Source organism: Xenopus laevis, chromosome 4S, assembly GCF_017654675.1.
Source record: "Xenopus laevis strain J_2021 chromosome 4S, Xenopus_laevis_v10.1, whole genome shotgun sequence".
In the NCBI taxonomy this organism is placed as follows: Eukaryota; Metazoa; Chordata; class Amphibia; order Anura; family Pipidae; genus Xenopus; species Xenopus laevis.
Window position 1 is genome coordinate 2,956,112 of NC_054378.1, and position 61,277 is coordinate 3,017,388.

Sequence of the window (61,277 nt, forward strand, 5' to 3'; positions counted from 1 at the left end):
AGATTACTCAAATGCTCGGGTAAACAGGAAAGTCCTCCGTTATTAAAGTTTTCCAAAACCCTGGCAACTCTGCCACATAGAATCCCAAAAGACTCTCATTGTATAGAGCTGGCATATTTTGGTTTTTCTTTAGGAAGCACCCGCTTGTTGCCTAGAAGAAGAACATACAGTGGTATCAAGGGGGTTTTTTTCACACTGTTTCCTGTATGGAAACTGACTGCAATGTCCTATTTGCTATACGTTCTAAACATCTGTTGTCACTCATTTGTTTTGGCACGGCCCTGCACATCCTCAGTTGCTGAGGGATATAAGATTGTAGAAATGCACAGAAGTACCATTTGAGCATGAAACGCATAAGCAGGGTCTGATTGGGCCAGCGGGACACTGGGGAAAAAACCTGGTGGGCCCAGATCCGCGTTTCGGAGGCTCCTTCCCGCCGCGACCTTCCTTTGTCGGGTGGTCGTGGCAAAAAAATTGTTTACCTGATAACCCTGCAGTGCTCCTGTTTGCAGAAAACGGCACCAGGACGGAGTTCTTCTCAGCAAGAACCATGTAGTGATCCTCTTCTTCCATTTTATCTTTCTTTACTACCCCAGGGCCGACACATACACAGTAGTTTGGCGGACTTCTTTGTTAAAGTTTGACTGCTCTACTGCACTTGTTCACCCATGCGAAGAAAGAAGAAGCAGGTAGAGGATTGCTCTGTGGGAGCAGAGATAGGAGCATCAGGTAAGTGAATACAATCCCTGAAGCATTGTCTAACCATTGGCACCCCTGAGTGATTGTTGACTTTCCCTCTCTTTTATGCGCTTATTTTACATTCTAGTTTTCCGGTAAATTTTAATCAGAGACTTCTTTATATATTGCATTTAGCCTATACAGTTTCCAAACATGTGGGGGGATGATATCACCATGAAAGCATGAGATAAAACCAACTGTTTTTGGTCTCTGACCAGTAAATGTAACAGGAGGTCAATCAACAGATTGTTTTTACAGATGTAACTGATACTGATAATCTTGCATTAAAACAATGAACTAATCATAAAGGAATTTCAGTATTTAGGAGTTCCCGCTTGCAATTTTCCACTTCAGAAAAGCAGAAGGAACCTTGGGAGGGAGAGTCAGTTTCGTTCATAAATTGTCCATTTTCATGAAATATACTGTAGGCTAAAGCTCACCCATTGGGTTTTGAAGCACAGCCAATACTGCTCATGGAATGTCTTCTAAACTCAAGCTCACCCACTGGGGGTTTAAAGCACAGCCAGGTCAGCAACGTCCCTGGGTAAGTTTCCTATTTTCAAAGGAAATGGAAATTTTACGATCTAAACTGAATTTCCTTCCCGGGATTCCTTATGTGTTACATTTAAAGGAGGGTCTCCTCAATCCAAATATGTTTCATGTGGATTCACTTACAGAACATATAGGAAAGCCTAAAATAATCCTGATTTAACTGGTTAGTCAGGGGGTGTTCTTGTTCTTCCAGATAGGGAATTGTAGGGGTGGGGGTTTAAAATTAATCTAAAACTACACTTATTTTCTCCCCTTAGCAGAAATGGAGTTACAGAGCTGAAGGTTTATGAACGCATTGGTAATATTTGTGCAGACATAAGAATGCAGGGATTGAGACTCTTATCAACTGCCCTGAGCCATGAATACATTTGTTTATTCTGTGTTCTAAATTACTGCCCAAACCAATACAACCAAACCAATACAACTCCCATGGATATATATTCATCTACTAACAGGATCTTCAGAAAATAAACTGGACATACATATGCGATTTGAAAAAGCTAGTGGCTGTTCGGAATTTAATTTTAGCTGAGTTTAGGGCCAGAAGAAATGGCATGTGACTAGGGTGCAATGATGGCGGGTGCCGGCTAGGGTTGCCACCTTTTATAAAAAATTTTACCGGCTGCTGGGGGGGCGGGGCCTCAAATGGCGAGGTGTGACGTCAAAAGAGGCGGGCGTGATGACAAAAGGGGCGGGGCCACACGACGGAGACCCGCGGACGCTAGAAGAGGCAAAAAAAAAGGTAAGTTGCAGGGGATTGGGGGCAGGCCGAGGGCTCCTTTTGATCGTATTACAAATTTACCGGCAGCTACATTGCCGGTAAATTTGTAATACCGGCCCCGGCCTTGGCAGGTATTTTACCGGCTAGGCCGGTAAAATACCGGCCGGGTGGCAACCCTAGTGCCGGCACATACCTTCTCTGACACTTACCCCTAGTCCTGTCCCACTGTCTCCACCCTCCTCACTCATGCCGGGACTATTTCCTCAATGTGCACTTCTGTTCACTCGTCCTTGTTAGACTGAACCAAAGCTTGAACATGTTTGGGATAGGGATGCCACCTGGCCAGTATTTTACAGGCCTGGCCGGTAAAAATGATGGTTGATCCCAATGTTATTAATAGGGAAAAACATAAATATATAGGAAGGCTGATATTTTTTCTTCCAGAAAAGGTGGCAACCCTATGGATGATCCAGAGGATTTTAAGAAACCAAAAACAAGCAGCAGTATCAAGATAAACAATGTGTAGACAATCTGGGGCTGTTGGTCTTTATTTTTTTTAATCTGAGATAATCTGTGCTGGGAGTCACTGTTTTGTGTATTGATTGTCTGTGTTTTGCTTACTTCACCTTCTCAGATTCCACATTTCTCAGCCGTCCTGCCCCCTTTGTCTCGTTACTGTTTGTGCATCTGTATACACACTAAAAGGAGCAAAGAGTATAAAAGCCAAGGTGTGGGCTTGAGCAAGATCAGGAGTAGCAAAGGAGACGTGGCTATTGTATATTGATATTGCACTAGCAGGTAACAGAGTCATATAGTGCATCATAAGGGAATGCTAGGCAAGAGGATGGTATGGTTCTCTAAAGAAATATTTTTTAACAGATAGTTTTTTTTCTCGGAAAGAGCCAGCACTTTAAGATGGAACTGCTTTCTGGCAGGCTGTTGTTTCTTCTACTTAATGTAACTGAATGTGTTTCAGTGGGACCTGAATCACTCCAACTTGCAGTACAGCAAGACTGACTGAAGTTTATCAGAGCACAAGTCACATGTCTGGGGGCAGCTGGGAAATCCCATTGCATATTCTAGTTAAAGCCTAAGCAGTGCTTTGCAAGGGAAATCCCTTAGGGCCCAGGAATGAGCCCCACCCTGGTCTGCCTAAGCTCCATCTGGCCCATCAGAGGTCCCCTTTCATCGATTTGACCTATGAGCTTGGATAGGCCCTATGATAATCCATCACTGGGAATAATGTATCCTTCCCTGAATATAGAACAAATATGTAATCATTATTCAGAATGCTTGGGACCTGGGGTTTTCCCATAATTGGATCACCATACTGTATGGCTACAAAAAATATATAAATATGAAATAAAACAAATAGGATTGTTTTACCATTAATATGTGTTAATGCAGCTTTGTTACTATCAAGTACAAGGCACCGTTTTATCATTACTAAAAAAAAAAGGAAGCCATGTTTAATTTATAATTATTTGCTTTAAATGAACACTATGGATGATGGACTTCTCCTAATTGGGGGATTTCTGAGAAAGTGCATGACTCGGAGCTTTTGTGTGAACAGGACCATTAGTTGTTTCAGTTCTGTTACTGTCCACACTGAATGTAGAGCCAAGGTCACCGGTCTGACGGTTCCCTTTTATTTGGATAAACGCAAATATATTTCCAAGAAACTCGTTTTCTTTGTATTAAGGTGTAACTTTAGAGGAAAAAAACGTGTTATTTTTGGAGGGGGTACTGACTGATTCTAGAATCATTAAAAAATGTGTTATTCACAGACATTCGAATGCTAGGGGGCCCATTCACTAAGCTCGAGTGAAGGAATAGAGGAAAATAGAGGGAAAAAAATTCGATTTTCGAATGGTTTTTCTTGGATACTTCGACCATCGAATTGGCTAATTCGATGTTCGACTACGACCTTCGACTTCGAATCGAACGATTCAAACTAAAAATAGTTTGAATATTCGACCATTCGATAATCGAAGTACTGTCTCTTTAGGATTTAATCGTTTAGGATTTAATCGTTTATTCGACTTCGATATTCGAAGTCAAAGGATTTTAATTCGGCAGTCGAATATCGAGGGTTAATTAACCCTCGATATTCGACCCTTGATACATCTGCCCCTAGGATGAATATTTATCAAAATCCAAATTTGTCTGATTATATCCAACCAAATCCGCACGGGTTATTTTCCCTTATTTATCGATACATTTTCCCGAAAATCTCCACTACTGGAAAAAAATTGTGAAAATCGTACGAATTTTTTGGATTTTCCACCCGAAAACTCCAATTTTTATTCAGATTTTCACCTGAAAACCGCAAAATTTGCACAAAACCCAGCACAGATCAGGATATCTTTGGGACTTCTCCCACTGACTTATATGCAAACTCGGCAGGTCTAAGATGCTGGATTTTCTGACTTTTTCCATCCTCAGGGTATAATAAATCATGAAAATTTTTATTTTTTTTTTCACTAAAAATTCGGATTTTATAGTCAAAAAACTGTAATTTTTCGAGTTTTTGATATTTGGACTTTAGGGTGGTGGCAGACGTGACCACTAGGGAAGATTAGTCGCCCAGTGAAAAATCGACTCTTCTTCGGGTGACTAATCTCCCATAAATGCCTTCTATGACTGTCATTACTTTCTTGTGAAAAACCAGTGGTTGCCAATTTATGGAAACTCCTGTTCCCATTTTTGGATTTCATGATACTCTGTGGTTATTTAGTTTGCCACTTCCCCGTCTAATTCTTCATTTCAGTTCTCCCAATTTGTATAAATTCTGTCTTCATACAGCAGTTGGGTGTCGGATAATCATTGACAGTTAGATCCAATATATCTTATAGGGGGGCTCCTTTTGCCTAGAAGATGTATTAGAGCTCACTCTATTAAACTCACCAGACATCATGTCTCTCTACATGCAGGATTTGTGCAAAAGGCAGTTATTTTGTTAGATTTTGTTTGTACTGGAATTAGTTATTTGAGTGAGCTCTAATTCATCTGCTAGGAAAGGAATCCCCCCTATAAGATATATTGGATCTAAAGGCCCCCATACATGGGCCAATAAAAGCTGCTGACAGACCGAGTCGACATGTTATTGGCCCATGTGGGACCCTCCGACGGGCTTCCCCGATCAATATCTGGCTGAAAGTCGGCCCAATTTCGATTGGGCAGGGTAAAAAATCCCGTCAGTGGGTGATATCAGGCTGATCTAGGGCCCAACGATTGGATTATAATGCAAGAGAACAGGCGCACAGTTGGATCGCGGGACTGCATCAACCAACAGATGCGGCCGCAATCCGACCGTGCGCCCGTTCTCCTGCATTATGATCCAATCGTTGGGCCCTAAGGCCCACGATCGGATCAGCCCGTTATCGCCCACCTCAATGTGGGTATATTGGGTAGAGATCCACTCGTAGAGATCCAAGTGGATCTCCCCTTGTATGGCCACCATAACTGTCAATGATTATCTGACACCCAACTACTGAATGAAGAGAGAATGAAGAGAAACAAATGCTGAGAGAGGAATAGTGAAGATAAACTTGATTATTCAGAAACAATGCAGAATTGATTGTATTTACAAGTTTTTTCGTATGATGAACCTTGTATTAAAATTTCATTTTTGTGATAGTTCCCCTTTAAGTGCAGGGCAGGGTACAACGAGCAAAAAAATGGGGGCAAGCTTTCATGTTTTCTACACTTTGCTCCTTGTCCTATCAAAGACGAGTCCAATGAATACAGCACTGCCTGCAGACGGGGCATTTTGCTATATGGGCAGAAAACAAATCACAGACACAGAGAGAGAATGGCAGCAATTTTATTTTGTGCAGGGCGCTAAGTGCAAAATACATGGCAGATTGCACCCAATTTTTTTTAACTGTTCTGCATATAAATAAATGAGCCCTGTTGTCTAATGCCTGTCTGGATGCAATCTGTTTGATTGGGTTAATAGGATCCTACATTATATAGGTTTCTGGATCTGGAACCTTCTCACTCCTAGGGAAATCTCCTACAGGGCCACCCTAAGAGTTTGTTGCCACCTGCTGGGCAATAAAAGTAATGCACCACAATCAAATAGAATTCACCTCCATACAGGGTCGGACTGGGGGGCCCGGGGCAGGTCTGGACTGGGAATCAAATTAGGTCCTGGCAACCAGCCCAATAAATAGGTTCTGTCTATGGCAACTGACAGCAGCCCATCTGGCATTTGCCAGAACCCACAGATTGCCAGTCTGGCCCTGACCCAGGGCCACTGGGGTTACTGCTCCAGAGCCACCCATAGCTGCGTTGGTGCATGGTGCTGCATTTGCATGCATACAGGCGACGTATCGTTCGTGCGAATGCAGGAAAGATTGTAATTGTAATATCTATATCCACCTTAAGTGCATGTGAGAATTGGTATGGAGACCATGAGTCCTTTGCAACATACTCTAAGAATCCTGATACACTGGGGCAGACTCTGTGCGTGACTTGATATTATGCTATTGAATATTTGGGGTGTAAAGGATGTATCTTTCTGCTTTAGAGCCACTCATTCCCATTTACTTTAGTGCAGAACACTCTGCTTCTTCAGAACCACCAGCTGCCCAATGGGCTGTGGCTAAAGTAGGATGAGGTTATTGGCTCTGGGTTCAAGTCTTGGGTGTTTCATGGACTTAAGTATCTGACGGCATTGTCTGCTTTATCTAGACATGGTGAGTCATATTACAGAACTGATGAGTAACGGCTGTTTATATTCCTCCTGTTTCTAATTACCAAGTCTCTGCTAAAATCTCCTTGTCAATGTCAGACTGGGGTACCTGAGGCCCATCAAGAATCCTGACATAAAGCCCAACACATCCATACTGTACACGGGGGGGAAAATCATATTCATATATATACTATTCATATATCAAAAGTCCACATTTTTATTTGTATGAAATGGGCAATCGAAAGATTTTCCAATACTGTACCTTCCCCCTATTGTTCCACAGCACAAACATCCAGATTCTAATATCATGCTCTCTCTGCTCTTGCATACCTCCACACAACTCATGGATAGTACTCACCGGGATGTATTTACAAGTGACCGCATCCAACTGCACCAGCTCCTTATAGACCTCAAAGCAATCCTCCCCTCTTGGTGCCAGTCAGGGGTCCCCAAGATATGTCAAAGTGTGTAAAAGGAATCTACAGCAAGGTGATGGCATGTAGAAATGTGGCAGTTGCAGCTGAGCTTATCAACATAATTGTGGCAAAATTATTTTTTGTTTACAATTACTGCATATTGAAGATTAAAGGAGAATTCAACTGTAAAGTAAAAAAACCCTACCCTACATAGACCCCCCCCCTCCTCCCCCCCCAGCCTAGCTGCTACCCCGGGCAAATGCCCCTAAGTCTTTACTTACCCCTCGGTGCAGATTCTGTTCTGCGAAGTTCATGGGCGACATATTCTTCTCTTTGGCATGGGCCAAAAGTCACGGAAATTGCCAAACACTGGTCTCATTCCAAAGATTAACGAAGAGAAGAAGATGGCTGCTGTGAACTCCGCTGGACAGAATCTGCACCGAGGGGTAAGTAAAAACTTAGGGGCATTTGCCCAGGGTAGCAGCTAGGCTTGGGAGGTGGGGGGTCTAAGTAGGGTATGTTTTTTTTAACTTTATGGTTGAATTCTCCTTTAAAGGCCAGATTAATTAATGGTCGAATTGACTGTCAAATTCGACTAGGGAATTATCCAAACTCAATTCGTGTTTTTTTTAAAAAAAATTCAAATTGGATTTTTGAGATTTATCATACTCTGGCCCTTTAAGAATTCAAATTTGAATATTCGCCACCTAAAACCTGCCGAAATTGCTGTCTAAGTCAATGGGAGAGGTCCAGGGATCAATTTGGTGTTGTTTGTAGCCTTCCTGACATGGAATTTTGTATAATTCAAATCTAATTGAATCCGAGTTTTCGGGTCGTTAAATTTTTTTTCAAAATTCTATTTTTTTTAACAAATTTCCCCCAATTGAGTTTCAAAAAACTCACATGAATTTGAAATTCGACCCTTGATAAATGTGAAAGAGAAAAGAGAAAGTCCCTTATCCTGTAGAGCTTACATTCTAAAAAGGTAGGAGGGCAGTTAGTAGTGGGTCACATTAGTTTAGGAGGAAATAAAATAAGTGTTTTTAACTGCAGATTTAAAGAAAAATCGACTGACAGGTATTTACCATAGGTGTGAATTTGATTATAGAAGGAGAGAAAAGAATCAAGGGTTAACCCTGAAAGCATGCTGAGTCAACAGGGTTAATGAGGGTTAATGATCATACCATTAGAACTAATAATACAGGGGGCATAGATCAGTTCTAACAGGCAGTTAGAGATTTGAGTCAGAATTTCACATGCTAGTAAAGGAAGAGATAATTGTATTTGACGAACATACACATAAGTGTCATTTATTTACTGCAAGTGTAGTTGCGGTTGTGCCTTTTTGGCGAAATAACCATTCATAGAAAGTACTTGCATCTAATTGCACTTTGTATAGTTGTGCACTGCACCACTGCCTTTGTCCTGCATTGCTTCACAGCAGCTTGTTTATATAAACTATAGTAGTACTTATCTGTTATCTACTGTGTATCCTGTGCTTGAATGGCTGCCCCCATGGCTACACAGCAGCTTGTTTCTATAAACTATAGTAGTACTTATCTGTTATCTACTGTGTATCCTGTGCTTGAATGGCTGCCCCCATGGCTACACAGCAGCTTGTTTATATAAACTATAGTAGTACTTATCTGTTATCTACTGTGTATCCTGTGCTTGAATGGCTGCCCCCATGGCTACACAGCAGCTTGTTTATATAAACTATAGTAGTACTTATCTGTTATCTACTGTGTATCCTGTGCTTGAATGGCTGCCCCCATGGCTACACAGCAGCTTGTTTATATAAACTATAGTAGTACTTATCTGTTATCTACTGTGTATCCTGTGCTTGAATGGCTGCCCCCATGACTACACAGCAGCTTGTTTATATAAACTATAGTAGCACTTATCTGTTATCTACTGTGTATCCTGTGCTTGAATGGCTGCCCCCATGACTACACAGCAGCTTGTTTATATAAACTATAGTAGTGTTTCTGAAGCAAACAGAACTTTTGAATTAGTGCAGGGCATTAGTTACTTTAAAACACTTTATACATAGACATCACGAAACTGCATTTTATTTGAATTAAGAAGATACAAAAACACAAAATACTAAAAGCACGTTATAGTAAGACAGATATCAGTCAGTATCATTTAATTACAATATTATCCAGTGTTACGTTGCTCTTTGCTTATATGTCATATTAATTATTATATAATATACCATGGAAAATATGGCAATATGCTATTAGGAAAAATGAGGTTGTTATAACTCCGCCTGTGGATCATGTTTTGGTCGTGGTCTGGAGAGGGTGAGGTTCTCAGTTAACCTCGTGTTGTAATGGGATCTGTTATCCATTAACCAGAAAGATCAGAATTACGGAAAGGCCATTTCCCGTAGACTCCATTGTAATCAAATAATCCAAATTTTTAAGTCTGATTTCCTTTTTCTTTGTAATAATAAAAGAGTATCTTGAACTTAATCCCAACTAAGATATAATTAATCCTTATTGGAGGCAAAACCAGCCTATTGGCTTTATTTCATGTTCACGTGATTTTCTTGTAGACTTTAAGTAGGAAGATCCAAATTGCAGAAAGATCTATTATCCAGAAAACCCCAGGCATTCTGGATAACAGGTCCCATACCTCTACTTTAAAATAAAGGGCACATTATTCTGTATTTAATTATGTAACAATTTATGTTCCACTTTTTTTTAACAGGACTTGAGGCAAGAGTCAAAGGTATGGAAAAATCCCTTAAAACGAATATACGGTACACAAAGTTGTTTTATGTGTATAGCAATAAGGTGGACGAACCTGTGCCCTACAGAACTGACAGTCAGACTGTACATCCACTAGCTGTCAATTCATAGGTCATAGGCCCGTACACTCGCTTCCTCTCTGTTTTCGCCTCTCATGGTTATTAAATAGTCTCAAACTTTCACTTGAGTGTCTGGATCTGTTGCTGTTGGTCTGCTTTATCCATATGTAAGTGTTCCATAAAAATATGGAAGCATCTCTAGTAATGCTATTATTGTATAATGTCTATGCATATGTAGGTATATTTCTATTTATATAGCACTATGTCTTCACAAATTAAATATTAAATACAATGAGCAGTTACAAGACCAAGGGGGTTATGTAATAAAAGGCACTATGTTTGCCCAGGAGCAGTAACCCATAGCAACCAATCCGCAGGAAGTACAGTCCTGCGCGGAACCAATTTCTAAAACCTGGACCCAAACCCACAACCCGCACTTTGATCCGCTACCCAAGCCTAGGGTTGCCACCCGGCCTAGCCGGTAAAATAACTGCCGGTATTACAAATTTAACGGCAATGTAGCTGCCGGTAAATTTGTAATACGATCAAAAGGAGCCCTCGGCCTGCCCCCAATCCCCTGCAACTTACCTTTTTTTTGCCTCTTCTAGCGTCCGCGGGTCTCCGTCGCGTGGCCCCACCCCTTTTGATGTCACGTCCGCCCCTTTTGATGTCACGCCCCACCCCTTTTGAGGCCCCACCCCCAGCAGCCGGTAAATTTTTTTATAAAAGGTGGCAACCCTACCCGAGCCAGACCCAAAAGTGCCTTAACTGCAACCCGACCTGCAACCTGCTAACCACCATCAAACAGGAAGTGATGTTGCTGCAAACCAGAAGTGATGTCATCAAAGTGGGCGGGGACAAAAACACGTTTTGTAAAATTTTAAAAGGACTAAAATATAGACAATATAACATAAGATCAGAAATTTAGATGAGTCCCGCGACCCGCATCTATACCTGCACCTGAAAATCCTACCCTCATTCCGCAGGGTGCCCTCTTTTTTTGCAGGTACCCGACCCGCTGCAGGACTCTAGCAGGAAGCATTTACTGGTCACCTGTTCAAAAGTAATCATCTTATTGGTTGTTATTGGTTACTGCTCCTGGGCAAACTTAGTGCCTTTTATTATATATATGGGTAACAGTTAGACAAGAGGAAGAAGATCCATACCCTGTAGCTATTAATTATTCATTTAAAAAAATGTATAGAATTGGAAATATATTTCAGTATAGTTGCTGTTCAGGCTGACATAAGAGAAATACACTGGTGTATGTAGGAAGCAGACCCAGAGAAAAGGGGAACCTGAACCTACTCCTTCTATTATTGTTAGAAAATCCCTTCCAGCCGCTCTCCTGCTTACGCTGTGCAGATGGAGCGGCGCCATCGTCTTCTCTTCGGTAATCATCGGGGTCTTCTTCTGGCGCTTCAGCAATTTCCGTGGCTCTCGGCGCATGGGCAGATGTTTTGGGACCGGAAGTTTGCGTCAACTGCGCATGCGCTGATACGCCGCTCTCTTCCCGAAGATTACCGAAGAGAAGAAGATGGCGCCCGTGAACTCTGATGCCCTGAATCTGCAACGAGGTGTAAGTTGGGGAGTTAGGGGCATTTACCCAGGGTAACACCTAGGCTGGGGGGGAGCAGGGAGGGGGGTCTATGTAGGGTAGGGGATTTTACTAAAAATGGTTCTCCTTTAAGGGCAGGAGAGCAGCTGAGCTTGGCACTTTCCATATTCTTTGAGTGCAGATAAGCAGATATTATTCAAAGCATGCAATAAACATATATTACCATTAGAAATTAGGAAACCCATTTACTGAAAATATTGTTATATTAATACTTATTATTAATTGAACGGAGTCGGATGGCAATGTGCATATACAGTTTTCCTTGGTAGCAAAATATCTTTTCTGAGCAGCCGACGTCACTTGAAGAATCAGATGCACATTACAGATAACAGCATCTCCACCGGAATATTCCATTTACTTCCACATGGAGTTGCTGTTACAAGTGATGACCATCAGCGTCTCTATCAGGTTATTCAACAGATGATCTGATACTGTAGCCCTAAAAAAACACAAAACAAAAACCAGCTGTTAACTGGGAGCAGGTCAAATTTTGTATTTTAAACTTGGATTATATAGTTAAGATTTATATCAGGAAGGATTATACAATTTACTCACAGTACTGTACATGACGTGTTACCTTCTGGGTTTTTTATATCTATTTCCTCCTTCTACTTCCTTCTATCCTAGTGATCTTCAGCTTGTGACTCTCTTGTGACTCTCTACATCCAACTAATATGATGACAACGGCTAAGGGGCCGATTCACTAAGGGTCGAATATCGAGGGTTAATTAACCCTCGATATTCGACTAGGAATTAAAATCCTTCAACTTCGAAGTCGAAGGATTTAGCTCAGATAGTTCGATCGAACGATCGAAGGATAATTCCTTCGATCGAACGATAAAATCCTTCGAATCGAACGATAAAATCCTTCGAATCGATTCGAAGGAATTTAATCCAACGGTCGAAGGAATATCGTTCGATCAAAAAAAGTTAGCCAAGCCTATGGGGGTTAGCCCATAGGCTAACATTGACTTCGGTAGCTTTTAGATGGCGTACTAGGGGGTCAAAGTTTTTTGACAGTACTTCGACTATCGAATGGTCGAATAGTCAAACGATTTTTACTATGAATCCTTCAAGTCGTAGTCGAAGGTCGAAGTAGCCCATTCGATGGTCGAAGTAGCCCAAAAAAAACTTCGAAATTCAAAGTTTTTTTACCTTCGAATCCTTCACTCGCAGTTAGTGAATCGGCCCCTAATTCACTAAAGTGCGAAGTTGTGTCCTGGGTGCCGAAGCGACTTTTCGATAGCGATACTCTTTCAGTGCGAGCATTTCATAGCAATGGTTCGCTAGCGTTCGTTTCTGGCTGGCCGAAAAGTCGCTAGTGATCTTACAATTAGGTCAATTTGAATAGGGCGGGTACATTACAGTCGTATGGATGTCTTTATTAGAGATGTTGGTGCAAATGATTGAAGTGGCCATTTTTTATTACACATGTCCAAGGAACCTGAATAAAGACAAAAGAGATCATATAATGCCCTAGACATGAGCCCACTGTAAAATGAATGTTCCATGGCCCTCAGATGTCTTGGGGAAAATGTTAACCCAAAAAACGTTAGAACTTTTGCAGGCAATCCAGCTTAAAAAAAAGAAAAGTCGCCAGCGTTTTTTCAACTTTAATGCATTTTGGGCTCACAGGATATGAGGTAAGTGACAGAAGATTGAGGAAGATGAAGTTTGGTCTGAGGTGGCGAAGGCAACTCTGGCGAAAGAGTTAACGCTCAGTAAAATCTGCACTTTCGTGAATTTGCAAAGCAACGACCATTCGCCTGAGCGAAAAGTCGCGTGGTGAATGAACGCTAGCGACGGTCTCTTTCACTAGCGAATTGTCTTCTGCGTCTGTTAGTAAATTGACGATGTCCCTGCGGATGTGATTTCTGGTGAATTTTATCTAGAGACGGACACTTCACCCTTTAGTAAATCTGACCCATTGAATTCACCAGTTCCTGGTATGTTGCTCACAGGCCCGGATTTGTGGCGAGGCCACATAGGCCCAAGCCTAGGGCGGCAGAAATGTAGGGGCGGCATGCCGCCCAGCCGCAATCCTGCCCCCACAGTGCTCCCGTGATTTTTCAGCAGGATTCGGAGTCGGCCGAATCCTTCTGCCCGGCCGAACCGAATCCAAATCCTAATTTGCATATGCAAATGAGGGAAATCACGTGACTTTTTGTCACAAAACAAGGAAGTATAAAATGTTTTCCCCTTCCCACCCCTAATTTGCAGATATATATATATATATGCATATGCAAATTAGGATTCGGTTCAGTATTCGGCCGAATCTTTTGCGAAGGAAGCTATTTTGTAGGCATTGCTTAGACAGTATTATGCATTACAGTAAAATCCTGGCCTGGATATAAATAAGCAGAATGTGAATGAAGACGGGAGCATCTCATATGGAGCTTTCCCTGTATGTTCCATGCCCTGGGGAAGCAGCAACAAGCAAAGCAATAAATACACTTGTTGAATCTATAAGCCGCCATTTTTTCCATATGATTGTCTTTAATGTTATGGCAATTGTAGACATTAGACAGTATACATTTGCTTTCATATGATGGGTGATGCATGTTTTATTCTGATAATGTCAGATTAGTGAATTGTAACTATTCCCATATCAATAGATGCCAATGTTTCAATGTCCTTTATATATTGATAATGGGTTGAGAGCAGAGGATCTCTTGTATTGATTATGCCCATATTGTTTGGCCCATTGTGTTTTCTACACAGGGTAGTGACATAGAGACTCTGGCAAAGCCTATGGGCCTTAGTGTAGACAATGACATCATGGAATGACAATTTACAGTAAGTTCAGATAGGGGAGGGTGTGACTGATATACAGATAGACAGATATTCTGCATGGCTATTTCAGACAGATCTTTCCTCCCTCAATCCCTCTCCAGTGATCTCACGTTTCACACACACCCGCAGCTTTGCCTCGTGTTCAGGCTGCAAAGTTCAAAAGTGAACTTGTTTTTCACTTGCTGCATGTTTTATAGGCTGGTAAACTTTTTAACAGGGATGTGCCTTGAGCCCATGATTAAGCACCTTGGTGGTACGAAACGCGTAGGGCCTATGGAGATTTATACTTTTAATCAAGATCAATAAAGACTTTTTTTAACTTATACTTTTGGCCCTGTGCCGGATAGCCCTTTCTCTTTGCTGTACACATCGATTTGCCTTTATCCATGTTCAGAGAACCAATGGAAGAAGTGACTTGGACTCTCCTATGCTATTTCTCTCTTTCTGGGTTTCTCATTCTGCCCCTGCCCAGGGGTGTAACTATAGAGGAAGCAGGGGGGGCCCAAGAGGAATAGGGGGCCCCACGAGCAATATCAACATATATTTGTAAAAAAGGACAAACTCTGAATATTTTTGGGGTCCTAAAATTAGTTAAGCCCCTGCCCTTTACTTCAATTCATGTCATTGGTTCTATTCCTCCATTTTTCAAATTTTCTTTTTTTAACAGTTCAATTTTATGAAAGAATAACGTGCAATTTTAGTTTCCGAAGACGAAGCGCTCCGAGTGCCATTCCACCGGTGATTTAGATTCTAGCTGGTGGGAAGGCTTTTCAGGGAGATTAGTCAACTGGGGGCAAAATCTCCCGAATCGTAGCGTGTGCCCTTACCCTAAGGGTGGTGGCAGACGATGCTACTGGGGGAGATTATTCGCTCAGAGACAAATCGCCTCTTCTTCCGACAACTAATCTCCCCTGAATGCTTTCACGCCGGCTAGAATGTAAATTACTGGCAGGATGGCACTCGGATCGCTTCGGCTTTCCGAAGTTGCCCGAAGTTTCCTTGTGAGGCAACTTTGGGCGACTTCGGAAATCTGAGTGCCATCCCGCTGGCAATTTACATTCTAGCTGGCGGGAAGGCATTCTAAAGACAGAAGCGAAGATTCGGGGAGATTTAGTCTCCCCGCGACTAATCGCCTCTTCTTCGGGCGACTAATCTTCCCGAAAAGCCTTCCCGTCGGCTAGAATCTAAACCGCTGGTGGGATGGAACTCGGAGCTCTTCGTTTTCCAAAGTTGTCTCATGAGGAAACTTTAAGCGACTTCGGAAAATGAAGCGATCCTGCCGGCGATTTAGATTAGATTTAGTCGCCCGAAGAAGAGGTGATTTGTCACCCAGTAGCCTCGTCTGCAAACACCCTAAAACTTTTATCTGTTTCCTTAAATTGAAACGGTGGGGGCCTTTTTAGTATTTTTAGGTTCTTCATTTACTGCTGTTTGTTGTTTTGCCTGCTCCTCAAGCTCCTTACATACTGCCAAATACAGACATATTTTCTACTCTGCGCTTCCCTATATATATATATAGATATATATATATATATATACAGCTGCTTGCAGAATAAGAATGAAAATCAAAGGCATTTGTTATAGTGGCAGCTGTGTGTAATATGTGCTTGTAAGTGCTGGTGGGAGATTTAGCATAGCAAGAGCTAATACTTTGTTTGATTTGTAAAGATAATATATATAATATACAGTATATATATATTGTTATTTTAAAGAGAATGATCTCTCCTCATTTAGTTGTTTCCCACTATAACATAAAATATATATATATATATATATAAAATAGCTCACCAGAGTCTTGAATCGCAGGGTGTCTCTGGCATGTCACCTGGACAGCCCAGAAGGGGAATGAGAGGTCTGTAAAAGAGCTTTCTATCTTTTTGACTGCCTCAGGGAGGAGGGGTGCTGCCCAGCCCAGCAGTGAGGGGTTAAACATTAACCCCGGCTGTAAATGTTTGATAAACCCTAGAGCAGAAGTCACTCGCACAGTGACAAGGCCAGGGGCTGTGGTGAAGAAGAAATGGGTGTGGAGCGTAGGAAGCGCGTCAGCGAGGGATTTACGCTTTCTGTACACTTGCACACAGCCTCGTACACACACCGCGTGGAAAGTGTCACTTCAAAGGATTCAGACAAAAATAAAGTATCACTGTCAGACAAATACAGGCCGCATATATCACCTTGGAGATACTATATGTACAAAGGCAGTACATACAAGCACTATCTTGGCCTAAGTCTACACACTAACAGCAGGGTCAATATTTATCAAGCTGCAGATCATTTGTGAATACCGAATGCTTCTGCTCTGCATCACTTATTTTACATTCACACACGCAAAGGAATAAAATACAAATAAATAAGGTTTATTCCGTTTCTTTGCTAAACACAGGCAGCCCTAGATTTAGAATGGCACCTGTTTAAAATGCAAAACACAAAAGTGGAGAGAGACCATTTTTGGAGTAAAAGTGGTGGTAAATTGGAGTAAAATACTTTCTCCGTATTCACAAACCGCCTAAATTCTGACACTTTTCATTTTTTAGTGAAAGAAAGAACGTTTACGAACACTTTTATGAAAACGACATAAAAACGGTGCAAAACGACATTTTCTCCCGACATTTTAAAAATGGAGTAAAGCGCAGTGTAACTCTTCCCCAAGGGGCAGGTTTATCAAGCGTCGAATTGAAAATTTGAATTTTTAAATTTCTAATTTCAAGTTTATTTTAGTGTGATTCGACTAATCACCATCTAAAACCTGGCGAATTGGTATTTTAGCCGATGGGGGATCTCATACAATCAATGTGGAGTAGTTTGGTGAAGTTTTGAAAAACAAACATTCTTTTTAAAAAAGGGAAAAATATTTTTTTTTAGTGCCCCTAAGGGTCGAAGTGAAAATTCGAATTTAAAAAATTCAAATTTTCAGCTATTTTTTGTGTACTTCGACTAGGGAATTGTCCAAATTCGATCTGAATTTGAAAAAAATTTGAAAATCGAAATTTATTATTTATTTATTTATTGTAATGTCTCTTCGACCATTCGACTTCGACCATTCACCGTCTAAAACCGGCCAAATTGCTGTTTTAGCCTATGGGGGACCTCATAGAACCTATTTGGAGTCAGTTGGTGGACTTTATAAAATCAAAGTTTTGTTTGGGCAAAACTTTGATTCTAATTCGATCGAATGCGCTATTACTTTGATTCGTATGATTCGAATTCGGCCTAATACGGACCTATTCGATCAAAAACAGACCTATTCGGCCAAAAAAAAAACGTCGACTTAATTTCAGTTGGTCTTTTTGAATTTTGAAGTTTTTCAAATTCGAAATCCGACCCTTGAAAAATATGCCCATAAGTGTCAGATCAATTCTAAAATAATCTGCTCTGCTTTCAGCCAATCTTGATTTCTTGATTTGGATCTTCATGCCTTAAGTCTACTAGAAAATCATGTAAATATTAAATAAACCCAATAGGCTGTTTTTGCTTCCAATAAGGATTAATTATATCTTAGTTGGGATCAAGTACAAGCGACTGTTATATTATTACAGGTATGGGACCTGTTATCCAGAATTCTAGGGAACTTGCATTTTCTGGATAACAGGTCTTTCTGTAATTTGGATCTTCATACCTTAAATTAACTATAAAATCATATAAACATTAAATAAACCCAATAGGCTGGTTTTGCTTCCAATCAGGATTAATTATATCTTAGTTGGGATCAAGTACAAGCGACTGTTTTATTATTACACAGAAAAAGGAAATACATTTTTAAAAATTCAGATTATATGGATAAAATGGAGATGGCCTTTCCGTAATTTGGTGCTTTCTGGGTAACGGGTTTCCGGATAACAGATCCATACATGGCCATGAAATAGGCCAAATGTTTAGAAGCAGGAGGGCTCACTGACACCTGGGCCCACTGGCAGTTTTCCTGGTATCCTGGACGCTGTATATATAATTTTATATATATATATATATAGTGAATAAAGTACCCCCTCTTGTAAAATATAAGGATATTATAAGTTACCAAGGAGTTTCATGACCATATAAAAACACGAGGCCGAAGGCCGAGTGTTTTTATACAGGTCATGGAACTCCGAGGTAACTTATAATATCCTCATATTTTACAACTGGGGGTACTTTATTTATTATAATACACAAATTTCAATGAGTCATGTGACAGAAATGACATCAGAACTCACCGTTTATAACTGATGACATCAGAACTCACCGTTTATAAGGATATAATTTACAGGATATTCATGGCTTTTGTGTATTATATAGTGAATAAAGTACCTCCTCTTGTAAAAAATAAGGATATTATAAGTTACCAAGGAGTTTCATGACCATATAAAAACACGAGGCCGAAGGGGGTACTTTATTTATTATAATACACAAGTTTCAGTGAGTCATGTGACAGAAATGACATCAGAACTCACCGTTTATAACTGATGACATCAGAACTCACCGTTTATAAGGATATAATTTACAAGATATTCATGGCTTTTGTGTATTATATGTATATATGCACTGGGGTCATTAGAAGGGGTTGAAATGTTGTCACAAATAAACGATGTAACTAGTGTCTGGTTTTGTTTCTCCTTGTTTTTAGACACTATTATGTTGGCTTACTGTGCAGTCTGTGTGTCGGACGGTGTGACTTTGCCCTACGTCTTTGTCTTTATGATCAACCTTTGCCTGTGGTTATCACTACTGTCATATACTTTAATTACCCTGCTAAGCACAGTGACAGCACCAGCAAAGAACTTTAACCCCGAGATAACAGAGGCAATATGATAAATAAGGAGTGATCAGGCTTCCTGGTGGTGTAATTCATAGATCCTACAGAAAGCCCACCTGATGCCTTCTGGGTCCTCATCTGATATAGTTATTATTATTTCCAATGCCAATTACTGAGCATCAATCCGCTTGTACAGCGCAGCCCAGAGTTGCCTTAAACATTGCAGACACTGTTTTATTTGGTAGGGATGCATCCAATCCAGGATTCTGCTCTATGGCTGAATCCAAAATGCATGGATATGGTGTAGGGATGCACCGAATACACTATTTTGTATTCCGCCAACCCCCGATTCCTTCACGAAAGACTCAGCCGAATACCGAACCGAATCCTTATTTGCACATGCATATGCAAATTAAGGGTGGGAAGGGGAAAACATTTTTTACTTCCCTGTTTTGTGACAAAAAGTCACACGATTTTCCTCCCGCCCTTAATTTGCATTTGCAAATGAGGATTCGGATTCGGATTCGGTTCAGCTGGCTGAATCCTGCTGGAAAGGGCCGAATACTGGCCAAATTGCGAATCCTGGATTCAGTGCATCCCGAATTTGGTGCATGCGTTTATAACTCGATTCATAGATGTCAAATATATTGCTAATGCATGTGCAAGATCTGACTCATATCAGCTCAAAGAAAACATTAATAGCATACCTAGTCGAATAAATTAAAGGAACAGTAACATCAAAAAATGAAAGTGTTTTAAAGTGATAAAAATAAATGGCCTCTTTCACATCTCTTTCAAACCATCTGTCCTCTCTATCCAAAATGTGTACATTATTATCCTCAAATTAATAGCCCTCAGGGCCGGAACTAGGGGTAGGCAGAGTAGGCACGTGCCTATGGCGCAAAGGTGGAGGGGCGCCAGGTACTTACTCCTACCCCTAGTCAGCTCCCTTCTGTGCCGACCGCCCACTTGTTCTATTTGCGGATCTTGATCTATTCGCGCATGCGCACGAGTGTCTTTTCGGCCATGCGCACAATTATCTAGCTCGCGCGCATGCTTCCACACTTCTTCCTGTTACAGTTAGAGCTGCAGTATTTCTGGTCAGGTGATCTCTTCCTGTTACAGTTAGAGCTGCAGTATTTCTGGTCAGGTGATCTCTTCCTGTTACAGTTAGAGCTGCAGTATTTCTGGTCAGGTGATCTCTTCCTGTTACAGTTAGAGCTGCAGTATTTCTGGTCAGGTGATCTCTTCCTGTTACAGTTAGAGCTGCAGTATTTCTGGTCAGGTGATCTCTTCCTGTTACAGTTAGAGTTGAAGTATTTCTGTTCAGGTGATCTGTTCCTGTTACAGTTAGAGCTGCAGTATTTCTGGTCAGTTGATCTCTTCCTGTTACAGTTAGAGCTGCAGTATTTCTGGTCAGGTGATCTCTTCCTGTTACAGTTAGAGCTGCAGTATTTCTGGTCAGGTGATCTCTTCCTGTTACAGTTAGAGCTGCAATATTTCTGGTCAGGTAATCTCTTCCTGTTACAGTTAGAGCTGCAGTATTTCTGGTCAGGTGATCTCTGAGGCAGCACACAGACCATCACAAAATGGTGGTTCAAGGCAAGAGATGTAAAAGGACAATATTTACTTAAATATATATTCCAGTTTGGTAAGATTCTTTATTATGCCACTTAATATGATATAAACTATATGTTGCTTAAGTATTCATTTTGGGGGTATAGTTTCCTTTAATGCACAAGTTGGCAAGATGAATTGTAGGACGGCAGCAGAATGGTGATAAATCGTTGGGTTTTGTTTCAAAAATCGTGGTGACAAATTTCTCAGTGTGTCTTCTCCCTAACACTTCAATAAACAAACTAATCACTTGAAATACAGTTGTCATTTAGGAGCCTGAACAACAGAAAAAAAACACTAAAAAAGCAAATTAAACCCTTGGCTAGTGCTAAAGGTTAAAAAGATGAGAGGGAAAGGTGGGGTGAGTGTGACTTTGATAAGATGTACCGAAAGTCTCAAGGTACAAGTATGTGAACGAGGAGGAAGATCACAGGATTCTTAAAGAGATACTGACATCAGAAAATAAACTTTTTTTACTATATATAGTAAATTCGTCTTTGAATGCTATTTATAATTTTGCCATAAAGGTATTTGCCTATTGCTTTTACATTACCTTTCTTACTACCCTGTTCCTCTATGAGGGGGCTGCCATATTTGTGCAGCAGGAGTCCGTTAGCATTAGAACATCTAACTGACAGGTTAAAGGATAAGGAAACCTTTAAATTAAGTGAATGTAAAATTGATGAGGGAACTATTTTAAACACTTTTGTAATGTACATTGTTATTTATTTTGTTGTAATTCCAAGATATTAAGGGATACATGTGCTGTTAATATGAATGACTATTTTTTCAACAGCGCCACCTGCTGGTCAGTTTCCCACCAGTCTGACCAGCAAGTAGTCAAGGAAGTTGTCAGGAGAAAGAAAGAGGCTGCTCTGATGTTCTTCTGCTTAGGAAAGATGTGAGAAAGGTTTCTAATTCTTTTCCTAAGCAGAAGAACATCAGCCTCTTTCTTTCTCCTGACAACTTCCTTGACTACTTGCTGGTCAGACTGGTGGGAAACTGACCAGCAGGTGGAGCTGCTGTAACAAAATTCATTCATATTAACGGTACATGTATCCCTTAATATCTTGGAATCAAAAGAAAATAAATAATGAATGTAAATAACAAAAATAATTATAATAGTACCCGCATAAATTTTACATTCACTTATTTTAAAGGTTTACTGATCCTTTAAAGGTGAACCTTATACAGCCATTTTAATAGAGGACTTGCATTGCTGCGTAGTTACAAATTCCCCTGTGCTTGCGCAACTCTCGCTGTATTTTGTAAGCTCCCGTGCAGGTGGGCATGCGCAGTGGGATATATAAGGCGATATTGGTGCAACAGACCTTCCAAAGATGGCGCCTGCAATCGAAAGATACTGGGGAACTTTAAATTCCTAAAGCAAGTGGTATTTCGAGCTTAAAATTAAGCAATTTGCTAGGGAGAGGCTTTATAAAAACTACGCAAAACGCGTGAGATAGAAACGCAAATCCCATCAATAGAGCACGTAGAGATGCATTAAAATTGGCGGGATTGAAAAAAAAGGCAGGAAAATGTAAAGACCGAGGACGTAAATTCGGGGTTATAATGTATGTAAGTCATGTCTACACTAGGCAACATAATGTAGGGGTAATGCTAATCAGACACTTCTGGGGTCAACATAATATTTTCAGCTATTATTGTCTGTTTTCCCTTCATTTTGCCCCGCATTCCTCTCCTGCGTGTCAGTGCCACCTGGTGGCCACATACGGGAACATCTAAAAGGAACATTTTCCTGTTTCGGGAGGCTTATGTGCGCCGTTTAGAGAACATGGAGAAAGTGCTTCAGGAATCCGCATTCTTTCGCACTCATGGGGTCAGTGAAATACTGAACATGGGATTATCGGGCATAGATTCAATTCAAGGAGGTTTATGGAGTTTTATTGAACAAAACCAAAACGCTCCGACAGTAATCTTTGGGCGAGGCAAGAAAACCCCACACTCCGGTGAACTTGATTTAGGGCACAATGGCCTTTTTGATTGCTGCTTTGTACCTGTTTTATCCCCAAATGAGTGACCTCACTTATTGACCTCCACACTGCTATTATTTGGAACAAGCCTCAATGAATGATTCATTGACACAGAATCAGCATCATGTCATGACTGTTGGGTTTCTATTACTCTACTACACCTAATACTGTAGTAAATGATTTGCCTTGTGTAATTTCTACCAAGAACAGCCATTGATCAGGTTAGTGATGTCGGATTGCTGTTATTCTGAACACAACTGTACATCACAACACCAAACTGAAAGGTTCATAGGTGAGAAACAAGCTTGCAAGCTAACCATTGATACTACTTGTTTCATTTTATCCAGTTACTAATAAATATCTCAGCACTCAGTTTGCAAGCAGCTTGTAGTGCATGAGTCCAAGTATGTGATATATATATATTTATATCTGGAAATATATATAATAATCATTTACTTAAAGGGATCCTGTCATCGGAAAACATGTTTTTTTCAAAACACATCAGTTAATAGTGCTACTCCAGCAGAATTCTGCACTGAAATCCATTTCTCAAAAGAGCAAACAGATTTTTTTATATTCAATTTTGAAATCTGACATGGGGCTAGACATATTGTCAATTTCCCAGCTGCCCCCAGTCATGTGACTTGTGCCTGCACTTTAGGAGAGAAATGCTTTCTGGCAGGCTGCTGTTTTTCCTTCTCAATGTAACTGAATGTGTCTCAGTGGGACCTGGATTTTACTATTGAGTGTTGTTCTTAGATCTACCAGGCAGCTGTTATCTTGTGTTAGGGAGCTGCTATCTGGTTACCTTCCCATTGTTCTGTTGTTTGGCTGCTGGGGGGGGGGAAGGGAGGGGGTGATATCACTCCAACTTGCAGTACAGCAGTAAAGAGCGATTGAATTTTATCAAAGCACAAGTCACATGACTTGGGGCAGCTGGGACATTGACAATATGTCTAGTCCCATGTCAGATTTCAAAATTGAATATAAAAAAATCAGTTTGCTCTTTTGAGAAATGGATTTCAGTGCAGAATTCTGCTGGAGCAGCACTATTAACTGATGCAGTTTGAAAAAAAAAAATTCCCATGACAGTATCCCTTTAATCAGTTCTTAACATAGTAACATAGTAAGTTAGGTTGAAAAAAGACATACGTCCATCAAGTTAAACCTTTTAACTTTTTTTTTAACCTGCCTAACTGCCAGTTGATCCAGAGGACGGTAACAAAAACCCCATCTGAAGCCTCTCCAATTTGCCTCAGAGGGGGAAAAAATTCCTTCCTGACTCCAAAATGGCAATGGGACGATTCCCTGGAGCCTTGTTTACATACATTTTTATTAAAGCTTTATGGATCATTTTCTGAGTCAGCCACTGACTAGATAATCAAGATAATTCTTGTTTAAATAAGACTCTATGGAAAATGCCATGTTAACTAACCTAGAATAAATCCATACAAAGTACAAATGAATGCAGTAATCTTAAGGCATGGTACCCCAAACTACAGGAGGGGATCCTCTGATCTGGAAATCACTAGGTCCCAAGCATTCTGAATGAAATATCTTATACCTGTACTGAGATAACTGATATTTATGGATCAAGTTTCTTCTTACTTGGTGATCGGAAGTTCCCTCTTGTTTGTTCATGACCGTCGTGGATTCTCAAGCGTGTGGATGATTGATTCTGGGAACACATCCCCAGCACCTACTCATCTTACACTGCAACATGATACAGTCTGGCAGCAAGGAAACCATGAGGATGGATATCTGTTAGGTCTAAGGAGCCTGAAGAACACCATCCAGGACACCATAGCTGACATGGACAACATGATGGAGATCCTGTGTGAAACAGTGGAAGCCCCAGCAGAGGAAAGGGAAAATCTAAAATGTGACCGGCATGAGATCTCAGCCAGTGGAGACCAGAAGAATCAAATGTCAAAACACAAGAGCAATGAGATTTTAACAAGAGAGGAGTTAGGTGTCCCATTCAGTGAAAGGTGAAAGAGGACAGACTATATCACTACAGGAGAGAAGCAGGGACCTGTGACTGGTAGTAGGACTACTATTATATGAGTCATAAATACCCCTCATCTCAGCATAGAGCGAGAGCGGCTGATCTTCATACAAATGGAGTCAACACCAGTAAGCAGAATTAGGTGTTAGTGCTCATGCACAAGCTTTTATATAGAATCAGGTGTTAGTGCGTGTACACAAGCTTTTATATAGAATCAGGTGTTAGTGCTCGTGCACAAGCTTTTATATAGAATCAGGTGTTAGTGCGTGTCCACAAGCTTTTATATAGAATCAGGTGTTAGTGTGTGTACACAAGCTTTTATATAGAATCAGGTGTTAGTGCTCGTGCACAAGCTTTTATATAGAATCAGGTGTTAGTGCGTGTACACAAGCTTTTATATAGAATCAGGTGTTAGTGCGTGTACACAAGCTTTTATATAGAATCAGGTGTTAGTGCGTGTACACAAGCTATTACATAGAATCAGGTGTTAGTGCATGTGTACAAGCTTTTATATAGAATCAGGTGTTAGTGCGTGTACACAAGCTTTTATATAGAATCAGGTGTTAGTGCGTGTACACAAGCTTTTATATAGAATCAGGTGTTAGTGCTCGTGCACAAGCTATTATATAGAATCAGGTGTTAGTGCGTGTACACAAGCTTTTATATAGAATCAGGTGTTAGTGCGTGTACACAAGCTTTTATATAGAATCAGGTGTTAGTGCGTGTACACAAGCTTTTATATAGAATCAGGTGTTAGTGCTCGTGCACAAGCTTTTATATAGAATCAGGTGTTAGTGCTGGTGCACAAGCTTTTATATAGAATCAGGTGTTAGTGCATGTACACAAGCTTTTATATAGAATCAGCTGGTTGACGGTTTTCCAGCCAAATTGGGCTACTAATTTAATGGCCAAGTGGGTTTTGAAAGTACAAACTAGCCAAGGTATGGATTTGGACTACTTTTTAGACCTTTGGCTGGTTTGTACTTTGGAAACCAGCCAAAGTTTTTTCCTGCCCTAATGTGCCAAGCCTGCGTCTCCCAATGCATGTTGGGTAATGTAGTTTTTGTTTAACAATTTGCCAAGTTGAATGTAAGACTACAATACCCAGCATGCAATGGGACTGACTTGCGTAGAAGTCGGGAGTTACCAGATTTTGGACCTGTTATCCAGAATGCGCGAGACCTGGGGGTTTTCCGGATAAAGGGTTCTTTCTGTAATTTGGATCTCCATACGTTACTGCTACTAAAAAAATCAAGTAAACATTAAATTAACCCAATAGGCTGGGTTTGCCTCCAATAAGGATTAATTATATCTTAGTTGGGATCAAGTACAAGTTACTGTTTTATTATTACACAGAAAAAGGAAATCAGTTTTAAAAATGTAATTTATTTTCTTATATGGGAGATGGCCGTACCGTAATTCAGAGCTTTCTGTATAATGGGTTTCCGTATAACGGATACTATATATATATATATATATATATATATATATATATATATATATATATATATATATATATATATATATATATATATATATAGGCCGAAACGTCAATCTCGTATAAAATTTTCTACATTTTTTCTTAAGACCTGAGAGTGCAGATCCTACTTGCCGAATGTATATATATATATATATATATATATATATATATATATAATATATATATATATAATGCTGTGCCGGTATTTCCAGATATATTATATTATATTATAATTATACATACATACACACATTGAAATACTCTCTGTATTTTACATACTCATTCATTCCATCCTTCCCTGTGCAGCCTACATATCTACAGGCAGCTGTCCCTTTAAATCCAGCATGATTGCAGCCAATGGCTTTATATTGTGGTGACATCACCCCCAGCAGTGACGCAGACCCTATTATTAAAAGGCCAATGGAAGTGAATAGGCAGGATCACATGACATCTGGGAGAAGTGAAGGGGAGGGGGAGGTATTGGTTTGGGTTTTGTCATTGTACTGATACTGCAGCCTCACATAACGAGGGGGCTGCTGTTATTTAGGAAAAGGGAAATCCTTTAAATCCTCTCTAGGCTTCTCATCCACTTGCCTCTAAGGGAACAGGGAAGCTGCAGATATTTTATATGGAGAAAGAAGACGGACCCTTTGCTTCAAGGACGGGATGACAGAAAGGAGGGTCACAGAGGCCTAAGAAAAATCCCACAAGGAAGGAAATCCGAAAAGTAGAATCGCATTTTGTGCAGAAGGTCTCAGCTGATGAAATTGCCCGACTGCGAGATTATCATAATTACTGGTCCCTTGGGGTAGGTGTACGGCTCATTTCCATGCATTCCCAGTATCTTCCCATTCTGCAACATCCCACAGGGATTCTCTAAGGACAGAAGACGTTGGTAATTGTGATAAACTAGATCAGCACAGAGGAGAGGGACAGTCCCTGAATTCTAATGAAAAGAGAGAGAAGAGACAGCCCAGTCTATAGTGGATCGTTCCCTTTTCTGTTTCTAAGGCCTGATATTAAAGTCCCGGCTTCGTAGCCCAGGAGACCATCCCAGATCTTGCTCCCAGAATCCTGCTGGTTGGTTCCTACGTTGTAGCCTTAAAATGCAATTTCAGGACATACAGGTTTGGCAGTGCAAAAGACTGAAGACTGTGTTTGCCTGAACTTCATCTCTCAACGGTACAAAAGTGCGGTTAATTTCTGACATTTACTGGGATCTTGACCATAACCGTTTCTTTATTACCAGTAAAACCTCGTATTTCCGACAACATTACGTGCTGGTCGTTGACCCTTGAAAGCCATCGTGGTACCTGATTACTGCCATTATTATTTTTAGTCCCACCAAATATTTTTTTATGATTTATGTCTTAAAGCATCTGCCATTAATTTTGGAAATATTCCCTAGAATTTTTTTTTACATTTGGTTCAGTTATATACCAACACTACAAGGAAAGGAAATATCAAACTAAGAGGAGAAAGGAGGGAAAATTCCAGAGGTTGGTACTTGTGAGCATGTTAAATACCATCTCCTGCTGAGACCTTTGTGTCAGGTCAGTGGAGTTCAGTTGAACCTGTAGTGTAGTGCCATGCAAATGACAGCATAATGGAAAATGTCTCTCTATAAGCAGAGACAATTTTAGGATAGGGCAGAGGCAACTTAAAAAGGGAACTATTGCGAAAATTTAAATTTAAAATAAGCTTCTTCATACTGAAGAAACTTTCTAAAATACAAGCAATTAAAAATTCTGTATAGTTTCTGAAATAATAAAGTTTATGGTCACTATTCCTCTCTCAGCATCTGTTTCTCTTCATTCAGTCTTCATGCAGCAGTTGGGTGTCAGATATTCACTGACAGTTAGATCCAATATATCTTATAGGGGGGCTCCTTTTGCCTAGAAGATGTATTAGAGCTCACTCTATTAAACTCACCAGACATCATGTCTCTCTACATGCAGGATTTGTGCAAAAGGCAGTTATTTTGTTACATTTTGTTTGTACTGGAATCAGTTATTTGAGTGAGCTCTAATTCATCTGCTAGGAAAGGAGCCTCCCTATAATGTATATTGAATCTAACTGTCAGTGAATATCTGACACCCAACTGCTGCATGAAGAGAGAATGAAGAGAAACAGATGCTGAGAGAGGAATCGTGAATATAAACTTGATTATTTCAGAAACAATGCAGAACTAGTTATATTCATTCTGTCTTCATGCAGTAATTGGGTATATACATACAATATATCTTATAGGGGGGCTCCTTTTGCCTAGCAGATGTATTAGAGCTCACTCAAATAACTGATTCCAGTACAAACAAAATGTAACAAAATAACTGCCTTTTGCACAAATCCTGCATGTAGAGAGACATGATGTCTAGTGAGTTTAATAAAGTGAGCTCTAATACATCTTCTAGGCAAAAGGAGCCCCCCTATAAGATATATTGGATCTAACTGTCAGTGAATATCTGACACCCAACTGCTGAATGAAGACAGAATGAAGAGAAACAGATACTGAGAGAGGAATAGTGAAGATAAAAATGATTGTTTCAGAAACAATGGAGAATTTTTAATTGATTTTATTTAGAAAGTTTCTTATTTCAGTATGCTGAAGCTTATATTACATTATCATTTTCTCGATAGTTCCCCTTTAATGGAAAAAGATAAGGATAATGGTAATAGCCTGTGTTTCGTCACCCAATTATAAAGTCTTATATTCATCAACATTTATTAGATATAGGACAGGGGTGCAAGGGCCTACAAAAAAATCGTCTTTATTTTCCCATTCTCTTTTACCCTTCCCTCAATTTCTCATCTAGACCGAAATAGAGAATGACCACTGTATAGGGCCAAAGGGTTGGGTGAGCAGGGGGGCTCATTAGTAGACCAGTCCAACACTGGTTAACACTATATACATTAGCCATTGTGAACTGCACAGTATTGATTTAGTTTGCATGGAGTGTGTGTTCTGTGGAATCAGCAGTGTATAATAGATATGTTCCATATCAAGGGACATTTAGGGACAGATTTATCAATGGTCGGATTTCGAGGTGATGGGAGTTTTTTTTAAATTACCATCAACTCGAAATTCGAATAAAAAAAGACCAAGCTAAATCTATTAAAAAAATAGAATTGTTTGACTTCAATGAATAGGCTGTATTTGACCGTATTTGATAGTATTCAATCGAATTCGATTCAAAGCATTTTAAAAAGAAAAAAAATAGGTTATAGGAGGTCCCCCAAAGGTTAAAACAGCAATTTGGCAGGTTTTAGATGGCGAATAGTCGAAGAGACAGTAAATTTAGATATTTGAATTTTTGAATCTTTTTCAAATACAACTCAAATTTGGACTATTCCCTAGTCGAAGTACACTAGGGGGCAGATTTACAAAATTCGAGTGAAGAATTCGAATGTAAAAAACTTCGAATTTCGAAGTATTTTTTGGGTACTTCGACCATCGAATTGGTTAAATTCGTTCGAATTCGAACGATTCGAAGTAAAAATTGTTCGACTATTCGACCATTCGATAATCGAAGTACTGTCTCTTTAAAAAATACTTCGACCACCTACTTCGGTAGATAAAACCTACCGAAGTCAATGTTAGCCTATGGGGAAGGTCCCCATAGGCTTGCCTGTGATTTTTTGATCGAAGGATTTTCCTTCGATCGTTGGATTCAAATCCTTCGAATCGTTCGATTCGAAGGATTTAATCGATCGATCGCAGGATTTGCGCAAAATCGTTCGACTTCGATATTCGAACGATTTTAGTTCCCAGTCGAATATCGAGGGTTAATTAACCCTCGATATTCGACTATTGATGAATCGGCCCCTAAAATTAGCTTGAAATTCGAATTTAAAAAATTTGATTTTTCAATTTGACCCTTGATAAATCTGCCCCTTACTGTACCTTATTGCCACTTTTTTCCCTTAAACATATAGTTAAGTATGAGGACAAACATTATTGGGTACAGAGCACATTTATATTCTGATTATAGAAACAATTGATGGGGTATGTGCTATCTTACAGTGAGAACTGTGCATGGGTCCGATTCGCCGCCGGCTAATAAATTCGTGAAACCGCCGCTGAAAACGGATGCCGGCGTCAAAAACGAGACGCCGGCTCAATTTCGCAAATTTTTTGCCCAAATTCGCCCATCACTATCCATAACTATATAAATCACATAACTTCATCAAAAACTTTTCAACATATCACATCACAAGGCAGTGTGTCCCCCCCCCCCCCGTGTGCATACCTTATATCAGCCACTCCCGCCTGACGCATTTTGCGACCGGGCATGGGGATACTGCCTTGTGGTGGCACGTAAATACCATACAGCAAACACTTCTTACAAATAAGGCCTAGTTTGCCTTTAAATACCAATGTGACATGATGAATATAGTCTCAAATCGAATATATAGACTGATAATTCGCATCCAATAACAGAGAACAGGATATCAGCACTTTGCAGGCGATGTATCTGAAAAGGCGGCGGCCATTTATTTAATTCTCAACATAACAGCACTTACCAACACCGAGGTCGGATAAAAGGGCAACAAGGAAATGCACTCGTATGCAGGGAAGAAGGGTCACTGAAGATTATACACCTAACTATAACTATAGTAATTACAGACTTTAATTATTTATATACCAAAAAATAGTCCTTTTCATCATTATCATTTGGACTGGAGACTGAGGCTGTTACATAAATCAGGACTGTCCAACCCAAATCCCTCCAATTGTTGTTAAACGACAATACCTTACACTCCCCTAGGAGTATGTATTGAAGCTATTGTGCAATTATTACTGCTTATTATTACTTTAAACCAGGGGTGCCCAAAACGTAGATTGGGATGTACCAGTAGACCTTTAGCTGGTGACCAGTAGACCTCAAGAGACTGTCAACAAACAGTTTGTCTAAATCACCCTCCTATTTCATTCTTTTCATTCACATATTTACAGTATTATGTTAAGGTTACATAAGAAATAGTTGTTTGTTAAATATAGCTATATACGTTTTCCCATAAATCAATATAATATGTAAGTAATATTTTCCATGGAACCGATTGCTAACAATGCTTTTATGGATGTAGATCATAATTGGACAACATCAATAAATGTAGACCTCACATTAGTAAAGTGTGGGCCCTCCTGCTATAACGTTGTTAGTTCCCTTTGATGATTGAGGCTCAGGGTAAATAACGGCACTTAGTAATATAACAAGATCACTTTAAGGTTTAGGGGATAAGCTTTTTTTTTTCAAGCATTATCTGTCGGGTCTCCATTGGACACCTACACATTGGTGCTCCCAAAAGTACTCTTAGCATCTGTCTCCCCTATTATGACCCTCCCACGCTCCATGTCCAATCCCAAAATTGTTGCGGATTGTTTTGCGGTATGTTTTTGTCAATTGGGTTCCATGGTGCTGATTTACAAACATAAGCGCTACACTGTAAATGCGCCAGTGCATTTGCCTACAGCATCCAATCAGAGCTTTGCTTGCATTTTCTGGTAGCAGAGTGATCATGCTGATTGGTTGCTATAAGGACCAGGACTCGGACTAGGCTGAAGATTCACATGTCTAGGGTTCAATGCTGTGGGGGGAGGCAAATAGGCACTTACCTCTTCCCTGCATAGCCCTAGTCCAGGCCCTTGAGTCCCTCACATACTGGTCCCCGATGTGCCCTCATCTCTCCGCCCGCACCCCATCATCATCACTTGTACATGCTCATGCTGGGGGGTTGAGTGGAGTTGTTGCCTAGGGTTGCCGCCAGCTTTGCCCTGCCCAGGTTGCTATGGGCATCTGCACTAGTGTAATTCAGCACCTATGTTAGTAAACGAGCCCAAATATGTTCACTTTTTCTGTTCACAAGATAACTTGGTCTGATTGTTAATTTACAATCCCTTCTAATTTCAGCCTTCCTTACTGGCACAATGGCCAAGCCTGGTTCATCGAGTATCTACTTGGAGTTAACTTTTTAGTCCATCCCAGACTGCTGCCATCACCCTCTGTTGCCTGTTACTGAACTATAACTTTTTGCTGCCATCAACTGCACAGAGATGGAAACCAAGCTCCCTATCACCCCAACTAGTCCATCCTCCCCAGGACTGTCCCCTGTTCTGGCTGCAGATAAAGTGGACGGTTTCTCTCGACGCTCCCTCCGCCGATCCCGCCAACGTCGCTCACACAGCTCCTCCCAGTTCCGCTACCAGAGCAAACAGCAGGAGCTGACGCCTTTGCCCCCTCTCAAAGGTGAGCTTGTGGTTTATTCCATTTCTCAAAGTTCACTTTGCATAGTGTTCAGTCGTTTTTAATCTCTCTCCGACTTGGTTACACAAGTAATTTTACATCTTGTAGAGTGGAAGTGAGTTGCATTGTTTATGGGAAAGTCATTGTCAGTCGAGCAGTAATAGAGGTGCTATCGATGACAGACAGTAGCAGAAGTATTGGGTTACACAGGGTTTTGTTGGCTGGGTCTGTATCTCTAGGGAGCCCACAAACTGCTGCCCTCCTGGCAACCTTATTGCTATTGGTTATTTACAATCTGCAACCAGCAACTAATCCCTCATCTGCCTGTTTTTCCTGAGGATCCCAGTAGACAACCAAAGGAGAAAATGGCAGGAACTTACAGATCCCAAAAACAGGCTTGTAAAAGAACTGAGAACTTTATTTAGGCCACAAAGTAGATTAACGCATAGCCTTACGCGTTTCGTGCCAATAGGCAGTCACAGTAGACAAGCCAGACAATGCACTCAGACTCTTTGCCATGACAAGAGATCATTAGTGTTAAGGGTGGTGGCAGACGCTGCGATTCGGGGAGATAAGTCCTCTTCTTCGGGTGACTAATCTCCCCCCCGAAATACCTTCCCACCGGCTAGAATGTGAATCGCCGGCAGGATGGCACTCAGATGGCTTCGGCATTCCGAAACGAATAAGTGCCTTCCCGCTAGCGATTCACATTCTAGCCGATGGGAAGGTATTTCGGGGAGATTAGTCGCCCGAAGGAGAGGAGATTTGTCGCTGGTTGACTACAGCGAATAGCAGCGTATTCCACCACCCTAGGGTGGCCATACATTTACTGATATTATCATAAGAAACTTATTTTCGTATGATATTCGGTGCGTGTATGGTGAGAGACGAGCCGATCGATTTTGCCAGAAGGTTTGGATATTGGTCTGCTGGTAGATCGGATCCAGGTGGAAAATTTTGATTGGGTGCCTTTGAAGGGATCTGAGCATCAGCCAATCTCCAGATACATGTAGAATTCTATTGTTTCTTCCTGTATATCTGACAATTTAGCTCTACATGTGTGTATTAAAATAAACGATCTTAGGAAATCATAATTGTTTGTTTGTCTGACCCTCTTAAAACTCAACCTCCAATCTGCATGACCCACTTAAAGGAGAACTAAAACCTAAAAATGATTATGTTTAAAAATGCCATATTTTATATAGTGAACTTATTGCACGAGGCTAAAGTTTGAGCTTGTCAATAGCAGCAATGATCCAGGACTTCAAACTTGTCACAGGGGGTCACCATCTTGGAAAGTGTCTGTGACACTCACATGCTCAGTGGGCTCTGATTGGCTGTTGAGAAGCTAAGCTTAGGGCTCGTCACTAATTATCCAGCAGAAAATGAGCTTCCCTGGCTGTAATATAAGCTGATGCTACAGGTTTGCTGATTATTCAATTCTGATGCTAATTGCACTGGTTTCTGTGCTGCCATGTAGTAATTATGTGTATTAATGACTAATCAGCCTTATATTGTGACATTTCTATTCTATGTGTACTGTATATTGTGAGTGGCTCCCTAAGCTCAGTAAGTGACAGCAGCACAGAGCATGTGAATCAGTGAATCAGCAGAAAAGAAGATGGGGAGCTACTGGGGCATCTTTGGAGACACAGATCTTTACTGCTAAAGGGCTGTGGTTGCCTTGGGCTGGTGCAGAAGCACAAAACATCATGTACTACATTTCTACCTACTTCTTTAGTTAGGCTTTAGTTCTCTTTTAAAGGAGATATCTAGATATCTAATACCTAAAGTATAGTGCGTAGCCTCCTATGGAGGCCCTAGTGTGCTTGCTCTATAGCTGTCACCTTTATTGCTGAATAGTCTCAATAGTTTTGCAGGTGACGTTTGTATAAAGAACAAGTAGTAAAGAGCAGTTTGTGTAGCCTATGGGCATGCAGGGCATAAAGTCACACTAATTAATGTAATTAAAGGCTGAACAGTCCTGCCAAATATCATATTGTTATACATTAGCTCACGTTGCTCCTTCAGAGTTCCCCTCAGCACTCTACATTCCCTTCTATCATGACTATAGTGGGATAACTCTGTAGAGCTGAATGCACAGCTATATATATATATAAATATATCCATGGTCTTATCAAGGTCACCAGATACGTAGTTGCTGATGTCAATTTCATATAGTAATGCTGTTATTTTGTGAATGGGGGAAGAATACGAGTGCTTCTTGGAGAAACATGGCTTCTATTCTGCTGTTTAGACGGACTTATATAAACCAGACCTTCCTCTCCCCTTAATCTCCTCTCTCTCCTCCCCACCTTCTCTTCTTCCCTCTAATGTGATTCCTCAGATCAATAGCACTTTTTGTGGACATAACATTAACATCCTTCCTAATGTCTTTTTTTTTTTAAGAGGCCGAAGTGAACCAGACATCCCAGGCTTAGCTTTCCTTTTTCTAAATCCCTGCTTCTTCTTTCCACTTTATTCCGTACTGTTTCCCTATTGCCCATATGGGCAAAAATCCATTTTTTAAGGCGGCAGATAGAAATCACTATACAATAAACATGCTCAGCGTCTGTCAGTACTGACTGAACATAATTTTTAAGATGGAGCTGAATTCTGGGAAACTGATTTTCCATGTTTATCAGCCAAGAGGGACATTGATATGGAGGAGAAGAACTGTCTTCCCAAAAATGGACTTCAGTAACTATGGTGTATACAGTAGATACCAGGGTTGGAACTAGGACATGCCTCCCAACATTTTGAGGGACAAAGAGGGACAAAAAAGTTGCAATTTTTTTTGACCACGCTCGTTTTTGTGTCCCTTTAATTACCATGTTCATTATACAAAATTTGGCAGGTTATAAAAGTTTGAACATATTTCTGTGTTTTTTTTCCAGTTATTATAGTTTTGCTAATGAAGGTGAATTGCCCTTTAAGCTGTGAGTCTAACTTTTCCCAAGGGACCTGTTATCTTATATTGTTACAATTTACGTATTTGCTTATATCGAAATTGTTACAAAAGTATCTTATCTGCTGCTGTGGCTGTTCTGGGCTCTCTGCCGAAAGCCAATTAAGTTAGAAATTTTGTTTCTTTTTCTGGCTGTTCAGTGCAGAGAAAAACTGGACTTTCCAGTACAAATGAGGGACTGTGGGTTGAGCTGTCAAAAGAGGGACTGTCCCTTTAAAAACGGGACAGTTGGGAGGTATGCTAGGGGTAGGAAGAGTGCGCACGTGAATAGGGCGCAAAGCTTGGGGGATGCCAGACACGTACCTCCTCTGGCTCTTACCCCTAGCCCGGTCCCCTCTCTGTACTGTCTGCTTCTGTGTGCGCTGTTCATCACCAGCATCTATTGCCTAGGGCGCCTGGCCGGCCTGGCCCAGCTCTGGTAGATACAGTACTGAATTGTACTTAAATATAATACCCAGTCTATACACAGTGCTCCACATTTCTACTGCAGCAAAGTCTTTACTATAAATATACAGTATCAGCCAATCAGCAGGAAGCATTTTCAGTCTCCTGTTTTATCTTATTCTTTACTGCCCCATAGCAAATGTAATGCCTGTTACTGCATATTGGGGTAAGGGTTTAGTGTAGGGTTGCATATCGCATGTATACTGCTATATATACAATAGACTGAAATATTTCATTATTATCATATTTGCATTAGCAGGGACCTGGGTCCTCCATGCTTCTAACCCCCCTCCTTCCCTTGCAGTCTCTGCTGTTGCATGTGTGCATTGTATGTAGCGTGTAGATACTGCAGTGTATCCATGTAGCTCAAGGTTCCTAGCCAATCTGTATATTAAGCAGCACAATATGGCCAAGATGATAGTGTTGTACATACAGCAGGATATCTATGATCACAAAAGGGGCGGGGTGAGCAGGTGCGCGGCTATTAAACCGGAAGTCGGCTGCCGGCAGTTTAAGGTGGCGGGGAGAGCAGGCGCACCACCTGCAAATGTGGTGCGAGATCGGCCTGAACCCGACCGACCCACGGGTATCGGCCCGGTCCACACATCACTAGCGCAGAAGGTACGATAATTTCTTTAAACTTCCCGTGCACCAATCCCCATCGCTCCGAAAATTTGCGCAAATAATGGGGCGATGAACAACAGCAGGACTAGGGGCGACTGATATGTAAATCCGGCCTGGCTTGCACCAATCTAGCAGTGTCGGACTGGCCCACAGGGATACCAGGAAAACTCCCGGTGGGCCCCGGTGTCAGTGGCCCCTCATGCTGCTAAACATTTGGCCTATTTCATGGCCATTCCCTATTTCTATGAGAACAAAGAGGCTAAATAGATGGAATAATAGATTATAGTATGTAAAGCAAAGAGACAGGAGAATAGAGGTTGAGTGAGGAGAGGAAGAATAATAGTAGTGAGAGTGACCCCTGGTCTAAGGTTTTTGGGTGGCCCCTGGTGTCCCAGTCCGACACTGCAATCTAACATATTAATCAGTATGAGTTCTATTGTTCTACATGGTTGTCCCTTATAAGAGTTATAGGTCCCAGGTGAGTGTGTGTCTCTTATTAGGATTATAGGTCCCAGGTGAGTGTGTAACACAACACAATTCTGTGCAGCACAAAACGTTAGTGTCTCAGTGCGAGGCAGAATGATTAGTATTTATTCCATGTGATTAGACACTACATTATATTTAGTGTTGTTATACAGAACAAAGGGGGCCATATTAATACACAGATATTATTGTAACACACACACATCACTAGGTGACATATGGTGGAACTGACAGTTTGTGGGTGCCCTTGGATACAGTCTCTGCAGGCACCGTCCCTGGTGGATCTGTTGCTGGCGAATGGATTTCTCTTTTGCTTTTCCAGGTTTTCTCTCTCCTGCATCCCCATCTCTTCTTTCTACTCTCCCTCCCCACGTTATTTCCCATTCACCATTTTCCCCTGTGCATTACGCTCTGTTATCCACTCTCATAAGCACTATCAGCAAATTGCTCTCATCTGCCGCTTCACTAAAGCCCCACCCCCTACAGTTTATTTCAATTCACAGCCCAGTGGGCTAGTCGTTCACAGTAGCTGGTAGGTCACAAGCCTTCACAACTTGTTCCTGTATATGTCTGTAGATTCCAAACTGAAATGTCCTATAAAATGCTGAGGTTGCAGTAGTCCATGATTTTTTACACAGACTTAGGGGATAAGTAAACCTTTAAAATTAGTGAATGTAAAATTGATGAGGGGGACTATTCTAAGCACTTTTGCAATGCACATTCATTATTTATTTTCTTTTTATGCCAAGATATTAAGGGATACATGTACTGTTAATATGAATGAAGTTTGTTACAACATCGCCACCTGCTGGTCAGTTTCCCACCAGTCTGACCAGCAAGTAGTCAAGGAAGTTGTCAGGAGAAAGAAAGAGGCTGATGTTCTTCTGCTTAGGAATAAAATTAGAAACCTTTCTCACATCTTTCCTAAGCAGAAGACCATCAGCCTCTTTCTTTCTCCTGACAACTTCCTTGACTACTTGCTGGTCAGACTGGTGGGAAACTGACCAGCAGGTGGCGCTGTTGTAACAAAGTTCATTCATATTAACAGGACATGTTTTGTATCCCTTAATATCTTGGAATAAAACTAAACAAATAATGAATGTAAATTATAAAAGTGCTTAGAATTTGTTTTACAGGTTTACTTATCCCTTAAGTTAACTTTTAAAGTGTAATAAAATGGCCAATTATAAACAATGGTTCGGTTGGTTTTCATTATTTATTTTTAATCATTTTGCCTTCTTCTGACTCTTTAAAGCTTTCAAATGGGGGTCACTGACCCATCTAAAAACAAATGCTCTGTAAGGCTACACATGTATTGTTATTACTACTTTTTATTCCTCGTCTTTCGATTCAGGCCTCTCCTATTCATATTCCAGTCTCTTATTCAAATTAATGCATGGTTGCTAGTGCCTGGCTTGTGCTGCCCACTCACTCTCAGGTAGGTATGAGCCCCAAACATTGTGTAATTTATGTTTATGGACAGATATAGTAAAGCAATGAATCAGTCAAGTCCCTTCATTCCATGAACTCCATATCATTCTCTGGTTGGCTGTTGGCTGATATTACCCTCCTCACATGTGACCTAATTGCATTTCCATTGGTTGCTTCTCTCCTCAGATGCCCCCGTCTCCGAGCTTCACGACTTGTTCTGTAAGAAACTGCAGCAGTGCTCTGTTATCTTCCAGTTTATGGACTGCGTGGCTGATCTCAAAGGCAAAGAGATCAAAAGGGCAGCACTGAATGAGTTGGTAGAGTGCGTCGCAACAAACAGGGGAGTTCTAATAGAGCCCGTCTACCCTGAGGTCATTAAGATGGTAAGAGAAATAAAACAGACTTTGTTAACTAAAATTTAAAGTGGACCCGTCACCCAGACATAAAAATCTGTATAATAAAAGTCCTTTTCAAAATAAATATGAAATCCAATTTCTTTTTTTTTATTAAAGCATTTATAGCTGTTGGAAACAAGATTCAAATAATTTATACAGTGTAATTAAAGTTCATTTTGCTTGACTAACATGATAAAATAGGATTTGAAATAATTTTTTTGGGTGACGGGTCCCCTTTAAGGGCAGAGACACTAGTGGAGATTCAGGGAGATTAGTGACAAATCGCCTCTTCTTCGGACGAATAATCTCCCCAACTGCCTTCCCACCGGCTAGAATCAAAATCGCCAGTGGGATGACACTCGGATCGCTTTGGCTTTCCGAAGTCGCCTGAAGTTTCCTCGGGAGGCAACTTCGGGCGACTTCAGAAAACGAATCACTCTGAGTGCCATGCCGCCGGCGATTTAGATTCTAGCCAACGGGAAGGCAGTGCAGGGAGATTAGAAGAGGTGATTTTGTCACCGGGCAACTAAATCTTCCCGAATCTCCACGTGTATCTCTGCCCTAAAGAAAATAGCAATCAAAATCCAAAAGTTGACTTTTAAAATACATATACATTAGCTGAAAATATGAACAGCACTGTACAAAGCCCATATACAGTACCAATGTCACTATGTCAGAAGAAATAGCTCATAGTACAAGCTGATCCAGGGACTGGTCCCATTGTCAGGCCCGGATTTGTGGAAAGGCCACCTAGGCCCGGGCCTAGGGCGGCAGGATTTTAGGGGGCGGAATACTGCCGAACCACACCCACATTGGTTCAAAAACACTGAGGATGTGCTGGAGATACAATCATTTTTTAATTTTTCCGTGCACCAATCCCCATTACTCCAGTCCAGATTATGAAAGGGGAGGGGACAGGGGGCAACGAACGGCAGTGGGCCTAGGGGCGCCCACTATGTAAATCCGGCCCTGCCCATTGTCGTTTTGGAGTCAGGAAGGAATTTTTCCTCCTCTGAGGCAAATTGGAGAGACTTCAGATGTCTTTTTTTCCTTCCTCTGGATCAACTGACAGTTAGGCAGGATAAAATAGAGTCAAAAGGTTGAACTTGATGGACGTTTTCAACCAAACTTACATGTTACTATGATACACCTATGATGTAGTGGCACCACCTTTTAGTTCATTGAAACCTTGATCAAATGTTTTCAGTCCTCCCGTATATCCAATTGCAAAATATAAGGATTTTTGAAGTCACTGAGAACTTACGTAAACATAAAACATGGCGGCACAATGGCTGCTTTTCTATATCTCACTGAACTCCAAGGAAACTTCCCTAAACTTAAAGTAGGAATTTTTAGGTATTTTTTATAATATACATGTTCAGTGTTGGACTGGGATGCCAGGGGCCCACCAGAAAACCTTAGACTGAGGGCCCGCTTTCCAAACTATTATTTCTCCTCTCCTCACTCAACTCCTCTATTCTCCTAGTCTTTTATATCTATTTACGATATTCACCCATTATTACGCATTTCTCCCTATAAAGAAATAGGTCAAATGTTTAGCAGCATGAGGGCCACTGACACCTGGGCCCCCCGGGAGTTTTCCTGTACACGTTTCTCCAAGTCATTTGACAAAAGTGATGTACCCCACCAGGGTTGCCAGGTCTAATTTTCCAAACCAGCCAAAGTCGCCTACAAAACCAGCCCAAAACTAGCCAAGAGGCACTTCAACAGTAGCCCAAAATAGCACAATATGTGCAGGGAAAAAAGCCAAAAAAATAAATGAATTTATGTGAAAATTTCAAATTTTCACTTTCGCAAATTTTTCCATGAAGCAAAATGGGACAGATTCGCCCGTCAACAGAGGAGTAATTGCAGAGGGGGGCCCAGGAGGTATAGGGGTCCCTAATACATATAATATATAATAAATATTGGTAAAACAGATCAACCTCTAGACATTTTGGTGGCCAGCAGATTTTTTGCCCCAAAATTAACAGATCAACCTCTAGACATTTTGGTGGCCAGCAGATTTTTTGCCCCAAAATTAGCTGAAATTTAGGAAAGTGAGTGGAAAATGTGAGAATGCTTAAGAGTGACGGGAGACTGGGGTACAGAGACCAATATGTGGGAACTCCCGACTTCTACACAAGTCAGTCCCATTGCATGCTGGGTATTGTAGTCTTACATTCAACTTGCCACAAAAACCACATTACCCAACATGCATTGGGACACACAGGCTTGGCACATTAGGGCAAGAAAACACTTTGACTGGTTTCCAAAGTACAAACCAATGAAAGGCCCAAAAAGTAGCCCAAATCCATACCTTGGCTAGTTTGTACTTTCAAAACCAGCCTGGGCTTTAAATTAGTTGCCCAATTTGGCTGGAAAACCACCAACCTGGAAACCCTGTACCCCACAAAAAAATTCAATTATGTGCAAAGATCTTGTACAGTATAAAGATATTATTCCTGATACATGCTCCAGATAATTAGGGAATTCACGTGTACAAGATCAGAAAATGGACGATAATCGCTGTGGTTTAATGAGCGTGTCCCTCCCACGGCAGGGTGACAAATACGTACAGACAGAAGGAAGATATGACTGTTTATCTCTGTGGGTTGATGCTGTGACACAGCCATGTTGTTTTTCTTTCCCTTCAGATATCAGTGAATATATTTCGGACAATGCCACCTATTGATAACCCAGAGTTTGACCCTGAAGAAGATGAGCCAAATTTTGAGCCCTCGTGGCCCCATTTACAGGTAAAAGAAAATCTGAAATGTTCTTTTCGGGCTTTAGGGATGCCCTAAATTCCCTGATTGGATTCCCTGTGTGCTTACTTCAGAAATACGATTTCAACTAGTGTGTCCCCCATGACATCACACTAGGGGGGGAGGGGAGAAGAGCGGCAGAGGAGAGCGAACCTGGGTAGACAGAAGACCCTTTAAAGAAATTGTTCAGTGTAAAAATAAAAACTGGGTAAATAGATAGTCTATGCAAAATAAACAATGTATCTAATATAGTTAGTTAGGCAAAAATGTAATGTATAAAGGCTGGAGTGAGTGGATGTGTAACATAATAGCCAGAACACTACTTCCTGCTTTTCAGCTCTCTAACTCTGAGTTAGTCAGTGACTATAAGGGGGGCACATGGGTCATATCTGTTGCTTTTGAATCTGAGCTGAATGCTGAGGATCAATTACAAACTCACTGAACAGTTATGTCCCATGTGGCCCCTCTTATCGTCACTGACTAACTCAGAGTTAAAGAGCTGAAAAGCAGATCTTGTCCTTTTAAATGTTCTGCTCTGCATGTGGGTGTATGGCAAATCTTTCCTTCTTCGGCTATTAATATTAAAGTGCGTTTTGCTGCAAGTTGGCCATGATTTTGATGAACAATTATATTGTAAGGCCTTTTAGCCTCAGTGCATTAAACTGTATGATTTCTAATGGTATAAATAGAAAGTTCCCTTGGCGAATTCTACCCTATGAAGTCCATTTTGCTGAATTATTTATATGGAATTTTTGTGTGTGTGTTTCTTACAAATAATCATGAGTGATTTCCAATTCACTCCTTGATCCATCATTGAGTTCACCTTCTCATTTCACTAGTATTTTTCAAAGTTTTCAGTTTTTTTTATTGTGCAGGTTATTTTTTTTATTGTGCTTGGGGCCAGATTAACAGCAGAGCTAATGATAATTTGGCTCCAGACCCCCCGCCCATGAGAGTAGGCTAATCAGTTTGCTATTATTCAGCGTATGACATATAATTCTCCATGCTGTAGCAGGAGCAGAATGGATTAGCAGTGTCCTTTGGTCGTAGCTGATAATCAGTGATTCATAGACATTTCTATGACTATACAGAGATGTTGTGTAAAATGCTTTGTCTACTAATCAGCTCTAATGGGTAACATCAGATCATAAACTGAATAATACATATGTCTTGTATATGAGCCCAAGTCATCTGAAGAAGTATGAAGAATCTATGGAATTGTTCACCTGTAGAGCAGGGGTCCCCAACCTTTTATACCCGTGAGCCACATTTAAATGTAAAAAGAGTTGGAGAGCAACACAAGCAGGAAAAAAAGATCCTGGGTTGTCAAATAAGGGCTTTGATTGGCTATTGGTAGCCCCTGTGTGGACTGGCAGCCTCTGTTTGGCAGTACACCTTGTTGTTATGAAACCAAAACTTGCCTCCAAACCAGAAATCCAAAAATAAGCACCTGCCTTGAGGCCACTCACAGCAACATCCAAGGGGTTGATGAGCAACATGTTACTCATGAGCCACAGGTTGGGGATCACTGCTGTAGACCAACAGGAGTCATACCATTTGCTTTATTGGCCAGTTTGTTTGGATCTGGTCTACAAGAAAACCTGCATCATGGAATCAGTTCAGGTTTTAAGGCCATTCCAACAGAACACTTGATAAGTAACTTAGTATAAATATAGTTTTATCAAATCAAATAATAGCCCAGTGTGTGTCTAGATCAGTGGTCTCCAACTAGTGGCTCAGGAGCAACATGTTGCTCACCAAACCCTTCGATGTTGCACCCCATGGCCTCGAAGCAGGTGATTATTTTTGAATTCCAGCCTTGAAGGCAAATTTTGTTGCATAAAAACCAGGTGTATTGACAAACAGAGTCTCCAGTAGGCTACCAGTCCACATGGGGCTACCAAATAGCCAATCACAGCCTTATCCGGTACCCCCAGGAACATGTTTCTTGCTTGTGTTGCTCCCCAAATCTGTTTACATTTGAATATTGCCAGTGTCGGACTAGAACACCAGGGGCCCACCCGAAAACCTTAGACTGTGGGCCCACTCACAGTGCTATTATTTTTCTTCTCCTCAGTCAACCTCTATTCTCCTAGTCCTTTACAGACTATAATCTATTATTCCATCTATTTAGCCTCTTTGTTCTCATGGAAATAGGGAATGACCATGAAATAGGCCAAAACTTTTACAGCATGAGGGGCCACTGATACCTGGGCCCACAGCGAGTTTTCCTGGTATCCCGGTGGGCCAGTCCGACACAGAATGTGGCTCACAGGTGTAAAAGGTTGGGTACCCCTGGTTTAGATCCTCAAGGTTATGAGTTCTTCATCAGGAGTACATGCAATTTTTATGCTTACAAGATGTCCTTTGGGTATCATTTATTGACCTAGTAGTTGTATGGGGGAGTCCCCTGCAGTGAGCACCCTAAAATGATTGTACCATCCTTGTCCATTATTTGATTTGTCTCATGTCCAGCCCATGTTTGCTAAACCTTGTTTCATGTGGATACAGGATCCATAACTATTGCTGCAGAATTTGGGGTGCCAGAATGGCTGGATTATCTCCAAATAAAATCCTTAGTTAGATAAGGGCATGGTATCTTCCTGATATCTTGGGGTGATAGTTGTTAAGACAGTTTACATTCTATTGTTTATTGTTTGCAGACAATTGTACGTATATTGTGGTGAAGACCTGTGTCTACAGAGGATATGTAAACAAACATACACATATTCAATGCAACAGTGTAGGAGGATTAAATATTTTCTTATGTTACCAAGGAAAAACATGATTTTTTCTTGGAAATGCAAATCATATGGCAGTAGGTGCTGCATCAGTCGCTGATATGATTGGATCATGTAGACTGAAATATGTCTAATATTAATATTTTTTTTCACCACCTGTCACTATTTGCCCCTGTGCATTATATGCTACACTGGAATAGTTGCTTTATATATTATTATATTGCCATTTATGTGTCTTATTTATAGCAACAATGACAATAAGTAGAGCACAGAAGTGGGCCTGACAGTTTTCTGCCTAGAAAGGCTCCACTACGCATGAATTTCTATGAGAACTTCTATTAATATCTTTCCTCTGTTTCCCTCTGACTCCAAAATTTCCCTCCCACTCTTAAATGTCATCTCATTTTTCACTGTCTCTATGGCAATATATACAGTATATATATTTATATAAATAAATAAACGTTTCCATCTCCTCTTCTCTCTGTATTTTCTCTTTTACTCTATTTCTCGCCCTGTCATTATTTCCTTCTTTCTCTGGGCTCTTTCTTGATATTTCTTCTCTCCGCAATGTCTTTAACACCTCTTTATCTGTCCAAATCTTTTCTAAATCTGCCTTTCTGTTTTTATCTGCTGTCAATCCTCTCTCCTACATGTTCTTTTTTCTCTTGTCTGTGTCAATCCTAAATTCCCTTGCCCTTATTTCTCAACTTTCTGCAACCCCAGTTGGTGTATGAATTCTTTCTTCGGTTCCTGGAGAGTCAAGACTTTCAGCCTTCTTTGGCCAAGAGATATGTGGACCAGAAGTTTGTCCTCATGGTGAGTGAATGTGTATGTGGGATATTCAGTTTTTGGGAGGCTGCCTTACTGATACATACAATATTGCAGACATGAGTGATCCAGTTACTTCTGTATCAATGAGAACGCAAAGAGATTGGTTTGTGCCAAACAGAAGCAATGCTTATTGCTCACACAGTGTCCAAACACTAAAATTCCTCCTTGACTTTCTACATTCACCCATCACTTCTATTCTTACCTCCCATTTACAGCAGCCCTTCCCCACCTCATGACTCTACCCCTAAAGCAACGAAAAACAAGGGACATTTTTTAATCTTCTACTACAGTACACTCAAGAATATCACATCAACCATCCAGTAATTCATATATGAGAAAGATGTTAAAGCAAAGCGTTAAAGCACAGTTTAGGTTTATGCGCTAGGGCTGATTTTAGGGAAACTCACAGAGGGTATTTGCTCAGGCTCGGTTAATAAAATTGCTCACCGCTATTCCTTTCATTTGTTCTATTTTCCTTACTTGCTCTGAAAGCTCCTAGAGCTTTTTGACAGTGAAGACCCAAGAGAGAGGGAATATCTGAAAACCATCCTACACCGTGTATATGGGAAATTCCTCGGTCTCCGAGCTTATATCAGGAAACAGTGCAACAACATCTTCCTCAGGTATGGCTTTAGAAGGGCAACCGTAATCATGTTTCTGTAATGTGCAGTGTAGGAAAGGGCCGGCTCAACACCAGGAAAAAAACATCCTTCATGGGCTCCACTAAAAGATTCAGCGGCACACTGTTAATTGCAGATCAAGTTGAGTATTTATTTAGCCTCAACATAACGAACAGTCAATATTTCAGGCCCCCTGGCCCTCAAGCCTTGAAAAGGGGCCTAGGGGGTCCGAAATGTTTCCTGTTTGTTATGTTGAATGATAAATACTCCACTTGATCTGCAATGTGCCACTGAATCTTATGGTTTATTTACATTGGGGGGCCCATTCACCAAGCTCGGGTGAAGGATTCGAAGTAAACAAACTTCGAATGAAGTGTTTTTTGGGCTACTTCGACCATCGAATGGGCTACTTCGACCTTCGACTACGACTTCGCATCGAAGGATTCGAACTAAAAATCGTTCGACTATTCGACTATTCGATAGTCAAAGTACTTTCTCTTTAAGAAAAAACCCCCTAGTTCACCACCTAAAACCTACCGAACCCAATGTTAACCTATGGGGATGGTCCTCATAGGCTTGCCTAAGTTTTTTTGGTCGAAGGATAATCCTTCGATCGTTGGATTAAAATCCTTTGAATCGTTCGGTTTGAAGGATTTAATCGTTCGATCGAACAATTATTCCTTTGATCGTTCGATCGAACTATTTGCGCTAAAATCCTTCGACTTCGATATTCAAAGTCGAAGGATTTTAATTCCCAGTCGAATATCGAGGGTTAATTAACCCTCGATATTCGACCCTTGGTGAATTTGCCCCTTAATGTCTCCAGTGGCAGGAAGGAGACTAAAGTGAGCACCTACCACCACAACAGGTGACTTTCTCTAATTTTCTATTGATCTTCATGGGCTCTACTGACTCAGGCTCACTCCCCTGCCCAAACCCTTCTCCACCGGTCGGACCTGGCGCATGCATGTGGGGAGGAGCAGTGAGAGGTTGTGAACTGGGTGCAAACCATTCAGTTCACATGGAGGGCCCTTTAAAGGGCATGTAAAGGCAAAAAAATAAAATCCCATTTTTACTTTCTTTAATGAAAAAGAAACCTATCTCCAATATACTTTAATTAAAAAATGTGTACTGTATTTATGACGATCCCTAAGCAGCCCAGACCACACTGAGCATGTGCACAGTCTTGGTCTTGCAAAGATGTTTAACAAAGTTACAAGATGGTGACCCCCTGTGGCCAACTTTGAAAGCAGAAATCATTTGTTTAATTAGGTTTGTGGTGCAGTAAGTTCATGTTTATGTTTAGTATACAAAATACAGCATTTCTAGCCTTATTCTATTTTAAACTTTATTTCCCCTTTAAGTCCAACTCCTGGTCGGCCCCTGATACTCCAGTCCAATTCTGGTAATGTGTCCTGCCCGGGAGGAGCCTCAATTGCTCACAGGTTGTCAAGTTAGAATATATAATATTGTCCTTGTATTATCAAAGGCTTTTCCAACTCCAAACTTTGAAGACCTTAGTTTTACTCTTACTTAGGCCTGGCCTATGGCACAGAAAAACACCCAAAATTGCCTGTTTCCGCTTGGCAATGTTAATGCTGGCGCTTTCAACCGATTACCATTTAATTTTGCAGAAAGAGGCAGTGAGCAATAGCGTGTTTTTCCTCTTTTCACTATTCATTCTTCTGTGTACAAGATGCTTCATATCTACATTCACTACCAGCAAAGGCTTCTCTATCATACTTCTGTCATTCAAATAAATCTGTTTCCCTTTCAGATTCATCTATGAGACAGAGCGGTTCAACGGGGTGGCTGAGCTACTGGAAATTCTAGGCAGGTCAGTGGAACATTCAAAGAAACCCACTCATTTATCATTTCCCCAACTGTTTCTTAGGGTAACAGTATATGGAGTGACTCCAGCAGGGGCCCTATCCAAACCTGTATTGGGCAATATCCCTAGTGCAAATAAGGCTGCAATCCTGTAGGGCTATAACAATTGCACTCATCAACAGATAGCTGTATGCCCCACAGAGCTTGCAATCTACCTAGCAGTGTGTTCCTAAAGTAATGTTGAAAAATATAGAGCTTCAAAGGAGAACTAAAGCCTAACTAAAGAAATAGTTTAGAAATGTTGTACATGATGTTTTGTGCTTCTGTACCAGCCCAAGGCAACCACAGCCCTTTAGCAGTAAAGATCTGTGTCTCCAAAGATGCCCCAGTAGCTCCCCATCTTCTTTTCTGCTGATTCACTGATTCACATGCTCTGTGCTGCTGTCACTTACTGAGCTTAGGGAGCCACTCACAATATACAGTACACATAGAATAGAAATGTCACAATATAAGGCTGATTAGTAATTAATACACATAATTACTACATGGCAGCACAGAAACCAGTGCAATTAGCATCAGAATTTAATAATCAGCAAACCTGTAGCATCAGCTTATATTACAGCCAGGGAAGGTCATTTTCTGCTGGATAATTAGTGACGAGCCCTAAGCTTAGCTTCTCAACAGCCAATCAGAGCCCACTGAGCATGTGAGTGTCACAGACACTTTCCAAGATGGTGACCCCCTGTGACAAGTTTGAAGTCCTGGATCATTGCTGCTATTGACAATAAGTTCACTATATAAAATATGCCATTTTTAACCACATTCATTTTTAAGGTTTACTTCTCCTTTAAAGGGGCAGTATACCTTCTTGCCCAACATAAGTGCAATGAATAGGCTTGTGCTAAACATATCTTTTTTGTTTATTGTTTTAATCAGGAACAGTCTATGATATTTGTTATTTCTTTAGCTAAACAGGGAAACTGAAGCTACTCCATGTTTGGTTCCTGCAAGGTTGATAATTAGGACACCAGTATATAACCCCAACATTCCACCCTTTGCAGTGACTGTTTTGTTAGCAGGAGTTCATTAGGCAGGGCTATTATCTACGTACAGGAAAAACATCAAAGGGGGGTATAAAATAAATGAACTTACAGGCTGCTGATCCTGCTGTATTTCTCATGTTAATAATCTTCATCCACTTTGTCTTCCAGTATAATCAATGGGTTCGCTTTACCTCTGAAGTCTGAGCACAAACAGTTTCTCGTGCGGGTTTTGATACCTTTGCACTCTGTAAAATCCCTCTCCGTATTTCATGCTCAGGTAAGGAAAGCTGTATGTCAATTAGACCCATTTACTATTGTACATGAGTATTACAGAATAACTGACAGAGTACAATGAAACTGCCGAGCACTGACTACGGGGGCCTGTTTGGGTCAGTACTGTGGGACGTCTCGTATCAGATAATATGTATACAGTATATAGGATCTATTATCCAGAACTCATGGGACATGGGGATCTTTCTTTAATTTGGATCACTCAAAATAATTTAAATAGTAAATAAACCCAATAGGATGGATTCATGCATCTTCGTTAGGATCAAGAACAAGCGACTGTTTTATTATTACAGAATAAAAGAGAATACTTTGCTTAAAGGGGAACTATTGCAAAAAATTTAATTTAATATAAGCTTCATCATACTGAAATAAGAAACTTTGTAAATACAATCAATTAAAAATTCTCCATTGTTTCTGAAATAATCAAGTTTATGTTCACTATTCCTCTCTCAGCATCTGTTTCTCTTCATTCTCTCTTCATGCAGCAGTTGGGTGTCAGATATTCATTGACAGTTACATCCAATATATCTTATAGGGGGGCTCCTTTTGCCTAGAAGATGTATTAGAGCTCACTCTATTAAACTCACCAGACATCATGTCTCTCTACATGCAGGATTTGTCAGATATTCATTGACAGTTAGATCCAATATATCTTATATCTTTCCTAGCAGATGAATTAGAGCTCACTCAAATAACTGATTCCAGTACAAACAAAATAACTACCCTTTGCACAAATTCTGCATGTAGAGAGACATGAAAGGTTGTTAGGCCATTCTATGCTATACTAAAAGTTTACTTAAAGGTGAGCAGCTCCTTTAAGAAAATTAACCCTATTGAGTTGACATTGTTTTAATGTGGCATGCCATTGCATCACGGAGCTGCTCTATGCCAAGAATGACATAAAATAAGTGAATGTAAAATTGATGAGGGGGTTATTCTAAGCACTTTTGCAATGTACATTCAGTATTTATTTTCTTTTGATTCCAAGATATTAAGGGATACATGTGCTGTTAATATGAATGAATTTTGTTACAACAGCGCCACCTGCTGGTCAGTTTCTCACCAGTCTGACCACCAAGTAGTCAAGGAAGTTGTCAGGAGAAAGAAAGAGGCTGATGTTCTTCTGCTTAGGAAAGATGTGAGAAAGGTTTTTAATTTTATTCCTAATCAGAAGAACATCAGCCTCTTTCTTTCTCCTGACAACTTCCTTGACTACTTGCTGGTCAGACTGGTGGGAAAATGACCAGCAGGTGGCGCTGTTGTAACAAAGTTCATTCATAATAACAGTACATGTAAATAAAATAATGAATGTACATTGCAAAAGTGCTTAGCATAGCCTCCTCATTCATTTTACATTCATTAATTTTAAATGTTTACTTATCCTTTAATAAAGTTATTTTACCTGGGAGAGACAGGATGGCATGGACTCCGCTACTTTCTAGTAGTGTTAAACTGGGTGCACAGAGGAAGATCTGTTTAGTTGGTAAGGTCACTTAACAAGCAGATCTGACCAATCAAGTGTTAAACCAGATTGGCCTGATCCAAACGTTGAGTTCTTGGGCCGGTGCATTAAATGCAATGATTATTCGTACCCTGTATCCATCCAGGCTGCCCAATCATTATCTGAATGTGTTTCAAACAATTATTCATCATTGGGAGCATCTGTTTTGGTCTGTGTACAGTTTATAAAACAATCTTCTTTCATATCTGTTTAACCAGCTTTATTGTATCCCCCAGCTTGCCTATTGTGCTGTGCAGTTCCTGGAAAAAGATTCTTCATTAACAGAACATGTAAGTCAATCCCTTGAAACTTAAAGGGATACTGTCATGGGAAAAATGTTTTGTTCAAAACGCATCAGTTAATAGTGCTGCTCCAGCAGAATTCTGCACTGAAATCAGTTTCTCAAAAGAGCAAACAGATTTGTTTATATTTAATTTTGAAATCTGACATGGGGCTCAACATATTGTCAGTTTCCCAGGTGCCCCCAGTCATGTGACTTGTGCTCTGATAAACTTCAGTCACTCTTTACTGCTGTACTGCAAGTTCGAGTGATATCACCCCCCTCCCTTTCCCCCAGCAGCCGAACAACAGAACAATGGGAAGGTAACCAGATAGCAGCTCTCCCTAACACAAGATAACAGCTGCCTGGTAGATCTAAGAACAGCACTCAATAGTAAAATCCAGGTCCCACTGAGACACATTCAGTTACATTGAGTAGGAGAAACAACAGCCTCCCAGAAAGCAGTTCCATCCTAAAGTGCTGGCTCTTTCTGAAATCACATGACCAGGCAAAATGAGCTGAGATGCACCTACACACCAATATTACAACTAAATACACTTGCTGCTTCAGGAATGACATTTTATATTGTACAGTCAATTATTTGCAGTGTCATTTATAAATAAATTAGTGACGAGCCCTAAGCTTAGCTTCTCAACAGCCAATCAGAGCCCACTGAGCATGTGAGTGTCACAGACACTTTCCAAGATGGTGACCCCCTGTGACAAGTTTGAAGTCCTGGATCATTGCTGCTATTGACAAGCTCAAACTTTAGGCTGATTAATTATATAAAATATGGCATTTTAAGCCGTATTCATTTTTAGGGTTTAGTTTTCCTTTAAAAATATGGCGATGTGAAAAGTATCCCAGGATGGTATGTTTGAAAAAAAGAAAAAAAATAGATGCAATGGCTTATGCTAAAAGGTAAGCAAATATGGTCACCAGTGGGTGCCTTACAAATTGGAACCCCCAGTGTTTTTACGCATTTAATTTTTAAAATTATTGCCCTGTTAAATATATTACTTAATGGCCCATTATGAAATCTACCAATAAAACCATAAAAAAGAAAGTGAATATATCCCGAAAGCATGAGGCGCCTCCCTGTGTGTATCACTGCGTATAATTATGGCGACACCTTGTGGTGGTTGGTGATACAACCAAACTTGCTTAAATATAACGGGAAAGAGAAACTTTAATTCTTTATTAAATCTGTTCAAATAATATTTGTCTCTTCTCTGCAGGTTATTCGAGGTTTGTTAAAATACTGGCCAAAAACCTGCACTCAGAAAGAGGTAAGTGATTGTTTTATGTAACTTGGCTGTTTGGAGGGTCCAGTCTCTTTACTCATTAAACATGACCTTGTTATTTATTCGTATCGCTTGTAACCGGCACGGGGAGGCCCATTTATCAAAGGTCGAATTTCAAATTTCAAGTTTTTAAAAACTCTTCTAAACGCCCATAAACTCGATATTCAACCAATCGAAATTTATTAATAAAGTGACTTTTTTTTTTTTTAAATCGGATGAATTAAATCGTTCCGAAAACTTGAATTGAATTCTTATCAAATTTGATTCAAATTTAAAAAATTTGACTCGAGTTTTTTCAGGAAGGCTGCAAACAACTCAAAATGAATCACGTTATCACATTTCCAGGGGCAGACGCGTGCGCAGTAGAACGGAAAGCCGAACTTTAACTAAAAAGTCGCCATTTCGTTGTACTGCGCATGCGTCTGCCCCAGGAAATTTGAATACAGAAGAGGTTGGCTCCGTGGTGCTCACTGGTATAACCCCGGGCCGGGTCAGTTTTCTGCTGATAGGAGCACTGGCCTGGGGTTTCAGGTAAGTCAATACATTCACTTGGGGTGCCTAACATTTGGTACCCCCAAGTGCAAGAGGACTTTCCTTCTCCTTTAAGACTGGAATTAGACAGGTGACCAGATCACCCAGTATGGCCCAGTCTAATGTGACTTGTTCTAGTAATGAGCAGCAGGGTCTCTGGCTGGGGTTGGCTCTGCAAACTGTGTGTTATAGCCGCTCATTATGACCAAAGTCACCTCACAACCATCAGAGGGAGAACAAGGAGGAACATAAATATAACCAAGGAGTCAGCAAGAGGTTGATACTGATCCAAATAGTTCTAGGCCCGGATTTGTGGAGAGGCCACCAAGGCCCGGGCCTAGGGCGGCAGGATTTTAGGGGGCGGCATGTTGCCCAACCACACCCACATTGGTTCAGAGTAGGGATGCACCGAATCCAGGATTCGGATCGGGATTCGGCCAGAATTAGGCCTTTTTTAGCAGGATTCGGCCGAATCCTTCTGCCTGGCCGAACCGAATTTGAATATGCAAATTAGGGGTGGGGAGGGAAATCGCATGACTTTTTGTTACAAAACAAGGAAGTAAAAAATGTTTCCCCTTCTCATTTGCATATGCAAATTAGGGTTCGGATTCGGTTCAGTATTCAGCCGAATCTTTCACAAAGGGTTCAGGGGTTCGACCGAATCCAAAATAGTGGATTTGGTGCATCCCTAGTTCAGAGACACTGGGAAGGCGCAGGAGATAACTTTTTACATTTCCCACGCACCAGTCCCCATTGCGCCAGTCCCGATGATTAAAATTTGAGCGAATAAAAGGGAGGGGACAGGTAAATGTAAATTTGGCCCTGAATAGTAGGGATGCACCGAATCCAGGATTCGGTTTGGGATTCGGCCAGAATTCTGGCTTTTTCAGCAGAATCCTTCTGCCCGGCCGAACCAAATCCGAATTTGCATATGCAAATTAGGGGTGGGGAGGGAAATCGCGTGACTTTTTGTTATAAAAAAAGAAGGAAAAATGTTTCCCCGCCCACCCTAATTTGCATATGCGAATTGGGGCTCGGATTCGGTATTCAGCCGAATCTTTCACAAAGGATTCGGGGTTCGGCCGAATCCAAAATAGTGGATTCGGTGCATCCCTACTGAATAGTTATGAGTTAGATCAATACAGGAGGAATATACAGTACACTAATAAACAAAGGAGAAGACAGGGGAGACATTTCCCTTTGAAGAAGACAGTCAGCAAGTACAATGTGATGTGAGATGTGAGTGTCATTTGTGATTAAGTTGCCTTGTAATTAATAAAAAAGCTGCTTGGTCCAGCAGATGTGACTTGAGAATATGTTGCTTCCATTATCCAGGTGATGTTCCTGGGAGAACTGGAGGAGATCCTAGATGTGATCGAACCCTCTCAGTTTGTGAAGATCCAGGAACCTCTCTTCAAGCAGATTGCCCGCTGTGTCTCCAGCCCACATTTCCAGGTACATTCAACTGAGTGTATGTAAACCAGAGAAGCAGTCTAAAGGCCATACCAACTCAACCATTGTAAAATACAGAGGACACATGAGCTGACTAAAGTACTGGAAGGCTTAGATCAAGGCAGAGTAACTCATAGGGGTGACATATTCTGTACTCAAATTCTGTCATGGGTTACTAGCACTAGCAGCGACTAATGTTACACAAGCCTGGAGAACTATAGGCTGGACATTCATACAGGAACACAAGGAGCGAGGAAGAGGAAAGTGTTCATTTGGGTTTGAACCTCAGCCTTAAAGGAGAACTAAACCCTAAAATTGAATGTGGCTAAAAAATTTCCTATTTTCTATAGTGAACTTATTGCAGGAGGCTAAAGTTTGAGCTTGTCAATAGCAGCAATGATCCAGGACTTCAAACTTGTCACAGGGGGTCACCATCTTGGAAAGTGTCTGTGACACTCACATGCTCAGTGGGCTCTGATTGGCTGTTGAGAAGCTAAGCTTAGGGCTCGTCACTAATTATCCAGCAGAAAATGAGCTTCCCTGGCTGTAATATAAGCTGATGCTACAGGTTTGCTGATTATTCAATTCTGATGCTAATTGCACTGGTTTCTGTGCTGCCATGTAGTAATTATGTGTATTAATTACTAATCAGCCTTATATTGTGACATTTCTATTCTATGTGTACTGTATATTGTGAGTGGCTCCCTAAGCTCAGTAAGTGACAGCAGCATGTGAATCAGTGAATCAGCAGAAAAGAAGATGGGGAGCTACTGGGGCATCTTTGGAGACACAGATCTTTACTGCTAAAGGGCTGTGGTTGCCTTGGGCTGGTACAGAAGCACAAAACATCATGTACAACATTTCTACCTACTTCTTTAGTTAGGCTTTAGTTCTCCTTTAACATGTATTCACAACACTTCTGCGACACATACACAACTCTCTACTTTCCTCTTTGTCTCTTGTTAAGGTTTCCTGTATTTGTTTTTTTCATAATCAGGTCGCAGAGAGAGCCCTTTATTTTTGGAATAATGAATACATCCTTAGCCTCATAGAAGAGAATTGTCACACCGTACTTCCCTTGATATTCGGAACCCTCTACCAGGTCTCCAAAGAGCACTGGAACCAGTAAGTCTTTCCCGGCAATCCTGTTTATTCTCAGAATGACTTGGTAATGGAGTAGTTAGGGTTCATCAGTCAGGCGCATTCATTTATGGGCACACAGCAAAACCAGGGTCCCTTGCATCCGAGCAGGCAGGTAAACTGGCAGTTGCTAAGTGTATACTACTATCATAATTTGCCCAGGAGCAGTAACCCATGGCAACCAATAGGATGCAAGTGACTAGTGAATTCTGCTTGCTGCTTCATTGCTATGGGTTACTGCCCCATGGCAAACTCAGTGCCTTTTATTACATAACCCCATATATGTATGTTTGCCCCTAGGCAGTTGGAGTGGAAAAGTAAGCACCTGGTACCTACTGTCCTCTGTTTTTCCTGTGAATTCTATAGGGCTATAATTGGCGCGATTTTGCATCTTGTGCATCTAGCTCCTATACCTTCAGGAAGCCAAAAAGTCACATATTTCCTATCCTTACCAATTGGGTGGTTATTTACACACACTCTCATATAACTAATATTTAGGTTGAAGAAGAAAGAGAAGACCAGATTCAGCCCCTTGCACCACTTATCCAGACAGATACACCTTTCACCTGTAGCTTTTGTAAGAAGTGGAGACACTCGTTTTGGAATCCCTTCATACCTTACACCTTCATAAACATATAAGAGATGATTTGCTAATAAAATTGGAGATAGCTCATAGTACAAGTTGATCCAGGGACTAGTCTGATTGCCATTTTGGAGTCAGGAAGGATTTTTTCCCCCCTCTGAGGCAAATTGGAGAGGCTTCAAATAGGGTTTTTTGCCTTCCTTTGGATCAACTGGCAGTTAGGCAAGTTTAAAGGTTGAACTTGATGGACGTGTCTTTTTTTCAACCTAACTTACTATGTTACTACTATGTTACTAAGTGCTAACAAGCGCTAGTCCCGTTGCAACCAATTAGATCTTTTATTTTCACGTTCTAACAAGAATTGCTGATTGGCTGCTATGAGTAACTACACTAGAACAATTTGGCACGAATGTTAGAAAATCATTTCCAGTAATTTAATTTGAAATTATTATATGGTATTTTTCTTACCCAAAAAATTTATTTAGATATTTCCATTACAAAATGGCTGCTGGGCAGTTGTTGTTCCCATTCCCAAGTCAGTTTTTACTTGCTGTTATTATTGGGATGGATTTTTGCCAACTTCTTTTTCTGCCCACAGGACAATTGTCTCCCTGATTTATAACGTTCTCAAGACTTTTATGGAGATGAATGGAAAACTGTTTGATGAGCTTACGGCATCTTATAAGCTTGACAGACAACAGTAAGTATAAATCGATAAATATGTATTGGTGACCAACATCCTTTATAACAAGAGTGGACTCTGCTCATCGGAGCTTTCAGTCTAAAACAGGTGAAAAGTGCCTGCCTGGAGTAGTAGATACAGTGGCAGAAATGGAAATGTAAAGGGATTGTGAAACGGAGAATGATTTATGAGTGCTTAAAGGTATCAATGCTTTTTAAAGAGAACCATGTTTTATAATCACTAAGAGATAGTAGGTATGGTCTTGATACCAGCAGATGTAGTTTGTTTTGGAGATGTGGGTTCAAGTTGGCTATTGTATCAAGTGTCAATGTAAGTGGAGTTGGTAGGTTTCATAAACATAAACTTTAACAGTGTATGGGCTGTAGGACAGAAGAGTGGCACAAGTATGATTGGAAAATGAGTGTTACAATCTGTATACAGAGAAGCCCATGAACTGCCAGATGGACTTCTAGGTGAACAAGAGAGTCTTACCTACCCCAGTCTTTACTGACACCCCTATGGGACCCTGGAACTTTCTGCTGCAGGAAAAGGCAGGGACCTGGTTCACAGTTGAAATGTGCGAAACGTGGACACAAGAGGGTCAAACGATAGGCTTAGTCAAGTCAGGCAGAGGTCATTGGCGGGCAGCAAGGTTCCTAGTAAATACAGGCAATGATCAGAGTCAGAAACAGGCAAAAGGTCAAAACCAGGATACACAATAATAATAATCGCTTTAGCAAGTTCAGGAGAGCTGAAGACAAGCTTGAGCAATAAGTACAACTGAAATGCGCCTTCTATTTTCAAATTTGGCCCCAATCGTGACGTCAACTCCGCCGACGTCAGAGCGCATATGTCCGTGCGTGTTATTACGTTCTTTTACGTATGCGCACGTCCAAATGCACCGACGATGAGCTTTACAATAAGTCTTGAATAAGTGTTCAGTATAGATTTTGCATAGAGATGAAGTTACAGGAGTCAAGATAGGAAATGGTGATTTGGAGAGGGCACCAAGCAAGCAATAGATTTTAGCATTGTTGAAAGCATTTCTTTAGACACTGACATTAAACAAGACAACAGTGTTTTTACATTCTGTGCTTTTCTTTGCAACACAGGGAGTTGAAGCGTGAGAAGGAGCGCCAAGAGCTGTGGAGAAAGTTGGATGAACTCCGTCTCAAGAAAATGAATGGTCTTGAGGAGGCACAGATGAACCAGCTCAATTTACAGCACAGCCGGGCCAGTAAAAGTTAGGAGGTCTCCCACTACTTCCCACCAATCTAAACCAACAGAAGATCAATCCAGCCAGTTCACAACTCCCTCCTTCCCATTATGTTCACAATCACTGTTAGCATCCCTCTATATTTCCCACAAACAGGGGAGAACCAAAGTTTCGTGATTACGTGGCCAGCGTCAAAGCCTGTGGAAACAACAACATATTGGAAGGTGCTTTTGGCTTTTAACAGTTGTCTTTTTCTGTTACTGATAGTTGTAAATGATGCAAATCACACTATATCAGCAACAGCAAATTCTTCTGGCAAATGCCACGGGGCACCTACGAAGCAGAAGGTCCTGGGAAGAACTTTTCTATGTTATCAAAGTTGGCCATTTCCAATACAAAAGCAAAGGCTTCTGGGGAAAGTCACTAAAAACACAATCACTTCCTGCCCAGTGGCAATGGGGGCTTCTGGGAAGTTCCCTGCAGGTCTGAATCCCCTTTGTTTTAGAAAGGCTTCTGGGTAAGCCTGTCACCAAGTCATGTCTCCTGTGTCACATAAAAGCAATGGCTTCTGGGAATGCCTCTTCAACAATCAGCACTGGTCACTTCCTGTTAAAAACAGAGGCTTCTGGAAAGGCCTGTGTCTCCTGTCTATCTCTTTCTGTACGTGGGAATGGAGGCTTCTGGGAAAGTCTCTCAACCAAACATTTTAATCCCGTCAACAAGAGCAGAAGCTTCTGAGAAGCCCACTGTATCATTGTCTACACCTATCAATAAGCTTACACGTCAGGGACACAAACTTTAGCAAATCTTACTCTGGAGATCTATCACCATGCTGGATTCATGGGAGGAAAGGCTTCTGGGTAGCCGGACCTATCCGTCCCCCACATCCATAGGTTGGTTTTTCAGTGGTCACCGAAATCTAAAAGCAGAGGATTTAGACGAATGTGTCACCGTGTTACATCTTTTGCAAGAAGGCGTTCTCTTTGCTTAGTAATAGAGTGTTTTGTGAAGTCATGGCAGCAGTCAACATGCCGTAATGTCGCATACAAGATGTCTACACCACTTATCCATGTTTCAGCTATTTTGATGCTTGTTTTACGTGTTAGTGTACATCATGTCAGAGCAGGGCCCCCCAAGGGCCTGAGACTTCTAAATGGCTTTTTGCACCTACATTTAGATAATACTGGATTAAAATAGACATTAAAGCCAATAAATTACATTCAATGTCATGGTGCATGGAAAAAATATAACCACTGTGGAAGTTCAGAAGGAAAATGATTCATGGTTTAATATCCTTTATATGACTATATCCAAAACAGTGTGCTTGATAAGGTTTCGGCTGCTACAACCCTTCACGCTAGAGATTCCCAGGAACATTATTTATATTGGTTACAACGATTTCATTTCTCCAGCTGCAAGTGCTTCTGGGAAGATCCTTCCAACAACCTTCTTCTCAGATGATCTTTGGGGCCAATAGCAAGATCGCAACATCTTGGGAAAAAAAGTACATAGAATTGGGCTCTGAATTGGAAAAGCTTCTGGGAAGCATTGTGATGCCATTTTCTACCAGGGTAGGAGAAATGTGGATGGCAAAATGCTGTAAAAGCGTCCGTCTTGGGACTGTGATGATCTGTAACCTCCTTCTGTTTCCAAGACTTAAGCTTTGTGAACAACTTCCTTTAACTTTTGTTGCTAATGTCTGTCTATAGCATCAAGATGAAGTATTTTGGGTATAGACAATGATTCTGGTATGGTGCCCACTATCAATATGGCAAGAAGATCAGGGAAGACGTGTTATGCTTACAGCCCAAGACAAGAACACTGTGGCAAACTGGGAAGGGGAGGGGATGGGGTACAGAACTAATATTTACGTTTACCAACCCAGTAAGCCATTTAGCTGCTACCTGTTACCTAGAATCTTAATTATTGTTGCAATAAGCTGTAAACAGGGGTTCTTCAGTAGTATAGCATCTTGGAACTGAGTTGAAAGTAGGTTGACCAGTAGGACTTTCATAGAAAGTGTTTACATTTCACGATAAATTGCGAGTTTGAGAACTTCACATCTCAAGCCTAAGCTATAGGCAATGTCTGTTGGGCGAAGGCCATAATGGTGGCATTTTAATATTTTAGATGCCCACAGTTAGGTTAGTTTGGAGCATCATTTCAGAGCAACGAGGGTTAATGCTTTGAATGGCAAAGGCAACGTTTGTAGACCGTGGAAGTTTATTCCATGAAAGTAGGCTAGCACTTTTAGAAAAAGGATTTTACGAAGGCATACTTCTAACGCATTTCTGACATTCCATTGTGACTTAAAGAAGGTTATGCAAAACCTTACTTGACCTGGTAGATACTTTGAACAATGTTGAGCTCTCATACCTTGCAAAAAAAGTTAGGGCTAATTATATATTGACAGTCTAGCAACTGCCTGCCCATTATACTGTATAGGAGGAGTTGCCCATTTCTCTCCTCTTGCTCCCTTATTGACTAGTTCATTTTATTTCGGTCAGGGAAGTCTCTGTCTCTGCCCCCTTTCTCCAGGTATCTTTGTAAGGGAAATCACCATTCCTCTTTCTAAAGGCATCAGCTATAACCAGAGTTTTCTCTCAGAATATATAACGAGCAGCTTTTCCTTTTGATTTTATTTTTTTAAACGATTATTTATGGTATTATTTATTTCATATTTAAAATGGTCAACGTTTGATCTGTTGAATTCACTGGGAGGGGAGGGGCGAAGACAATATTTAACTTATTCACTGTCAAATTAAATGCTGGGTCTTAAAACAAGAATATGTTTTTGATGTTTTTGCTTTGGTGATAATGGGGAAAAAGTCATTTCTAGGTATCTTCTAGGCGGTTCAATACAGAATAAATAATTCGACAGATATATCATTTGATATAGAAGTAAGAGGATCCACAGATTCCACTCGCTATCTAATACAGGAGCTGAAGACTGATCTTTTTGTAGGGAATTACTCTCCTTCAAACATCAAGCAAAAGCCTAAAAACAAATAACATAAATCATACAAGGGAATAAGTATTGAAAACACTTACTGAAATGTATTTAATACTTAGTAGCAAGGCCTAGAACTAGTTCATATGTACTTTGTTCCTATCTCTATTTTTTATTGTACAAAGAAATTGCACAGCGTTAAAGGGATGTTCACCTTGAACACCTAAGGGACTTATTTTTGGGTCCCCACCAAAAGGTCAAAAATCTCAGCAATACGGACACAAAATAGTCTCAGTTCATGTTACGCTGCTGAAGGAGATGACCATAGGCAAGTCTTTAGATAATGGCAAGTCATGATTCATCTTAAAATTACAGCTTGGATGTGAGAAGACTTACGATGAAGGTGGCATCCAGGACTGGCAACCACAAAGATCTCCTGAACCACCCCAGCAAGGATCAAGAGGACTGAAGCTGAAACCAGAGCCATGGCCAACGCGTCCGAGGCTTGGGGTAATATCTGTAAGGAAATAAGGATAATATCTTAGTCTTGTGTGCATGCAACATTTGTCTTGTGTAGTCTCAGACTTAAGGCCCCCATACACGGGCCGATAAAAGCTGCCAACAGATCGAGTCAGCAGCTTATTGGCCTGTGTCTGGGGCCATCCGACGGGCTTCCCCGTTCGATATCTGGCCGAAAGTCAGATGGGCACCTAAGGCAAGCTCCCTCACTGGATTGCCCAATTCCTC

The 61,277-nt window shown here is 40.8% G+C and overlaps 1 protein-coding gene across 6 annotated transcripts; it reads left to right on the top strand.

Annotated features, from left to right (window-relative positions):
- The first annotated feature begins 574 nt into the window (after positions 1 to 574).
- LOC108715166 (serine/threonine-protein phosphatase 2A 56 kDa regulatory subunit beta isoform) lies at positions 575 to 60,367 on the top strand. 6 transcript variants are annotated; one of them, XM_018260072.2, is made up of 15 exons: positions 575 to 729; positions 9,842 to 9,862; positions 32,090 to 32,425; positions 38,559 to 38,755; positions 41,425 to 41,526; positions 45,000 to 45,092; positions 45,600 to 45,730; positions 47,505 to 47,564; positions 48,769 to 48,877; positions 50,629 to 50,682; positions 51,911 to 51,961; positions 53,843 to 53,962; positions 54,957 to 55,084; positions 56,281 to 56,382; positions 57,477 to 60,367. In XM_018260072.2, the coding sequence occupies exons 3-15, from the start codon at positions 32,233 to 32,235 to the stop codon at positions 57,610 to 57,612; spliced, it is 1,476 nt and encodes a 491-aa protein (XP_018115561.1). In that variant the 5' UTR covers positions 575 to 729; positions 9,842 to 9,862; positions 32,090 to 32,232; the 3' UTR covers positions 57,613 to 60,367. The 6 variants fall into 6 exon arrangements, with proteins under 6 accessions (XP_018115561.1, XP_041416723.1, XP_041416720.1 ...); XM_041560789.1 differs by lacking the exon at positions 9,842 to 9,862; XM_041560786.1 differs by lacking the exons at positions 575 to 729; positions 9,842 to 9,862 and adding an exon at positions 26,643 to 27,733.
- The last annotated feature ends 910 nt before the right edge of the window (positions 60,368 to 61,277 follow it).

Excerpts from the sequence above, each read along its gene's own strand:
- LOC108715166 (XM_018260072.2), top strand. The coding sequence starts at position 32,233 with ATGGAAACCAAGCTCCCTATCACCCCAACTAGTCCATCCTCCCCAGGA. Across the intron at positions 45,731-47,504 it reads TGCAACAACATCTTCCTCAG|ATTCATCTATGAGACAGAGC; the intron begins GTATGGCTTTAG and ends TTTCCCTTTCAG. Across the intron at positions 48,878-50,628 it reads TCTCCGTATTTCATGCTCAG|CTTGCCTATTGTGCTGTGCA; the intron begins GTAAGGAAAGCT and ends TGTATCCCCCAG.